This window comes from Lytechinus variegatus, chromosome 19, assembly GCF_018143015.1.
Source record: "Lytechinus variegatus isolate NC3 chromosome 19, Lvar_3.0, whole genome shotgun sequence".
In the NCBI taxonomy this organism is placed as follows: domain Eukaryota; kingdom Metazoa; phylum Echinodermata; class Echinoidea; order Temnopleuroida; family Toxopneustidae; genus Lytechinus; species Lytechinus variegatus.
The window spans coordinates 3,542,470-3,612,163 of record NC_054758.1 but is presented as its reverse complement, the minus strand read 5'-3'; the positions used below and the strand labels follow the sequence as shown (position 1 = coordinate 3,612,163).

At 35.4% G+C, this 69,694-nt stretch overlaps 2 protein-coding genes across 13 annotated transcripts in view; one reads left to right on the top strand and one right to left on the bottom strand.

Moving 5' to 3' along the window:
* Window positions 1-1,533, top strand: part of LOC121405888 — a 10,539-nt gene extending 9,006 nt beyond the window's left edge. The window contains exon 2 of the mRNA XM_041596878.1: window positions 1-1,533. This exon is cut by the window's left edge and continues 1,350 nt beyond it. Coding sequence (XP_041452812.1) covers window positions 1-491 — 491 coding nt within the window. The 3' untranslated portion in view covers window positions 492-1,533.
* Window positions 1,534-12,387: 10,854 nt separating this feature from the next.
* LOC121406326 (CUGBP Elav-like family member 1) lies at window positions 12,388-55,036 on the bottom strand. Of its 12 annotated transcripts, none has more exons than XM_041597346.1 (14): window positions 54,969-55,036; window positions 49,153-49,284; window positions 48,427-48,506; window positions 45,502-45,687; window positions 44,458-44,566; window positions 41,549-41,743; window positions 36,239-36,355; window positions 31,696-31,752; window positions 28,206-28,268; window positions 24,710-24,856; window positions 21,395-21,484; window positions 19,232-19,375; window positions 17,761-17,890; window positions 12,388-13,250 (listed from the first exon to the last, which is right to left on the bottom strand). In XM_041597346.1, the coding sequence occupies exons 1-13, from the start codon at window positions 55,006-55,008 to the stop codon at window positions 17,763-17,765; spliced, it is 1,488 nt and encodes a 495-aa protein (XP_041453280.1). In that variant the 5' UTR covers window positions 55,009-55,036; the 3' UTR covers window positions 12,388-13,250; window positions 17,761-17,762. The 12 variants fall into 12 exon arrangements, with proteins under 12 accessions (XP_041453280.1, XP_041453277.1, XP_041453275.1 ...); XM_041597343.1 differs by having other exon boundaries at window positions 49,153-49,302; window positions 54,969-55,035; XM_041597341.1 differs by having other exon boundaries at window positions 49,153-49,302; window positions 54,957-55,023.
* Window positions 55,037-69,694: the final 14,658 nt, after the last annotated feature.

Below are 69,694 nucleotides of genomic sequence, written 5' to 3'. Positions count from 1 at the left end.
CGCCGGTCACAGACTGGAAAACGGAAACAGACCGACGACCTTCTTTGACTGCGACGACTAAAATGCAATTGGATTCCCTGGCGTCGAAATCAATTGAAAACCTGAATGACGTCGATGACGACTGCGACGATGGGCGATCTGATAACGTCGAAAATAACTCGGATCACGAAAACCTGGACACCAATGATTGTGCGGTTGAAGATTTGTATAATGATGACGAACAGGGACAACATTCGGGTGATGAAAATACTCAGGCAGCAGATCAAGCGGGTGAAGTTCGTGATGATGTTGATGAGGATTGTGGTGTGAATGACGAAAATGCTCCTTCTGTTCATGAACCGGAAGTAAATCAAGAGGTGGATGAAAGTCAGGCAGATGAGAAAGATGGTACGGGGGTCGTTTCGGGATCTCTCGAATCGGAACATGCTGGAAATGACGTCACGCCTGAAGTGACCAATGAAGAGGGAGGAGGCAAAAGTGGAGATGAATAATCAATAATGAATTCGTTTTAGAAATATGGTACGCAGTATACAAGTTGAAATTTCAAATTAAGAACATTTATCCCAGTCCAGAACAAGTCAATGATTCATATTAACTGAAAAATATCATTCCCAGATACAAAGATCCACACGTTTTAGGAAACTGATGAAAGCAGTATGGACCTGGCCACGGAGGATTATCTAATGTTACTTGGGATGCTGTGAGCCTGTGACAATGGTCAGCACCCCCAGTAACAATACAATAATCCTCCGTGGACAGGGCCCTGGAAAACAGACCCTACACTGTAAAAATTGCGGTGTTAAAACTGACACCAATTGGTGTTAAATAGAGGACCACACCCTGGGGTGGTAAAATTACATATAGAGATAAAACATAACACCAAAGAGTGTAAATGTAACAACAAATGGTGTTGTAATAACACCTATAAGTGTAAAACTAACACCAACAATTTAACACCAGTGTAAAATAACTGGTGTGGTCCTCTATGTACACCAGTTAACACCATAGTTTTTGCTGTGTATATTTGATTCCCCTTCTTTTAATCTATCTCCTTATTTTTATCAGTCGATTGTTTTCTAAATTGGTTTCCACTTAAAACATCCTTGCTTATAGATACATTGATCGAAAAAGGGCAAATACTTTCATGAACGCTTTATCCTGACATCAGATTTCAATGATGTTTTTTGTTTATATTTATTTCTGATGTATATATTTGATATATTTTGATATTTGATATACTTGTAAATCATTAATGCATCAAAATCAATAGATTGTTTATTTATAAAAATGTCGGAGTTTAAAGGAAGAAATGCGTGCAATTCTGTGGAAATAGAACGATTATGTTTTAGAAGTTTCATATTTTTCATGGTTATGAAGAAGTAATTATTGGAGGCGAGTCCTCACAATGATGATGTAAATTGCAGTATGACAATCAAACTTGAAATGTGTATGTAATATGAATGTTTGACACTCTTTGTATTTTTGTAACGCACAGCACCGAAGTAGTACTGAAATAAATCCAACTTGTAACTGGCGAATATCAGCGATATTGGTATTTGGTGTCGTGAAGTTATAGATAACCTATTAGCACTGGTTTGGATTGCACCCGAGGAAGGAAGGACGAAAGAAAGAAAGGACGAAAGAAAGAAAGAAGAAAAAAAAGATGGAAGGAGGAATAGGAAGGAAGGAAAGAATGAATGAAAGAGATGAGCTGGGTAGACTAGAGAGGCAGAAGAAGAAGAAAAGAGAGATAAAGACGGGGTAAGAGAGATGATAAATAAATGATAAAGAATATGTCTTTGAAATAAAAGAGGGAAAGAGAAGAGAGAGGGGGAGTCACAGAGGGAGAGAGAGGGGGGGGGGGAGTAGTGGGGAGGAAGAAGGGAGGGAGGTGGAAGAGTGGGAACCGAGCCCTTCCAAAATTGACAAGCAAATAGGAGTGTCGTATTTTCTCCCCTTCCCGAACTTACAGGTTATCGCAAATTCGACGGTAGTGGTGTTCCGGGGGGGGGGTGTCTAATCTTCCATAGTCTCTACATCCGTGGATCATCCACGGCTCCCGTGGCCCCTTGAATCCACAAATGACCAGTTCTCCAAAGCATCCTCCTCCTCCGCCTTAACCTCATCATCATCACCACCATCATTATTATTATTACCATTATCACCACCACCTCCTCAACACCACTACTACCATCATCATCATCACTACTGCCATCACCATCATTTTCATTCCCATCTTCATCATCATCATCATTACCATCATCATCGTCACCACCACTGCCACTATCTCTCCCTCCTCATCACCACCACTACTACCATCATCATCATCAGCAGCAATATCAGCATCATCATTACCATCATCACCACCACAACCACCACCATCATCATCACCATCATGATCACCACCACCACTACTACCATCATCATCATCACCACTGCCATCACCATCATCATTTTCATTACCATCTTCATCACCATCATCACCATCACTACCACCATCACCATCATTATCATCACCATTACCATCATTACCATCATCACCATCACTACTACCATCACCATCAGCAGTATCAGCATTGTCATTACCATCATCGTCACCACCACAACCACCACCACCACCATCATCATCACCATCATTATTATCATCACCACCACCACTACTACCATCATCATCACCATCATCACCATCATCATCAGCATTATCATCATCATCATCACCATCATCACCATCATCATCACCATCATCACCATCATCATCATCACCACCATCACCATCCTCATCATCCCTCTGCTCCCCTCCACATAACAGAACATCACTGACCACAGTACACGTCATAAATAAGGTTTCAGTGCAAAATTTTGCAGGTCATTATTTAATTTTTATTCATTTTTTTTCTCTTCCTTTAATCATATCACAGCACGAATAGAAATTTCTCTGTGCCAATGTATAATCCACACACAGTTCATCTCGGAGCATCAACCCATTTTGCTGCTCCCCGCTGTCCATCTGGCAGTGTTACATACGTGACAGCATATCCCTTCTGCTGGAGCTCAGCGAAAAAACGGTCAATTACACCAACATCAAAAGTCTCTTTTTCCTCCTTGAAAACACACCAATTATCTATTTTTTTCTTTAAAATTCTCACAAAGAGTAACGCGGGTGGTTTAGACTCCAAAATATTCAATAAATTACAGATAAAAACAGTGAACTCCTCTATCTACAAAAGAAAACTGAAAAGGACTTCAGCTCCAGCACAAAACAGTTAAAAAAAAGTGAAACGCGACTATAATGCACTACGACGTTCACTTAGTACACTAAAGTATTATAAATAATAACCACGTAACATACGGCATCACACGGTATCCATAGCAACAAAGTTGGATCTAAGTACGTGGTACGGGCATTGTAAACTAACTATGGCACATTCGGGGGAGAGGGGGGCGTTTACACTGGACGGTGCAACATTAAGTTTGATTATACATAACATAGTTTTACCCGATACAAATTCACATACATGGGACTATGAAGAGTATCTATGCATCTCCTTGCATTGGGCTCTAAACATACGGCTCAACTTCTGAGCAAGGCTATGACTTTCATATCTATCTGTGAGAACAGGGCCACTTTTAAATACACAATTTGGGTTTAGACTACTAGGCAGGTTCACATGCACCATAAATAACATTTCTTCACTTTCAAATACAATAATTAACAGTCCAAAATGCAGATTCATATCTCTATTGAGGCATGTAAATTACACGTACATACACAACTTTTTTCTAAACAAGATATATTTTCTCTTTTTTTCAGTACTGACTCATCTATACCAAGATATGTAAACATCCGACAGACAATAATTTAACGACCACCCAACGTTTTTATTGCATTTCATTTTTTCGAATAAAAATCTTTACAAAATAACATAATCCCAAACTTTCACAGCAGGAAAATGGGTATATGGGACTGGGAACATACATCAGACGGGGGTTTAACTTTTAAATAAATAACAGTAAACTTCAAGAGAAAACTTGTGACCATATATAGACAATTATGGCACTTTTTTCAAACCAATAATACATACAGTTTCAAAGTTTCTATTTTTATACTCAGCCATATAAAAAGCTCAGAATACTTTAAACAGGTTTCTAAATTTACATACATACACTTTCTTATTGACGATTAACGATTGCATATCACTTCTTAAGCAAATATTTTGGCATTTTGGCGAAATTGAATACATGGCAAAAACGGTGTTTTTGGAAACAACTAACAGGGATGGTTCCTAACTGAATTTGAATTAGTACGAGAACAATATTTTCTTCGCTTTGCTAAGAATAAGAACTTTACATTAAAATACCCTAATGGCCCCTTACTGAATTAGTCTTCTTTCAAGTAGTCCAATAGCTGACGGCTCCAGATTGCACTGTACTCGGTGTGGAATCAAAATGCCACAAAATACACAAAACAGCTGGCCTAGAGACTAGGCCTACAGTCTGTAAAAGACTAACCATAACATTGCATACCCTTTGCAAAGATAACGTTTTAACTAGTCCCATGTGACACAAAACTTACCTATTGATTGTATACTACATTTTACAATCGATTGCACATTGTGGTAAATGCAATTAATTGTAAAAATTAGTTCTATGATCAATCGCTAAGCTTTGGTGTTACGGGACACAGGTCACATATAACTAGACAAGACCCACAGTCAACAGGGGATAAACAGGTTCCAGACGACAGTGATGGCAAATTGGCAACATTACATAAAACATGAATGGTTGAAGATCAAGGCCCTTACAAAGAGAAACAATAGATCCGATCATCCTAAATTATATGCTGGAAATCCATCATTGTCATGATTTTTTTTCTTTAAGAACTTTGCCTCTGAAAACAAAGAGGATATTGAAACGTCAAGAAAACAGTGATTGTATAAATATACATATCTAGAAAATATTTGGAACAAACGTGTATTATAGATGTTGACGTTGCTGGCTTTCCATAGTTGTGGTTGATTGGATCAATCGTAACTCTTTGTAAGACAGGGTCCAAGAGTACCAGGTATACATAACACCCACAGGAAAAATTAAACCAATAGCCCCTCAGAAATTTTGTGAGACATACCATTACCAAAAATAATAAAAGATCAGAGAGAATTGTATATTTGATTCATTTCAGAGTTCAAGAGCTGAAAATTGATATTGGGGGGGGGGGGATCATTGTTTGTATCTAGGCAGCACGAGGATGTATACCAGCTTTAAAGCTTGTTATCCAGATAAAATTATCAAATTTCTTTTCGATTCATTACTACAAATTTACATTAGATATATCTTTGATGTTAGTTAAGGAATTAAACACCAAGTTCATTCCAACAGTAACAAATGCATGAGGAGATAACATCTTAGAGCTTGATATGGTTAAGCATGTAATCTAATCCTTTTTGATTCGTGAAAACGGTTGAAACAAAAATACCTTTTATTTATATTAATTGTGTTTTCTCTTTATCAGCATCAAATAATCAACTCTTCATCTAAAATTCTAAATGTGCCATTCAAATTCATGACTTTTAATCGCAATGACCAACACTCACCGGACGTATTATCATGTCATCCATCTCAGCCTGCATGCAAGAGATGTTGCTCGGTTGGTCAAACTGTTAATGTTGCTTTGTATAGCAACGCGTGCTGTATTTTTTATTTTACTACGGGAATGCAATCATCTAATGTAGTGAATATGGCATTTCAAAAAATATACATCCATTTTCATGTATTTAAGAACATGTTTTTTTTTCATTATGATAGGAAAGTTTATTCCGACATTTCACTCTTCTTGTGTCATAACCTGGCCCTCAGGTTAGCATACTACATGTAAATTTGCCAAAAGGTTTCAGGGCTATTTAAATGTAGAAAAAATTTTTACAGCCTCCTGACAGAATGTAATTGTTTTATGAAGTTAAATAGATCCAATCACACGTGTTCCTTTTTACCCAACCAAGAGTTGATTAATTTCTACTTGACTTTCTTCATGTGCATCCACGTGTCGAGCTGCATGAATTTTGTTAACTCTCAATTTCATTTTAAGGTAACATTTCTGTATTAAATGGCAAATTATCTATAGAGGGTGACGCATAGGTGAAACCCATCTATTAAGAGAAGAGTGGTTGTCTTAAAACTCTTAAAACCCAAGTACGACCATTGCCCCCTCACTTGAGATATTTCAGGACTAATGATCATACGCTGTGAATATGAAGTTGATTGTCATCGAAGTACCTAAAATTATAATCATAAAACAAATGACTGGCCAATTATGTGAATGGAGGGACAGAAAATAATTGGAAAATCTATGAAAGAGATCCCAGGTACAATGTAAACACTGTGGTGTTAAAACTGACACCAATTGGTGTTAATAGAGGACCACACCCTGAGGTGTTAAAATAACACCCTAGAGATTGAACATAAAACCAAAGAGTGTAAATGTAACAACCATAGGTGTTGTAATAACTCCTATAGGTGTAAAACTAACACCACTAATTTAACACCAGTGTAAAAAAACTGGTGTGCTCCTCTATGTACACCGGTTAACACCACAGTTTTTTCCGTGTATAATTTTGAAATGTTGGTAAAAAGGATAACACTAAACATAGAAAAGGGAATTTGGTGATTACGATTGGAGATACAAAACATAAGGGATTTGCAACCTTTTAGCAATAAATAGAAAGGAAATATTGTGAAGGACAGACAGACAAAAAAGACATAGCAGCCAATCACACACTCTAAGAGACAGAGGGTCGACACAAGAAAGATACAAGGAGACAAGTTTCACATGACAGAACTAAGCTAGCCTTTTAATAATACCACAAAAAAGAGACACAAACGCAGGTAGAACAAGAGAACGATCCAAACATTTTCATTTTCTTGTACGGTAACAAAAAGCAGGGTAGAGAATGAACGATCAAAGCCGACAAACGTACAAACAGAGAAATAATAAGAGAAAAAGAATGAATTCTTTCTGACATTGATCATTGTCGGGGCACATCAGATAGGAACCTTACGATTAAAAAGAGGGAAATTTTACACCTAAAATAAACACCTATGAAGCGAACTATTTCTTGGTCAAAATCACACTTTAGACAAACGTCGGACTGTGTATGAAAAAGGAAAGATCTTATTGGAATATTGAATATGTTATTCGCATCAATAAACAAATTGATTTGATACATTCAGGATACCATATCAACGACAGTTAGAAATTACATTATACATGATATGCCAAAAGACTTTGCATGGACATAATGACCTTGTTTTCTTCGTTTCTGGAATGGTTTTGCTTTGTATAGCTTATAAAAATATTTTGTCGAGTTAGTGAACAATAATTTTACGATGACCATATGACTGCATATCACGTGAGAACATTTTATTATAACATACATGTAGCATTCAGAGTCAATGGTTTGATATGGACTTGGGAACAGGAGACCAGTGTTATAAATGAATTTCAATCTTGGAACTTTTTTACCAAGAATATGTGCGATTTATCGCTGATACATTGTTAATTTCTGACAAATGGATTTAAAAAATGCAACTCCTTGCTTAGTTTGAGATTTTAAAGATTTTTCTTCATATCTTGCAGATAAAGCAATAATTTGATTTCCCCAAGAACACAGGAATGAAAAGGAAATTTCTTTCTGTTAGCAGTAACAAATTACTAACTTATTAGAAAAATTACACGTTTAAAGGGGGCGAATAAGCAGGAACTTATGAGAAAAATAAGGGGGGGAGGGCATGCTTATAACTTGGATACTTCACCGTATGACATGCATCCAGTAAGAAAGTGAACATAGAACGTGACGATTATAAAAATCGGGTGAAGAACAGAAAAAAAAACAGGGAAAGAAATTGCTCTCTGTCACATCCAACATATACAATCAAACAAGTTTAAAAAAGAATATAACATAACATTGTTTTCTTGCGTTTGAATCTACAACATGTACAATAAAACTTCAACAAACATTCCCCCCCCTTCCGCACCTCGCATTAGACGATTCGAGAGAGGGAGGATAAACTTAAATACGAGCTGAAGGAACATAAAAACAACAATTTCATGACGAAAAATACCATTAACCCAACAATACTTTAAAAATATGAATGAATACAATGTAATGAATGAATGCAACGATTAATGCACTAAGAATACTACAACTTTTTATACAATATACAACACACAAGTAAAATCAACAACAGGTCAACATTAGGTCATTACTCAAAGGTCAAAGGTCAAATAACACCAACATAAACGATAAGGGTGGGTTACGGCTTAACATTACATTCCAATGTTAACTTCCACATTTATTCAACGACTTTCCTTTAAAAACAAGGAAAAAAGGACAACAAAAACAAACAGACTTGTCCGGTGTGAGCCAGCTTAAAGACGACGTGACACAACGCATAACATGCTCTTTAACGGTAAAAATTGCACTTCATAGGGCGTCTTGTTATAGTCTCTTTTGCTTTCTTTTCGGAGAATACATAATATGATATATTAGTCAAATTAAAATCATCAAACATGACATGTCTCAATTGCATAGGTTTATTTTCCCCCATCTTCATTGGCTAAACAACAGTAATATATATATTTTTTTTCAAACACAAAATTGCCAATGATCTGAACTCAACTACATCAATGAAATAAAACTTTTCGTTTCAATAAGCCCAACACCACATCAAAAAACATGTCAATATCCATGGAAACAAGATTTTTTGTCGATTTTAGAGAAAACATGGATTCTAATTCTCTAATTGAAAAAAATGTTTGTTTGTGCAGCTTTTCTCAGGATAATACAGGTATGAATTTTGGCCTTATATATTTTAACATAAATTTGCTTTAACAGGTTTGTCACCAAATATGGAGTCCCACTGCATTGTGGAAAATCTTGCCAAAAATTCTGTAATTTAACATTTCATCAAATCACAAATCAAATCAAGGGTGTTATGCCTTTTGAAAAAAAATCAATATCACCTTGCATTCATAGTACTTTATGGTTTCAGATCAAAATTTTAAGTGATCATAATTCAAATCGTTTTGGGCCTAATAAGACTATTGAAAAAGAGACTTGAATGAAAATATTTAAAATGCTGATAAATTCAATCAATTTCAAATATAGTCGGCAGTAATGCTTATGCTGTTATGTTGATTTAAAAAGCCAGAAATGAAGACTTGATACAAGCTAATGAATGGCTTTAACTCACACAGCCTGTAGTGAAGGCTAACTCTGAAAGAGATAATTTTTAAGCATTAAGTACATTTTTTTACAGTCTTGATTTTAAACTGCATGTGAACTCTGGCTTGAACCCGATGCTGAATATCGTACGCATAATGTACCATTAATAATCTATAACATGTAAACCACATTAACACTAAACCTAACAATGTCTTAACACAGTCACAGAAATATCATTGAATACAGTGAAATTACATAATACTTCTTTCAATTTAGAAAAAAATCTCCAAATGTAGGCTGTACACGTAAATAATCTTTTTTTTCTTAGTACACAACAAATGTTTGCATCCTTTTTTATCTCATAAAACTCTGTACACAAAACGAATTGACAGCAGGTAATCTACAATCACGCACAACAAATGATTCCAAACGTTTAGAAGAAACAAAGGTTTACACTGGCCTATTCGTACTGCCCTTTCTAACTAAACAGAAGGTGAATTCAAAGTTTCCTTTAATATTAATTTATAATGAAACTTTCAGGCACCTCTTGGGTATATGACTTGGGTGTCCTCAACCGACTTACCCCCATTCTAGGAGCAGTAGCTTGAATTCTAAACTAATAAAATTGTACCAATCACAAGTTTGGCTGAACATCCGGGTGTGTCTTTTATATTCTCTGAATTAAATTGTTTTATTTTAGAATTGGACTTCATTAACAATAGGGACTAGTCATTTCTGGAACTGTTATCATTCAGATTCAGCATCACAACCTTTCAGTGAATACATCCTGCCCGATGTCGTCCTAACGAAATCAATTCAACTAAATCCAACTAAATATGCTGCAGTGCAAAAGTCAAATGAATCGCATTGACTGGCTGGTCACAAATTCTTCCTAGAGCTACAAGAACTGTTTTTATGGAGAAACTTCTTAAAACCTTAAGTTGTCAAATATTTTCAGTGGTGCATCGTGCAAATTACATACAGTAGATCCAGAACTTCTACACTGGTTTTCCACTGAAACGCATTGTAACCCAAATCTATTCACTATTCCTGGTTAAAATTGGTGAGATTTAAAATTAAAAATCAATCGATAAAATTCAAATCCAGTGCAGACCAGAGCACCAAAGCAAAATCATCAAATCACACAAAATTAAAGAAAAAAATCTTTTGAGTAATCAAACGACCTGGATTTCTTGAATCTTGAATACATATATATAGTACTTGTATCACAAAAAAATTTGCAAATATAAATTCATCTTGGGTAAATAGCTGCGGATTATTAATTTTTAGGAAAAAATAATAAATTAAGAACATCTTGCCAGCATTTACATATATCTGCTTATAATTTTCTGTCTGGATTATTACTGTTAATAAAATTCAAATTATTTGAATGCAATGAATTGCTTTTCATTGTAGCTGAATCCAATTTCATCTGATAAATAGTTCCAGTAAAACAAAAGCAAATTTCTGCCAGGTTTGGATAAAAATTATATGAATTAACTGGGTAAGAATTTCTTGAGTTATCCTCGTTTAAAATCAATCTGAAACACATTACATATACGTATCTTTAGAACAAATGATTTACAAATTTAACAGTATATTTACTCAATATGCAATGAATAGACAGACAAGTGGAAACACGCATGCGGCCCATATCTGTATGAAATAAAACTTGAACTCGCTCATTTCAATCTATGGGATTTAACGATGTCATAAAATTTAGAATGCCGATAGTGGTATCCATGGCGATGACTGACAAAGCAGCTTGGCGTGTTACTTTTAAGTCAAATATCAATTATGTGCTCTTTGAAAAGATATGCTCCTTGAATAGGACATAAAGCTAAACACCTTTAAAAAGGTATTAGCTACTGATGATGATGCACAGTATTTGTATTGCGCCATATTTCTGTTAAAAACATTCATAGGCGCAGGCTCATCCAATCTCAAGCTAATTACTACACATCTGCTGAAATAAGCGATCACCCTAATGATCATCCATTTTGCAATGCACTTGAATAAAAAGACAGGTCTCAGGGTGGTGGGAGGGGTGGGGGCAGGGAAAAAAATACACGGGGGCTCGGGGCGATTTTGCCCCCGAAATGCCCCAAAGAGCCCTGGAAAACTATAATGGAGCCCCTGAAATTCATATAGGGTCCAATGTAAACTTTAACACAAATTAGGATATTTGGGCTAGTGAGCTCTAAAATAGCCCCGGAAAATAAATTATTAATTTTTTCCCTGGGTGGGGGACATTGTCAAGTGCCCTTTTTCCACCTTTTGTCTGGGGTTTTGGGTAGGGAGAGGAATAAAACAAAGAAAATATATGGTTTTGCTTTTACTAGTTCTTTTGGGGGGGGGCTTGAACCACATAGCTATAGACCCCCCGGGCATCCCACTTACTGAGTAAATAAGAATGTGATGCGAATTCAGGATTCTTCATGACATTTTATTACGTCAATGCAACAAAGTCCCGCGCATCACATACAGGACCAACTTGTCAAAGTGCAGACTAGCGGCTTAACGTCCTCTCCAAGAGACATTGCAGTAAGGAACAATGCCCCAACAAAGGGCACTTATGTCTTTATTTGACTTGGTTTCGAACCCACATTGCCATATTTCCTAAGCGCTGCTGGATAATGGACGTTGATGACATATCAATGGGCACTAGTGCATCACTGTCGCTTCAAATCCATTTTACTGGCTTTTAAGACCATCTGACCTTTCACATGTAATCTCAACGCAGGAGCACCATTGCATATTGAGTAAAATATGAACACTTAATGGGAATAACATTACAAAATATCCTTTGTTTATTCTGCAAATTCAACACGGCAACAAATTTAACTAGAAATTCAACACTGCAATTTATACCATACTACATGATGTTTGGATGATGGTTTAAAAAAAAGAATAACAATAAATAATAATCATTAAAAAATAAAATCACTGAAAAAAACTACACACTTTAATGGCAATAATTTCTTGAACACCAATAATAAAACACACACAAAAACTCACTTTATTCAAAACACACTGTGCCTCCCTCCATAGGGGATGCACGCTTATTTCTCTTTAAAACTTGAAACTTGGTATAATTGTAAATAAATAATGATTTAAAACGTACAAGAACTTTTATCACTTTTCCACACCCTGTTTTCAACAAACTTAAAAATATCAACATAAATGAGACTTCATAAGATTTATCACGCCGGGGAAATCCACATCAAACAAGTATGATAATCATGATAAAATTGCTATTTTCTTTAAAACATTCAACTCCAAATAAACACACGGGCCTGTTTTTTTCCTTTATGGAAAATGATGTCACAAATATATGAATGAACTACAAGAAAATATCCCGCGAACCCTCTTTAGGGAACACACGAGGAAAATGAATATAGAAATAAAAACATTCCATGCTTTTTTTTGCACATTACACAAACAATACAACTAATGTAGTCTTCATCGAAGGCCATATCAATTATCAATGAAGGTACTATAGTCTTAGATTCAGACCCAATAAAATCTAACACACACGCACAAGCAAAAGTTACGTATAATGGCCAACTACAATTGTGAAAACGATACAGGCGTCGGTTAATAACCCTTCTAAACTAAAGCCTCCCTGATTTTCATTTTAATTTCAAGCATGTCTGATTTTTATTTCTCGCTTATATTTCTCATTGCCATGGGTCTTTATGATGTAAACATGGATTAATAAAGAAATTGCTTGACATTATCATACATTTACAAAATGTTAAGAAAGCGTCTACTGGTCAAACGGTCCAATGTGCTGGGATATAGACTAAGGCATACACCACATATGAAGAATCCAAATGCATATAACATGTGATGTTTCTTAGGTTTTAAGTCTGCTTAAAGAACGAGACGATTTGATTTCTGACAAACAAACAGACGACAGTTCGTTGAACTAGTCACATGATAAAATAGCAAACCAGTATGGTTTCCAGGGGCAACGAGCAAACGTGTACAGGCAGACGTCACATGACTTGGACAGAAGTATCGAGCGTTCTGATTGGTGGAAAAATAAAAGAGAAAGAAAAAAAATAGATGGAAGAGAAAGCGGGGTTAGACAGTGGTACGTCAACATAAGCCAATAGTAAAACACAAAGCGAAGATTATTTGTATGTCTACGATGTCAAAGGTCATGAAAGATTAAGGGGTTATATACCCGAATGAGAACAAAAAATGACATTTAAAGCAGTGATTACTACTAAAACAGTATGAAAACATATATAATAAATATGTAATATAAGGGAGAAATAACATAAACTGTGTGTTATGATCTATTCCTGATATGCTATTAGCTTCACACATTTCTGAAAAAAAAAAGCTAGATGATAAATGACTAATCGTGTGCAGGGATATATAATAGTTTTTGAATCTGTCTTCATAAAAGAGATTTTGCATTTTGTGGAAAAACACACAGAAACTTCAGTATTTGTTTCTTCAGTATAAGCATGAAGTTACATTAATCCATACTTTTGGGGGACTAAACAATTTTTCAATAAAACACAAATCAAGTAACATACAGCTAATGACTTCGCCAACGATGACCGCATTAGCCACTTAAGGCAATGCAGTCAATAAAAAGGTTTTTTAATGCTTCCGTTCCCTTTAGACTTCCAACTTTTTCCCCACATTTCATTTTACAAAACAGAGATCGACCACAAATTATTTTTTAAATATAAAGGAAAAATGGTAAGTACCATTTCGATTCAAAGTTTTACTCTGAGGATATTGTGTTCTTTTTTTTTAAACAACGTTGATAAAACTGACAAACACACAAAACAAGCTTTAACCAACGCTAAAAGCCACAGCAGACCGACAATACATTAAAGCACATCATAGAAGCAACAAAAAACAATGATTGGTTTTTTTTTACAGACAGATACACTGTATATACATGATATGGGGCCACAGAAATGTACTTAAATATATCCAGAAAGATTATCAAGTGTCAGCATTTTGATCTTCAGAGAGAGGTGTACTTTGAAACAGAAATTACTGAAGGCATAAATGTAAATTATCATAAGAGTAAACACTTGAAAAGTTTTATATGAAGCAAATAATTAATGGTTTTCACTGACCAAGCTATTGAAATCCCTGCATCTGATTGGCCAAGAGCAAGTTAATCATTGAAAGTCACCAACGAAACTCTCTGTGAAATGCTTCCCGGCGCACGGTTTCACAAAACTTGTCAGCACTGACAAGTTGTACAGTTAGCATAGTAGCAACAAGTGCTTTGCAACCAATCAAAACCAAGGACTTCACTAAAATTGTCAGAGCACGAAACAAACTCCATTTTCCTCAGAATGTTTTGATTTGAGGTCAAGTTATCCAATTCCCTAATGTAAGCAGAAAACGGGTGAACCCACAAACACAGCACAGCAAACAGATATACCAATACTATCACAAATTAACATGAAGGGGCAGGAACACTCTACAAAGTCTACAATATATTCATTTATTTTTAATTTCATGCAGTGCTCACTCTCTTCAATATCTCTAAAACCTGTAAAGACTCAATTTCAATTTGTAGCTTCTATAAATAAAGTGATTGATTTTACAACTTCCCAGACTAAAAATTTAAAAAACATCTTAGTTACGCAAGGATTTATCTATCATTAAATATTTTGAGATTCTGTTCTCGAAACAAAGATGAAAGCCACACTACAAGAATGTCTCAACCAATGCTACATTAAGATAATATAACTTTGAATTCGAAAAATGGTAATTAACTTAATTCATCAATCTATCATTTATCATCATCTTAGTAATTTGTTTAAATTCTTTGGTTATGACCATTGAGGTTAACTGAACCGAGATGGCCTCTGAAATAATAAGGTAAGAGAAGGGGGTATGAAAGATATAGATGTCTATATACACATGGGGTCTACGTCATAACACTACTTTCAATATACAGCTGCACATGAAGTTGAGTGTACAATGCATATTCTTGACCTTTAATAGGGTTATACCTGCTTTGTGGCAAAAAAGGGAAGGGGAAGGCAGATAATGAAATATTGCAATATATTCTTCTTCGCTCTATAAATCAATTTTCAATTAACATTATGATGCCCACGTATCTGATAACTTTCTTGAACTTCCTTGCGGTGAAAAGCCCTTTGCTCCCATGTATTGGCCCCCATGTCATTTACTTGCAAAAAAAAATTAAAATTATAATTGAAAAAAGGAAATAGGGGTAGGCTTGTTTCAGATAGCTTTGAGGATGAAGGTTAGGCCAAAATCGTATGACCCTCTTACAGGTGTATGTCAGATGAAAAATTTAAATCTGAAGACGTCCCATGTTAACTTTAATAATAGAAATAATTTTCACGTAATCCCTGGCAAAATAAAGCTATAGTATATACATTAATAACCTGGAAGAACATATCAGCAGAGCATATGAAGTCGGCTGATCCGAGAATATATCGGTTCAGTGAATGTCGCCAGAGTAGATGTTGTGGGACGAGGATTAGCAGTCACTGCATCACATATATATACGGTTATCTTTCATGCTTTCAGTATACAATCTAGAGTAGCGCATATACGGGGCCCGTCTTACCAAGACTTTGCGATTGGTCCAATCAACCAGAAATGTATGGAAATCCATCGATGCCATAATTTTTTCTGCAAAAAAATTGCACAAAGTCTTTTGTAGAAGAGAAGCACTTTGACAATCAAGAAAGTGCGCTGCTGCCACCCTCAAACAATTGGTATCCCATACAAACCATCTACTACTGCTGCACAGATATCCAATATCTGCTACCACGTCAGTTTGTAATCCCACTGCTACCACTCCTAAACAATTGATATCCCATGGTGAATGTATGAATTTAGAGCATATCTAGAAAACATGAGCAAACATCCATTTTAAATGTTGATGTTGCTGGCTTTCCATAGTTGTGGTTGATCAGATTGATTGCAACTCCTTGTAAGACGGGGCCCCAGACGTGTCTCTAATATTCAAGCAGGGCTTACAGTGCACATAATTCATTACACTACTGTGATGCCGTAGTTACATGTACACACTCAAACATAATATTCATTTTGTTATTTTTCTAATCCAGTCCTACACAAGTATATAACATGAAGGTCAATGTTTTTCTGTTATCTTAATTTCATTTGCTAGAACAGGCAACGAGAAATGAATTTCCAACTTTATTACCCCCAAAATGAAGATACCTTAAATTTGTGTTGATTTGTCAGTTTATTTACAGATTCTTTGCATCGAGAGAAATTTTGCAATATTTACCTGTTCACCAAATGAATGATAACTCAAAATCATATACCTTAAAATCCTTGTGTAAGACTAGATTTTACACAACAAAAAGACTAAAACTATTACCAAATTATAAAGCAAAACACTGCACAATATATTCAACATAAAAAAAACAATAACCACCAACAGCATATTGTCATTTGTGCTATTTCCATGACTTTATACACTGGAGATGTGCATAGATAGCATATAAACACAAGTACACATTATCAATCTGGTTTGAAGGTATGGTGTTTTCAAGGACCAAATCATAATTCAACTGGATTCTCGAGTGCGTGCAGTCAAAACGTACTCCTCTGCGATCGCCGAACCGAGAATATGCTACGTGCCCAACTTATCAAATTTTCAAATTATTACCATGTGACACCCAAAGCTAGTCAGATCATCATCCCTTCAATACACACTGCAAAAACTCTGGTGTTGATTTAACACCAGCCCAGAATCTACATATGTCCACACCAGAGAAGTATTGAAACACCAGTTTTGAATCAAACCGATGCTATTTTAATACTAATTGGTGTTGTATAAACACCTATCTGGTGTTAGACCAAAACGAAACTGGTGTTGTTTAACATTTCTCTGGTGTGGACATAAATAGATTCCGGGCTGGTGTTAAATCAAAACCAGAGTTTTTGCAGTGCATGAACCAAATTTTAAGATGGTCCCTCAAATGGTTCTACAGTAATCACAAGAACAAGATATTTTAATGTAAATGACCTCTGTGACATTTGACTTTTGACCTCACTTCCTACCCCCTCCCCCACCAAAAACAAAAAAAAAATAGAAAAAACTTTCATCCTATAATCGTGACAATAAGGTATTTCAATGTATATTATGACCTATGTGACCTCTGACTTCTGATCTTATAACCCCCTCCCCCCAAAAAAAGAAATACAAATATTAACCTTCATCCTGTAAACCTATAATAAACATATTTTAATGGTGAAAATAAGGTATTTCAAAGTATATAATGACCTGTGTGACCTTTGACATTTCAACTTATTACCCCCCCCCCCCCCAAAAAAAAAATAGAAAAGATTTTCATTCTATGAACCTAATTTACAGATAATGTGACCTTACCTTTCATAAAGCCTGACTGCTTCTTCCACTTCTTGCATTGCCATCTTGGCAGAGAATAGCAAATCATAGCTAACAAAATATAATATCAGTTGTGAAACTTGCCCCCCTCCCCTCCACTCTCTCCCCATTCATACAAGCCACCCAGTTTACACTTACCTTTAGTACGGTTTGCTAGCTTCTTTAGAGCGCTTGAGCTGGACTTTTAACCTCTTTGTGCCTACTGAGAAACCGTTCATGGCCTGGATGGCCGTCTGCGCTGAAATCGGTGAATCGTAACTTACAAAACCTGACACACACACACAAAAAAAGATTTAAAGTGATTGGTTAACATTGGTTTGACTTTAAAAAAATCTGAGCTAGAAGGTCACACTTGTCACCTGTGTCTGTGATATGTTCCAAAAATGAAGCCCAGAAAAAATTGCGTTCGAAAATGATTTAGTGCTTCAAAAATTGAAATATAAAGTGACCGGAAACACCATCTTAATTTCATCCCATACACTTATGTGTACTGTTTAGGTGTCTATAAGACGCCCAATTACAAAATCGGGGTTTGCCTTGTAGTTTTAGCTTTTTATTCTCAATAATGGTTGTTTTCAGGGTTTATCAGTTCTAATACGTGCACTTGTACACATGTTTCATCTTGGTTTGAGAATTTTTTAAATTGGCTGCTCACAAAGTCAAACAATACCTTTAACAACAAACAAATGCCAAGATGATAATATTGATCTGACTTTACAAAACCAAACCTGTTAGGTCCTTTTTGTTACCCAATTTTGTGATAAGTTGAAGCCCTGAAAGAAATTTGCGCCTTAATATCATTACTTAGTGCTTCAAAAATGTGGAAAAAAAGAGAAAAACACTATCCCAATTTTAGTGCACATATTACATGTGGAGCAATCAGAATTACCAGTATCAAAAATAAACTTTTTCAGAGACAGATATCTTGAAAGTGTCTAGTCTAATTTGAATTTGTTTACTTCCAAGGTGTTTTTTGTTTGTTCTTTTAAAATTCACATTGACAATATTACATACAACACACATCAAATGTCAGGATTTTTTAAACATGACCTTAGGATATGATGATCATTGGTTAGGTTGTGAAGTCTTAACTTCACTATCAAAGAAAGAAAGCAGTTGCAGCAAACAATTATTTCATGAGAAAGTCTTTAAAATCAAGGTTAAAATGCCACCATATTATCATAGATCTAGATCTGGTACATTGAAATAAACTCATCTTTGTGAAATCATGAAATCTTAGCTGAAAGCCGATAATTCTGATGATCACTAACACAGAGAGGCATATGTGGGACAGTGCATAAATATTGTTTGAAAAAATATCTGACATACACTGTATAATGAAATATTCTGTGCTTATATTGCTTATTTCTCAGTAATTACACTTTTTTTTAGACATATGGCACATATTTTTTTATTCATAAATACCAACACTTCAGTGGTCATTTCATAGGATTCTGATCAAACTCATTTTGAGAGAGTTACCACAACTGGTATTTATCTTTAAGTGGAATAAGAATGAATCCTCCTCATATTTGGAAAGTGGTATCCTTGCTTTATAGGAGTACACGATCACCAGAGCGAGAGCATCAGAGAAGAGCGGAATACTCACCGAAACATTTGCTGAGGTTCGTATTTTTGTCGATGAAGACCTTTGCACTGAGGATACCGCCGTACGGAGAGAACATTGAAATTAGATCCGTGTCCGTGTAGTCTTGGGGTAGGTGGTATATAAATAGATTAGCGCCCTCTGGACCTATAAACAAGACAAGTTTATAAATATGAATTCATGAAATGGGAATAAATCAGGGTTCTGTCTATAGCTTGTTGCAGATGAAATATGAAAATTGGCAGCTTTTAGCTGTGGATTCATTTTGGGCTCTATCATATCTATATTTTTCTTTAAGGTATACAAATGAACGGATAATTGATAATTCTTGCCAATTTACGAAGCAAAAGCAGCTGACACAATGGCAGTTGGATAGGGGTTATAATAATAATAATAATAATAGGCATTTATATAGCGCCATCTATCTAGAAGTATTCTATTCCGAGGTGCGTTGTTATTATTATTATTACCCCGGCTTTAGCTTGAGCTGCCTCTCAGCGCTCATGCATTCAAGGAATTAATCCTGCCGGGTACCCATTCACCTCACCTGGGTCGAGTGCAGCACAGTGTGGATAAATTTCTTGCTGAAGGAAATTACGCCATGGCTGGGATTCGAACCCACGACCCTCTGTTTCAAAGTCAGAAGACTTATCCACTGGGCCACAACGCTCCACTTATTGTTATCCTACTTGGTCTAGGGCCCTGTTACATAAGAGTTTCTTGTTATGGTAACTGCCATCCAATGGTAACTACCATGGTAATACTGACCAATAGCCAATTATTCCATGCCAATCATTCCTTGCAACTTAAAGAGAAATGCCAGTAGTTGCAGTAAACACCGATTTCATGAGAAATTCTGTAAAACCAGGCTTAATTGTCAGAATATCATCGGGGGATCTAGACCTGGTACAGTTCCATAAACTGAACTTTGTGAAATCTTTAAATCTACGCTGAAAAACGATCACACTGAAGATCACTGACACAGATAGACACACGTGGGACAATGTATTATTATTGCTCAAATAAAGACCCGACGGAAGTGACCGAATCCGCGCTTATTTTGCTTATTTCTCAGCAATTACACAATTTCTCCCAGAATCCTTTGGCACATATTTTTTATTCATACAAACAGACACTTTGGTGGTCATTATATTAGATTCTGTAAAAAGTCATTTTGAGATTGTTACCAAAACTGGAATTTATCTTTAACATTGGATGGCAAAGTTACCATACCATAATGGTAACTTCCAGGCAACTGGGCCCTGTAGACCTATGCACCAAGTAAGGATGGACTAAACAGTCTTTAGTCAAAGACTTAGATGAGGAATAGGACTATATGAAATGGTCTTGGGACAAATGCTCATAGACCATATGGTATGATACCAAACAGTCTTTAGACCAAAAGCAATTAGACCAAGTGCAATCGGCCCAAGTTGAATTCAACCAAACGGTCTTTAGATCATGTGACAGTAGACCAAGTGGATTTCGTCTAAGAAGTATTCATATAAAGTTGGATTTGACCAGGCAGTCTTTATCAAATTGGATAACATCAATTGGAATTTGACAGAGTGGTCTTCAGTTGGATATAAATAGAAAACTAGTAAGCGGTCTTCAGACCAATTTGGATTAAAAACCTAGTGAGCAGTCTTTAAACCAAGTGGAATTTGACTGAGCGGGCTTTAGATGAAGTGGAATTAACCAAGTGGCCTTCGGTCCAGTTGGACTTAATCAAATGGTCTCTAACAGTTGATTTCAAATAAGTGGTTTTGGTTTTGACTAAGTGGTTTTTAGAACAGTGGAAATTGACAAACTCGTCCTTAGATGAACTGAAATTTGACTAAGCAGTCTATAGGCCAAAGTTGGTTTTGACAAAGAAGTCTTTAGGCCAAGTTGGTTTTGACTAAGAAGTCTTTAGACCAAGTTGGTTTTGACTAAGAACTCTTTAGACCAAGTTGGTTTTGACTAAGAAGTCTTAAGACCAAGTTGGTTTGGACTAGGAAGTCTTAAGACCAAGTTGGTTTTGACTAAGAAGTCTTCAGACCCAGTTGGTTTTGACCAAGAACTCTTTAGACCAAGTTGGATTGGACTATGCAGTTTTGGACCAAGTGAGAATAGACCAAGTGGCAGTGCACCCTTCTTGATATCCACAAGATCGATCCTCCTTACCTTCTTTTTGTTTTTGACCTGCTGCTCCGGCTTGCTGTTGTTGTTGTTGCTGGAAAGCATTGATGGGCCCAAAACCATTGGGAAATTGTGCTGTAGGGTAGAGAATCATTACATAACAAATTTGATATCAAAAGACTTGTTCTACTAAAAAAAAAAATCACAATTAATTTTTAGATTATTTTAGGTCACTATGCATCTTCCTTTATGAAAATATCTTGTTTCTATGAAATGCACTTCTCATCTTTATTCATAAAATTCAAAATAATACAATCAGATTTCTGAGAACTGATTATAACTGAACTAACCTTTAATTCACCCAATATAGTTAAAGTTTCATATCAAAGTATTGCATCTACCACTGAGCATATACTTTGACATGAGCGAAAATATTCGATTTCCTTCTTTCAAATGTTGGATTCGAAAAAGCAATTTCTTAGTCAAGAAAAATACTTGCATTTATAAAATCAAACCTGGTAAAGAGTTTTAATATCAGTGCTGAACTTCAAGTGAGGAGCCATATTAAATTTCTTGAGGCAGTCGAGTGATACATCTCAAGTAAATTCTTTCAATTTTTACTTAATTTATTCATTTATTCTAAAATCTGCCTCAAACTTGCAGAAAGTTAACACATCTAATTTCTTTTGCTAGCAGTGGAATTCAACTTCACCTAATGTTGTAGTCAAACTATTTCATATAATCCACAAGTATTGAATTAAGTATCAATTCTTAAAAATCAATTTATAATGAAAACATGGAATCATAAAAAAGGGATGGTATGGAATAATTTTTTCCCATTATAAATTAAATTGTAATTCTATTCGGGTCTTGCCAGCAATGAATTCCATATTACACAAATCTATGAGATGTAATGAAACGTATCTGATTCAAATCTGAATAAAATGGCAGGAATTTGTAATCATAGAAATTGATCAAGCAAAATAAACGGTGTCTACTAACAAATATAAATAATGTATGGTCCATTTACTCTTTTTTATAGGACAAAGAAAGAATACAGGGTAAAAAATTAATAACTTTGAAGAATTTTGAGGCATCTTTATGGCAAATGAGGGGCCCATTTATAATATTCATTAGAAATATTGTCCTCTTCCTTTATGTATTGTATTTATTAAAAAAAAAAAGGATCACAAATGTTTGTTTTCAACTCTTTTGAAAATGATGACTTCTTTTTTTTTTGAATTTGGGGAATATATATGGACTATTCCAAACACAAGAAAATAGGCACAAAAATAGTTGTGGCATAGATGTACAAAAGATCGAGACAAAAACGTTACAAAGACAAAGTTTTAACACGGAACTAGTTTCAATTTGTTGATGCCGTGGCTTGTGAGTACGTGACGAATCAAGTAATAATACAGTTATGTCTGCACAGGAAGGACTTATAGATAAACACTGGGAATTTAACATGTAACAGTTCATTAGGACCCACTGAACGGGGCACATGAAAGGTCAGGCAAGGCACTGAGAACATTTAGTACAAAAAGCTCTTGGAAACATCAAATATTGCAATTATGTGATTTTAATCGATTTTGATCAAGAGCAAAATTTCACTCAAAAACCATTTAACAGATTGATCGAACGAACAGACTAGCGAGTGTTAATTGTAACGATGCATGGTAGGTCAGAATCCTTCTCTTTGGGTTTAATGATAATAAATCACAGCAAACAATGCATGGTGGTTTTAAAGATAAAAATTGGAAGGAAAAAAACACGGAAGTGAAGAAAAAAACAAGCCACATCAAGCTAATCAAACCGAATGAACAATTAACAACCAACTATTGAATATGGGGATAAATTTGGTTAGAAACGGCATGATATCTGTTAAACAAAACACCACAACATGACATCAAAGGCTATGCATGGGACTGATGGCATATTTTACTCTGCCAAGATGGCAACAGAGAATATGACAAACACGGGTAGGTTTCTCCACTTAATATGATTAAAATGAGGTTTCCACCAATTTCAGAAAGGGGGCAAAAAAATATTCAGTATATATGAATTTGGCATTCCTGGGGTGTTTTCATGCAATTGAATAATTTTGGGGGACGTCAGTGGAAGGAGATATATAGGGGGGAGAGAGGAAAGTTTCCCAAATGTTCACAAATAATCATAAACATGGACAACATATGGAACCATATAAAGGAACATAAATGGGCTAAAGAATATGTATGGTTCTAAAGTAAATTTCGGGATACCTCACCACCAAAAAAAAAGGGGGGGGGGAGTTTTGGGTCCGTTATTACAATTACAAAAACAAGGAGAGAAAGAGAGAAGAGGGCTGAAAGATAGAGTATGCCACAATTATTTCTTTTAATTTCATCAATCTTAAATTCTCAGTTGTTTTAAATTTGTTTACAAATGGGTCCAGTCAACCTTTCATCCAGGGTTTTCCCTCTATCCAAAATCAATTTCAGTTTTATTTTGGTATCCCAAATCGTTTTTTAAAAAAATACAACAAAAAACATAGAAAAAAACTGAACAGAGTTAGTGTGACAATCAATACATGTTTGGTGCTAGTCAAACTGTGGTGAAAAGAATTGAATTGTGTGATATCACACGAATCTAAATGCGACCCTTTTAAACCAACAAACAATATTGAAAGAGAAAATAGGTAACCTGCGGACGGAAATCGACGAATAGAAGTTCGGATTTCGGATTTAGATCTTTAAACGATAATGTAATAATATCATAACTTTCTTTTAGTGTTAATCTATTGACCTGAAACATAAAAAACTTAAGATCTGTTGTTTTAATATCATGTTAATTGCCTAAATCTTGACTTTCAATTTCTTTTCCCCGCATTGAAACCTAGGATCACTCTTTATGTTACTGGGTTAATGGTTCGGGAATAAAAACCTATCCGCAGTCTTCTTTAAAATACTTATGAAATATATATATATATCTGAAACAATCATTTTGTACGAATGAAGGCTGTAAATTTATCTGTATCATGAAGTCAAATGGATTATTCATCTACAACAAGTTTCATCGATATTGGAGAGGCATTGAGTCCTTATTAAAACAAGTTTGTTCAGTATTGAACATTTACCAATTGATTTTAACAAATACCATAATTCTATGTCAGATAGAACAATTGTTTTGTCTCAAATTACTATTAATGAATATCAATGTAAAATAGTAATTAGGGTGCTAGAAAATAAAAGTTTATATCATTGTTTTGACACAAATACTCGGGTGTCAATGTTAAATCCCTAAAATCTTGGGCATCATGAAGAATTATAAAAAAAAGATAATATAAGAGGATATTTTTGTGTGATTATGTTTGTGACAAACCTGTGTACTGCTGTATCCCTGAATATGCTTGCGTCAAGGCGGTAAGGTCAATATTAGCTGTGGGGGCGGTTGTGGCCCCTGTGCCCGCCAAACCGGCCGCCGTGCCCAAACTACCGACCCCGGCTACACTGCTCGACAGCCCCGTGCCTGGTCGGGTCAAAGTTCAGGTCACGCCAAGGGTGAAAGTTGAAAGGTCACACATCATGGTGGTTGGGAAAAAGACAGCAAATTTTTGGATGGTGTTTAGAAAAACTGCATGCATTTTTTTTTCAAGTTTCCATTCAAAATTCTCTCTCTTTTTTTTAATTCACACATTTTCTTCTTCCAATTCATAAATGACAAGAATGAGATGGAGTTTTCAGCATATCAAACATTTGAAAGATACCATTACAAAGAAAAGTTACCCGAATGATGCGATGCATGAGATAGGCAAGTATAATGCATAGAAAATGGCGGTCATTTGTGTGTGATAATATCCCGTCAAAACCATCCATGAACACGGCAAGTCCCTTTCGATTGCTTGTGATCGTTTTTGTCTGTTTGATTGTTCAGATTTTCGATCCATTGGCTGTCAATTTTTAAAGGATAAGGTCTTTTTAGAGGATGTTATTTCAGAATCAAACGCACATGGTCGAATTGTGAATCACAAGAAAATTGAACAAACAACAAAATTCTCTATTTCTCTAAAAACATTGCTATTAAAGAGCGAAGCAGTGGAATGCTGGTGAGTTTCAGGTGCTGTCAAAATTAACTTCTACCACACAAACTCAAAACATGATCGAAATTACAACAAAATAATCAACAACCAACATTTATTATCGAAAAGGAAAGCTTTCCGAGACATGGAAAAAGAAAAAAAAAGGGGTAGAAAATTTGTGCGGGTGTAATTAATGAGACTGCCTACACGAAAATCGTCGCGACAAACAGAATTTGTAACAAACGCAATCAACTGTCAAAACAACTTTTGGACATAACTTTTGTGCCAGAATTTTGTTAATGAACGAGAAGTTACGAACAATTAAACAAAAGAGTATATATTATTGTTGACTGATTTTTCAGCTTGCTGGATGACCGGATGCCCTCTTCAGAGTTTGGTTTTAAAGGGATATTTCACACAAAGGCTCAATAATTTGAAGGATAAACTAACAAGAAAGTAACACGCAACATCATAACAGGAAGGATAGATGATGTAAAAAAATAAAAACAAATGATGCACTCGTGTAGAGACATGGTAATTCAGTCCTAGGTTTTAAGAGGTTTATAACATACAAGCAAATTCTACTGAGGATTGGAAAATTGAGAGGGGGGGGGGGGGGGGGGTGGGAGTACGTACAAAACAATTCTTGGTTAGGTTTACATTAAAACATTCTGGTTTGTACGATGGAAGAGGGTCAATGGGGGGGGGGGACATGAACGTACACATATCAAACAAATGCAGAATACAGGATTAGATGGGGGACAAAATAGGTCCATATGTGAACAGATCAAATATTTTCTTTTCCTCAACAATATTGGACGAATTCAAAGTCAACATGGATGAATTAATTAACATTGTATATCCAACATGTTACAAGAACAGAAGCCATGATATATTGCCAAAATATAATGATGGAGGGAGAGAGTATATAGTATATATAGCATGGGATATATATGAATATTTATAAGAAATTAACAGGCCTCAAAATGCATAAAATGCTTAGCAAAAGGAAAATAACTAATGTTGATATTATTCCTATCTCTATTGCTACAAGCTATATCAGAACATCTAGAAATGGGAAGGGTTATCATTATTGATATATCAACCTGACAATGTACTATCTACCAATTTTGTTTTCTTAAGTTTGAATTTCTGGTCAATGGTATTTATTATGACTGCTCTCCCTTTGGCTCAAAGCCTCTTGAATGATAAATGTGGATAAAAATGTGATAAAATAAACAGCAGTTCCTGTGAACTTTTCATATTAGGTTATAAAAAGAGTGAAGCACAATTTTTAAATGTTTTATGTTCAATTAAAAAGCCCATATTTAAAAGAAAGTTCAGGCATTTTTTTAAAGCAAAGTTTAATTAAAAGTGAAAAGGAAAACCACAATGTTTCTTCTGACAGCAAATTTGATCATACATTTTATAAAAATAAAAACACCCTTTTAGATGCACTTATTAAATAAAGCTTCAAATGTGCTTCTCGAAAAACATAACATACACAGCAAATCGTTTGCAATTTAAATTTCCTCAAATCTAGTCATGACAATCAAAGTTACCCAAGCAACAAAAATTGACACAAGCTAATCAAAAGAATCTCATCCAGAGAAGCGTTAGTTCATTGTCATGAACAAAATGCAATTAAACTAAAGATTCTCCCAAATCAAAATGACTTGTTTTTATTTTGCTTCAAGTGGGGGAATACAGGAATAGATCTGGGTAGACTTTTTACATGACAACCGACAACAAGGCATGCTGCAGAGCGCAATGAAAATCAATGGAGCATAAAGACTGTATAGAATGATAAAAAGATTAACAGGAAGCCTTCGGAATAGGCAGGTGTTTATCTTTCCAGGATAAATTGACTGTTTAATTGCTTATAATTCAAATGATTCAGGATCAGAATTTGAAGAAAGAAAGACGATTTTAAAAACAAGATTGCCCATCAACTGGTATGACAGCTGTAATCAAAAGTCAATATCAAAATTAGAATAATTTTTTTTAAAAAAATACAGGTTGAAATCATTTCTTAGGAGGCAACTTTCGAATTTATCATGTAAATCAATACATATTGATCATCAGCAAATTTCCATTGCATTTTCTCATTTTATTTTTACATTTCATCAGTCAATAGTTATTGTTTGTTACACAGGATTTGATTTTCAATAATATGATATCCTCGATGCAAATATGTTTTTGAGAGATAAACAAGGTGAGTGTTTCACAAAGCAAATAGTGATTTTCACAGCCTTATTCTTTCTGAGCCAGTCAGACACAAGGATTTCAGTAGCTTATAACGGTAGGGGAGACCGGGTAAGTTGGAACGTGGGGTAAGTTGAAACATTGTAATTTTCTTGAACGCCTGTAAAATAAATTTATGCAATACTGCCCTCAATTTATTGCTATTAATAATACAACAGTGTTGAATTATTATTGCAGTAAATTGAGGGCAGTATTGCATAAATTTATTTTACAGGCGTTCAAGAAAATTGCAATGTTTCAACTTACCCCATGTTCCAACTAACCCCGGTCTCCCCTACTCGGTGAAAAATCACTGATTATGTGTTTCATGAAATTCCCTCCAGGTTTTCGCTCAGCTACGAACCCAACGCAACCCAAGACAGTGGAATGCGACACAATAATAATAAAACCAACAAATAAGAAATAACGTTAAAAAAAAGGAGGGGGAAAATGCAGGCAGCAAACAAAACGAATGAACAAGATGAAATCATTCTAGGTTTGGTAGGTTTTTGGTGTTAGTAAAATGCAGGATGGTTGACTTTAAACACCACCTACCTGCTAAGCCCTGTAAACCCGCTGTTAGTCCCGTCATACTTGATGTCGTGTTAGTTCCGGCTCCTACAAAATGACAGAAAAAAATGATTGCTATCAATTACTAGGTCAAGTAACTCTCCCACTGTAGAAGTATAATTCATTCTTGAATTACTAAATTAAAATAAATATGGTCGTAGCAAGGTCTGTAAGAAAATTTGTTTTAAAAAAAGCAAACATGCAAAAAATACCTCCCTCCCCTTCCCAAGACAAACATTCAAGAACAAATATACATCAAGGTAACAATTTAATTTCTGTAATGTGTTTATATCCTGAAATATACGACACAAAAAATATAACATAAGATACAAGTACGATAAATTTGGAACATCTTTTTTTTTACAGATTAAATCAATCCCTATAGACTTTAAACAAAAGCGAGCCAGGCCCCGTTTCATAAAGTTTATTATGGACCAGTGCTAACATTTCATTATAAAAAGGGTATTTTTTCACATTTGCTGAGATTCTACCAACTAATTTGCTCTGTAATTAGCCAGTCAATGAGGGGAACTCCATGAACAGGTTAAATGAAATAGGTCCTGGGTTTGGTTTCATAAAAACGATATATCAATGACAAATGCTTGAATTGAAGAATGCATTTGTTCTCAACAAATGCATGGGACCCATTTCAGTAGCTTATGATTAGAAGATATTAATTTGTCAATAAACAGGACCTGGGGGGTGTTTCACAAAGATTGAAGTATGACTTAGAGTCGCACTTAAATGTCTAGTTGCGCGCAGTATAAAAGGCATGACAGCATTGGTCAGATCATGCCAAGAGGACGCGCACTACTGCGTATTGATTGCGCGTTACATATCATGTACGCGTCGGCATTTAAGTGCGACCTAAGTCAAACTTAAATCTTTGTGAAACACCCCCCTGGTGGGTGTTTCATAAAGCTGTTCGTAAGTTAAGAGCGACTTTAAGAACGACTGGTGATCCCTTGTGATGGTAAATGAAATATTCATTGGCGATGGTTTAGCGCGAAAGATCGGTTCACCAGTCGCTCTGAAAGTCGCTCTTATCTCACGAACAGCTTTATGAAACGGCCCCCTGGTTTGGAAGCCAACGTATTAATAACCTTATTTGCCTATATAATCAAATAGCACCCCCCCCAAAAAAAAAGTGAACACAAGAAATGGTGGAAGCACAACACACAAAGAGAGTGCAACAAAATGAAGAAATAAATACTGAAGATAATGTGAAGAAATAAAAAAAATGAATGACAATACAAAATTATATCAAACATAACAAAACCATACAATCATATTTAAATCATGAATAGAAAAGAGTAGAAAAAACACACTGGAATATTGGATAAAGATTTGGGAACAAGGCCCTGTTACATGAGTGATACAATGGATTGTATGATCAAATTTAATTGCAAGTCAATGACAAACTGTGTACAAAGAGTATTATTAATTTAGAATCGATCGCATTGCTTTATGCAAACAGGGCCCTCAAATAAGAAGGTTGAGGGATTGCAAAGAAATTTTAAAAGGGAGAATGATAAATGGGGTAACATAAGAAAATTCTATGAAAATTTGATAAGGAAAAACGCCGACATCCATCATAATCTGTTTTGACTAAAAGCAGCATGCTATTTTATTAACAAACATATACATAATCCTATACACAACTAGATGAAGAACTATGACACCGGTGGCTTTTCATACTTGTAATTGATCAATCGCAACCCATTATGGGACATGGCCTAAATGTATATGCAGAAAACTCTCAATTCACTTTCTTGGTGATTAAGTTTGAACTGAAACCATTTGACAGCTAGATATTAACGTTTAACTTTGCATAATCAAAATTTGATTAAAGCTGTGATGATTTAAGGGGCTTTCACAAATGCTCTTTCCATCGTTTGCGATCATTTGGTCACAAAATATGTTGTCGCAATGGTTGTAAGCAGTCGCATCAATAGTTGTGAAAGGGGGTTAACGTACCTATAACCAGAAAATGTTTGGCAAATTCTTATTCATACTCCAAGTGAATGTCAACTTCTCATATCTACTTTGAAATTGTCATTGTATATATTTTTCCAATTACAATTATCATTGAAAATCAAAATCTTCACATACTGTACACCAGTATTCAATTCAGCACCCATATTGAATTAAAAAAAATTATTTGGTATTAGGCTTGGATAGGAAATCTACTCAAATTGTATTCAATTCCATTATGGGCAAATTACTTTTGAAGGCCAATTTCAAACCAAATTTATTACCATAAGCACAGTGGTACACTCTGCATGTAATTGAAGTAACATACTTAAAGCATCGTATCAAAATTTGGGAAAAAAATTCTGCGCAGCTCAGGTGATTAACTATGCCTTTATCTGTCAAACGAATCTTTGCGAGAGAAGTGTCCAATGTAAAAAAAAGTAATTCATAAAATGAATATAAAAAATGTAATTGAAATAAAATTAAATTAGCTGACTTGAGTATTGAATACCGGCCCTGATGTCATGATAGTGTATCCAAGGGGTGAAGGGTGAAAGGTGATACCACAAAAAGGATGCAAAATGCAGTAGTCAAATTAAATTTGAAAGGTGCGCAAGATGCTTGAGAAACTTTAACAGAATGGTTTGATGACAGCTATAGTGAAAATTAGATGAATAATAGGGAACAACCGAAATGGAGAAAGAATAACACTGATATGATAACATTAAATACAGTGGTAGTGTGGATGATGATGAGGTGGTGGTGGTGGTGATGATGGTGATGATGATCATGATGATGATGGTGGTGATGATGATGATGATGGTGGTGGTGGTCATGATGATGATGATGATGATGATATGGTGGTGGTGATGATGATGATGGTGATGATGATGATGGCAATGATGATGATAGTTGTGGTGGTGGATGCTGCTGATGGTGATGCTGCTTATGAAGATGAGTAAGAAAACTGGGACAAGACCTTGTCTTGGGGTACATGTACTAGCTATATAATAACAAGGTGCAATATGATAATCAATCACGCAATAAGAAGATGAAGAGGAATCAATAGCTGCATTATATTAAAGCAAAATAAAAGAGCCTAAGGAACTGACACAAAGTTTTGAATGGACAAAATAACAATAATTGATATAAAATACAAGACAAAAAATACAAACATAGAACAGAATTGAATGAAAATGGATAAATACTGCCAGGTAACTCACTAAAACTTGTACTCTACTTTCTAAAAAGTGCGTTTTTGTTCTTTACCCGTCCTAACCCTAAAGAGTCCATGAATGAATAATCGAAGAAACTTTAGAGGTTTATGAGCATTTTGGTACTTTCAACAAAAATATAAATAAAGTTAATCACAAGCACGTGCACGTATGTGGGTGCTGAAACTTTTAATGGGGAAAATTAAACACATTAAAAGCAGACAAAATGCAACATAACAATAAAAGCACACACACTCAACAAACGAAAAAATGATTTTGATTAAAACCTTTTGGAACGCCTCTGAAGCCAGCTAACGATGGATTCGAGCCCATTCCAGATGGACCTGCTCCGAGCGATTGCCGTTAGAATTTGTTTTTCGATTTTTTTTTTTTAGGTTTGCCAGCGAAAGGAATTTAAAAGGGGAACAAGAGGGAGAAAAAGAACGGGGAAAAGAAAAACACAAACAAGACATCATGAATGAATAGTTGATTTTTTCAGCAAGTACTAATGACATTTACACATTTGAGATGTTGGTTTATTGCGTAATCAATGTTGCAATGTATTAGTACCAATGTTACTAAGACGATTGATTTATTCTAGCAGTTAGTTCCATCTCAAGATGCATTGTTGTTACAATTACCAAGTCATCATATTTTGTTGTCTACTGATTATAGAATGATGCTATCAAGCTAAGAATGGGTTAGACGATTTACGTGAGGCTCCCGCATTCAATAAGAAACATATTCATGCAATTAAGTACTAAAACCCTTGTCTCCCATATGTCTTATACACAATTCAGCCTTATGTCATATCAACTGGGTTCATTGAAAATAAAAGCCATTTCGAAGGATGATTGTTTTCAACATTGACAAATCAAATCTAAATCATGCATTCATGTAATTTTCTTACTTTTTGGTATCTAATCTATATGGATTCATGTTCCCAATTAGCCACCACTTAAACAATGGCCCCAAAATATTCATCAATAGTTCATTTGTGCACTTGCATATATTCATGTTTTTTACAATTACATTCAATATAATACTTATACGTTTCTAAGATATCAACTCTTCTTTCAGTCCCTTCATACAACACAGGAGGCATATGAAGGATCCCCATTTTAAAAAAAATCTTTGACATGTACCAATGATTCTTAGAGTTCGAACCACTACACCACGACCCTTCCCCAAAATATAATACAAAGGCAAGGCTGAATATAAAGATTATCATGGCAAAAATAAGTTCAATTTATGGCCTGGTCACACCGCCCGAGCATCGTTGGAGCGGTAGGGAAAAAGGGTCGAATTTCACTTTCAAAATTGGGGGAAAAATCTAAATCAAAAATCGAAAAAAAAAAAAAAAACAAATCGAAATCGAAAATGGTGAACGGTAGCGAGCGGTGATGATTTTTTTTCTCTCGCCGCTCCACGACCGCTCCAACAACACTCGGGCGGTGTGACCATGCCTTAATAGATGAGCAAGTAAATTGTTTCCATGGAAACGTGATCATACTCTCTCATGCTTACAACCTGCTAATAAATGAAATGAATTAGTACATTATGATGTCACATGCCATCGCAACGTTAAGATGAGGGAAATTTGTAATATATATTACAGAACACGAAATGCAACAAGGTAGTATATTGCATGATGATACAATTAAGAATGGCACGCATTACATGCATTTTAGCAAGGAAGATTATCTAGGATGTGGAACTAGCAACGAAGCAAGTAGCAGAGGACGAAATCATACAAGAAAAAAATATGATGTACCATATAATACAAAACAATGAGGTTTATATTGAACAAATATGATCTTGATGTCCGTCTATAATATTAATAAAAAGCTGAAATGGACAGTGTGAAAGAAATTTCTGTTCCTGGTAACTCCCACAGGATCTCGGCAGGACAGCATTTTGCTGGTAAACGCCAAGCTGGTTTATAACCAATTACCTATGAAACATTTTACGTCTAGGTTTATCAGCCAGACACTTTGTAGTGTTGCTTCTTTTCTTAGATTAGATAGAAACTAAAATTGACTTCAATTTTTTTGGAGGGGGGGGGGGGTGGGGATGGATTCTACTTAATATGCATAATTTTTCAAAAGATCCTTCATTTTTGAAACATTGATTTTTCTTTCATTAATTTGAATATCATAATACATGGCTCAAATAAAATACTAACAAGTTGCCATAAAAACTGATAACAAATTGTTTCTTTTATAATTGGAAACTGAAGAAATCATCATTGATCTAAGAAATAATCTTCCCAGATTAACAAAAGCCAGGGTAATTATGCTGCATATACTGTAGAGCGCTTAGAGACTTCTGACAAAGTAAGTATTAAGGGTTATATAAGCAAGTATAATTATTATTAACTATGAAAATCATGAAAGCATATCACTTAAACTATAATCTTATTTTTGAATTTTGGTATCCCTAGCACAGAATGAGAATGTCAATGGTGGTGATGACAATAACACTGAAATATTGAAATAGCATAACATATCAAAATTCAACTATTACTGCATTGGAAGAAGGGTCATTACTTGACGATTATTATAAGCACTACACAGTGAACATAATATTACAAAGGGACATGCAAATTAGCTATGAAGGCATTCCAACATGCACCATAGTGTAGAACAAGATTCAATATTGTGTGAACATCAAAAAAATGTTACTGCAAAGGATAAATAAAACATGCATTAGCATTATGAATACATCACTTTTTTAAAAGAACAATAACATTACGTACTACAAATAAAATATCTTATTTGTCCTTGTAGCGATAAAAATATTTCATTAAAACTTCTAAATTTATAGATTTTGAATTAGTTTTCAGATAAAAAGCTGCAGCATATATATTTTCCTTTTATTTTTCCTTTTTTTAAAATATAATCTTAGAGCATTTTTAGAGCAGAGGCAATTGTTTGAATAAGCAATATATAAACAAAAACAATATAGACTACTTAATACAATGAATTATCAAAACAAAATAAGGGGAAATAAATGACAAAATTATATCCATAAAACAAAAGTACATACATATATAGGCCAGAAGTACAAAGAGACAAGTTGATAACAGACACACAAACACACATATGGATGGCAAAGAAACAAGTACAAACAAGTACAAACAGACACAAACGTAAAAGCCCAAGAAAGATATTCTAGGGTATCATGTAAAAAATATGTTGAAAACTGAAGCAAGATAACAAAAGTACATAAACATACATGAACATCAAGAGTAAAAATGTGACCGTATTGCAACAGAAACACAGAGAGAGAGGAGCAAGAACATCTATGCATACACACACAAACATGTACAAACTAAGAGCACTTGACAGAAAAAAGTACGGAAGAAAATTGAAGAACGTATACCCTGCTCAGAAGCCAGATATATTTAAATATATATTCAACAAATACTTGACAAGTTGACATATACAACTTGTAAGAACATTGTACAAAAGACAAACATAAACCCCCCTCCCCCTCCAAAAAACAAAAAAAAAAAAGTGTTTGTTTGCGGATTCGTTTGTAGCCAACAATTTAGGCCATTTATGAATACACAAAAAAAAAACATACAACCCATATGAAATAATGACACAAAGAGACAAACAAGAGAGGATACAAAGAGAAAACCAAAGAGAAGATACCCATGTTAATTTGCCTGCCACTCCCCCCCCCCCCCCCCTCCCCACTGATTATGAGTTTTATTATTCCTTTTTTGCCTTTTCTTAGCATTATGTCTATTTTTCTTTGTAAATTGTGTAAGTCCTTTCCCTTTGCTACATGTATGGTAATCAGGGAAATAGAACCTGATAGGGCAAGGGCTTTCTGTCTTTCCCCCATATCTGCCATACAGCGGAGATCATTGCTTTTTACCATATCTTCATGACTACTTATACTATATTCTTGTCAATATCTGTTCTGTTGTATAAGAATTTTATTTATGTATTTTTGTGTATTTTCAAAGAGAAGTCAAAAGAATGAATTTGAATATTTTGTAGTATGACAGTATACAAATACCCTTTTTACACAGGATTTTCTTAACCCCGGACTATCGCTAACCCCGTACTGTCCTTAACCCCGTACTATTTTTTTTCCTTTTTCACACATGCCAAATTGTTATTGCTAACCCTGGATAAGGAATGCTTGCTTTTTACACACGAAACTCGCTAACCCCGGACTAGTGGTTTTTGTCGATCATTCGTAGTACAAGTACTTCACTCGTACACTTTTTACACACGCTAAAATTTCCTTAACCCCGTACTATAGGTGGGGCTAAATTGCTATTTAGCCCCACCTATAGTACGGGGTTAAGCTTAGCCAACTTTCGTTTTACACTAGCGATCTTAACCCCGTACTATCGCTCTTAGCACCGCAATTGCTGGGATAACCCTGCTTTTTTGCAGGGCCAAATAATCCCGTACTAAAGGTGGGGTTAGCCCACTTTGCAAAAATGCTGTGTAAAAAGAAAGTGGGCTAAGCTTAACCCCGTACTATAGGTGGGGCTAAATGGCAATTTAGCCCCACCTATAGTACGGGGTTAAGGAAATTTTAGCCTGTGTAAAAAGGGAAGAAACATACACACACTGCAGAAAAGAAACACACAAAAAATGCAACAAACAGTAAAACGATGAGACAAAGAGACAAAAATGTTAAAGAGAAAAGACAAACAGATGTCAAATAAATGAATCTGAATTAGTAGATTCTGTAGTATGACAACATACAAACATACACACTACTGCATAACAAAAAACAAACACGACAAACAAAAGAACGAGACGAAGAGACAAGAAAGGTTAAAGAGAAAAGACAAGACACCTGTGTTGGTCTGCAGATTCTGTTGTAGGCCGCTGTGAAGGCCAGTTAACCCTGCCACGAGAGAATTGGTATTGGCGGTCGGGGTGATGGTCGACGACGCGGTCGAGGCCGTTCCGCCTGTTAAAAAGACGAGAGAGATAACTAGACAACACACACAAACGACAACGGTAACAATCAACAAAGCGATTGTGACATCGTAAGACAAGGTACAAGGGTTGGACGTGGTGATTAAACGTGCTATCAGGGAAGATATCTCCAATGTTCACTTCTTATTCTAAGAGTGATGTGTATCTGATGACCTGGGGCCTGTAACACAAAGCTTAGCAATGATCGTAGAACATTTTTCTACGATTGATTGCATTGACTACAATGTACAATCAATCGTAAAAATCAAGTGTACGAGTAATCGCTATGCTTTGTGTTACAGAGCCCTGATTATTATTTTTATTCTTTATAATCTTCAACCATAAATTCAACCTTCTTGTGGTTCCTTTCAGAATGGCAATTATAATAATAACATTTGAAAACATAGGATGAGATCTGTATATTTTGCCCATATTCGATGTGTATGCCCAGTTCAGAAATTGTTATGAGATATTGGATTTGCACCAGATTTTCATTTTTTAATATTAAATCAAAGGAAAAGTAAATAGTGCAAAGGATAGGAAGGGATACAATTACACTCTAGGTTTGGTAGAACAAATTCATTCTTGACAAAAACAAAATAACATGTACACATGAAAAATACGGACATATTGTTTCAATATCTTTGCACATGGGATAGCTAACGATTCTACATCACATACAAACATGCAAGCTATACACATGTCAGTACAGAAATAAAAAGGACATCTTTACATTGGGATCTCGGAGAGACAACCATTAATACTTGAGTATGACAAAATCTGCACATGTTATGCATGAAATAGGGAATGCGCGTATTTGTGGGTGTGGGTGAATCTTGAACACATATTTCCTTGCAAATAGTGGGGGGTCTGGAGCTGAGACTATGGCGATGCAATATTGAATGCACAGAGAAAATGGCAAATACTCGAATTTGGTTAATATACATTTAGGCACATGTACACGACGCCTTTATAAGTGTGCAATCAACGTTTTTGGTCATAACATGGTAGAGCACGATATTGCTTACACTATACATATATATATTCACAAGGAAAGTTAAATATTGCATATGAACACTTCCACATTTAGCCCCCCCCTTCAACAAGTCACTAGTCTGCAGGCATAGACCCTTTTGATTTTGCAGTTCACATAATGAATAATGCAGGGTCTGAAGTAGCGAGACTAGATTCACTATATACTGTGGCTGGCTGACATAGACAGTTTGGAATCTAGCCTTCCCTCTGATCAAGGTATGATTGGTTAAAGTGTTAAATTTGAGTCTGGGCTGGCTGACTACCCCCCTCCCTCTGGTTACACTTCATAATTCCGAAGGTTCGTAATACCGAAGGTTCTTTATTCCGAAGGTTCGTAATTCCGAAACACGTAAATTGCCTATACCTCGATGTTCGTTAATCCGAAAACATAAAAGGGTTTGTTAATCCAAAACGAAAGGTTCGATGTTCCGAAGGTTCGTTAATCCAAAAACGAAATAAGGTTCGTTGCTCCGAAGGTTCGTTAGTCCGAAAACGAAATAAGGTTCGTTAATCATTTCATTTTCGGACTAATGAACCTTCAAAATAACGAACCTTCGAAATTACGAACCTTATTTCGTTTTTGGATTAACAAACCTTCGGAATTACGAACCTTCGGAAATACAAACCTTCAAAATAACCTAACCTTTGAAATAACGAAGCATCGGAATTACGAATGTATGCGCCTCCCTCCTCCTCTTCGCTTATCTTACTTATCATTTGATAATGTAACACAATACGGAGCACATGAATGCCATTGTATATAGTCATTTCATTAAATGATTGCATTCATCAGTGAAAACTAGTAACAGTAGCATGTATAACATTGTACAAGAACATAATGGTCATTACAATATATGTACCGACACACATCAATACACAGAGGGGAAAATGGGCTTGAAAAAAATAATGACCCTTAAGAAAAATCATCAAAAAATATCCCAAGGGTGTTAAGTCAATTGTTACCATGGCGATTAGTAATGATACAATGATGAGAGGCCATGATGTAGTGACAAATGAGCTCGTTATGATGAAACAATGGAGTGTAATGAAAAAGTGGACAAACATCAAAGACAATGTGTGTATGCGCATATTATCTCCTACAGCAACATAGTTTCTTTTATGAATAGAATGGATGGGGAAAGGACGGTGTTAGGAGAGAGTAAGAATCTATTAATGCCCTTTCACACATTAACGTTAATCTGCCTCAAACTACCATAATAGCCAGCACGGTAACAACTATCCGTAAGAATTACTACTGGGGACCGTTTCATCAACATTTTTGTCCGACAAGTTGTCAGATCTGACATCTTTCCTTGATTCTGATTGGCTGAGAGGCACTGTTACTATAGCAACTGTCGGATAAAATGGGACTTGTCGGATAAAACGTCCGACAAGTCCTTTCATGAAACGCTCGCCAGAACTGTATTTATCTATATCTTATCCATGGAAGGTTAAATATCTAATGATTACTGATGTTTCCAAGTTATTTTAAAAAGTGGGGCCAATTCATAAATGTACAAGCATCTGTGCTTCCTTTGATCCCTTCCCGTGTAACATATCTTATATTATGTCATGTCAATGATTTGTACATTCTGGGAATAGAACATTTTTAAGTGGTAGATAGCACAAAATAAATGCCTATCATTACTTGGATGAGGCTGTCATGTTCAATAATTGGTGCATTATTTCATGCGTGAATGATTAAATTCTAGGTGTGAATGGGGTACGATGTCATGCGCTGAAATGTCAAGAGGGATGGAAGTGGCATGTCCTTCATAGCGAAGAATGCATAGGGAAACCATCGCCTACTGGAACCGGATAGTTCCTTTACAAAGCCTATGGGTGTCTTAAAAATCAGTAGTCAACCGGTTAACCCATTCCTTACTGGAACCATGTAGCTCCTGTACAGAGCCTATGAGAATTCTAGCACTTGGTAGTCAGTGGGTTAAGAATAACTGCAGGCGAGACGGTGCAATGCTTGCTTTGGTATGAAAAGACAGCAGAATTTGAAAATATGTTTTGATAAACAGGATGATAATAATAATGTAATATTTTACCCAGAGAAGCCACTTCAGTTCTGAAAACTGTTCTACCAGCGGGCCCTGCTCTTAACATGATGTTATTATTACCCCAGATTTAGCACTAACTTAAGATTACTAACGATAATGAAGTGCACTCACAACACATTTGGTCTAATCCAACTTGGTCTGATTTTTTAAAAATATTATATGGCAACTTGGTTTGATTTGACTTTGTATTAACTGACTTGTCCCAATACATTTCGGTCTACGATCCATCTCGGTCGAATCCAACCTGGTCTCATCCAACTTTGTAAAATCCCACTCGGCTAATCCATTTTGATCTAATCTAACATGGGTAATCAAGATGTGTCTTATCCTCACCTGGGGCCCGTTGCAGAAAGAGTTGCAATCAATCGCAACTCTAAAAAAAAATCATGCGCAACTTGATTTTCAACCAATCAACAAACAGCGCGCATTTGGGACTTGCGATTGATTTGTTGGATTGCTTTTAAAAGCAACACTTTCTGCAACAGGCCCTTGGTCTTGTTAATCTTAGCATATCCCACTTGGTCTAACCAGTCCTGTTCTTATCCAATGTTGTTGAATCCAACTTGGGGTCATCGTAATTTGTCTTCTCCCTCTTGGCTTCAAAACAATTCTTTTATAAACAGAGTTCTTTTAACCCTTTGTGCACTGATGTTGCTCACATTCATACAATTAAATTCAACAATCATAATAAGTTTTCTCCCCACCTTCAAATTTGGTAAGCTTATTAAAGGCAATAGTTCTTGGATAACATCTATATAACAATAATAAATATTGATGGTGCAATAGGGAAATCTTGAAGAAAAGAACATGGAAACAATTGTGTCATGATAATTCCTCCCAAATTAATTCAGCATGCAAAGATTTAATAGACAAATTGAATGTAGTGGTACTATTACCTGACTGACATTAAACTAAATAAGGCAAAGTAGTGGGATTAAATGGACTATTTGATAATAAAGAAATGGGGGGGTACAATGATTGAAAAGCCATGAATGGCAAAAGAAATAAGAGAGAGGTAAAGCAAGAGACAGAAATATCTGCACATACAAGTAAGGGACAAGGCAAGCTATTGAAACAGTTAATTTGCAGCTGACGACAGACATAATATTATTTTTAATGAGCATGAGCAAATGTACCGTGGGTGTTATATGAACACATGGGTTTTCCATTGCAGGAATTGATATGGACCAAAGTGAGAGAGTGTCACGTATAGAGAAATGCTTGAGGTGTGTTGATATATTTAAGACTGAAAAGAACGGTGAGATACATTATTGGGACTAGAGGATAGGTCGAATGGGAGGGCTTGCTATTGAGATATGATGGTATCTCGAATTAGAGAATGAACACATTGTGTTATGAAATGTGTAATATGATAGAACAAGAAATGGTTTGTTGCAGAATGAAGATGTACTGTAGGAACTGGTGAATGGATGGGTGGATGGATGGATGGGTGAATGAATGGTTGGTTGGTTGGATGGATGGGTGGGTGGGTAGATGAATGCAAAAATGATTGGATGGATGTACGAATGGATAACATATTGATACATTACATGTATACATGCAGGAATAAATATATGGAGTATGAATGGTTGTAAAACATGCAAGAATAACATGTTTATATATACACATGCAAGAATTCTGAGAATTGATGAAAGATAAAGTAACAGAAACAGTCAACAAAGATGAAAAAACAAACCAAATCAATGCTTAGATGATGAACCTACATAATATGTCACCACTGTTAACTACTTTTTGGAACTCCCTTCCAAACAAAAAAAAAATAAAGTGATGGAAAATCACCCAAAACTAGATACTACCTGCCTCAAAGGTACACTGTCTTGATTTCTCTTGTCAAATACAGTGACATATATCTCCAAGACTATATCCCAAGGGATGGTTGCATACAAATTGTCTACCACAAAGGACACCATTGAGTTGTGCAACCTCACTGGACAGGCTTCCTGCCCAAGGCCGCCATTTTTCCTTTGGGTGCCTATTAGGAAGACATGGGTTTGAAGAAGGTACATATATACCACCTGCTAATGTGACTACCAATAATCCTTGACCCCGTTTATACCAACCTGTTGATCCGGGTGTGACCCCCATAATGCTGTTCCCTTGTGCCGCTGCTAGTAACGCTTGGCTCTGTGCTAACGCATTCTGGCTCTGGCCACCCGTACTGTTCTGCTGCTGGTTGACCGCCGACGCTAACGCCGCTAGTTGGGGCATCGTCAATGCCGCCGTTTGACCTACAGGGGAAGATGAATATTCATGACCTGGCATGAATATTAAAAACAGAAGAGATGGTGGTTGGTCACGAGAGAGGTGCAAAGGGTGGAAGGATAGGGATACCAATGATGAGAGGTCAAAGGTCAAAGGGATTCAAAAGTGCAAAGTGTTAAGGGTTACAAATGTCAAAGGTCAATGACAAAGGTTATCAAAGGTTTAAAATTTCAATGGTAAATTGTTTATGATATCAAAGGGCAATAGATATTGGACAAGCAAGCATCTTTCCAAATGTCAATAGTTAACGATCATTGGGGAGGTCGGAGTTAAAGGTCAATGTTGTCAAAGATCATGGCTAAAACATGTCAAAGGTCAAAAGGTGTCAAGAGGCAAAGATTGAACCTAGATTGGTAGAAATGTAGTATTTTTCAGTGATTTAACTTAAAGAGTTAGTAGTGGTAACAGGGTAAGTGGAAAGTGCAAATGATTAAGGATTTCAAGGGTCAAATGCATCAAAGGTCAATGAGGTGCAAATGATAAGGTCATCAAAGGTCACAGAGTGTCAGGGTGTTTATCAATGATTTTCAACCAACATCTGATGATTTGGTGACCATAGTGCAATGACCAGAAAGCTAAGAAAATGCTCAAGAAACAGAATACTTTGTGAAAGTAATCATCCATGTACTAAATCAGATAAAAGTGAAGGGCCCTGCTTTAAAACTAATTGCTTTACACACAATATTTGTTCTTGGCCAATTAAATGAACTTGTAGCAACTTAATTTAAAACTTCACGAAAGATCTCAGGGCCCAGGGCCCTGTCTTACAAAGAGTTGCATTTGATCCAATCGACCACAGCTATGGAAAGCCAACAACGCCACCATCTAAACTCCATGTTTGTTCAAAACGTTTTCTTGATATGATGTACATTCATACATTAATCATTTTTCTTGAAAATTCGATGTGCTTCTCTTTGTTTACAACAGACATTGTGCAAATTTCCTGTAGAACAAAAATATGACATTGATGGATTTCAATATAGCCAAGGTTGATCGAATCAATCATAAATCTTCGTAAGACGGGGCCCTGATATGCCGAGATTGTGATGGGTTTGATAATGATTTATGACTATGGAAAGTCAGCAACACTAGTATCTACAATATTTATATCTGTTCAAAGATTATAAATATTTCTTTTTACACCAATCACATGCTACTTTTTCCTCTCTTTTTTTGTTCCCACAATTTACCTTTCGTAACTTATCCCGAGAATTGTTGAACCATTCATACTTCTTCTGCGATCAGTACGATTTGCCACAACATCCTCCACTACCCCTTTGGCATGTAAGAACTGTCCCAAAGGTACACTGTGCATATAATTCCTACTACTGCCCTCAATGAAGGGTATTATTTTATACTATCTTACCAGGTATTATTATTATTATTTATATACTGCGCTTTTCCCAGAATGGCCCAAAGCGCTTACAAGAAGAAAAAGAGATTGTTACAACTACATAAATACAAATGAAAACGTACAATCCTAAAAATCTGGATTGGAAAAGAGAAAGGTTTTAAGTCCCTTTTTAAATGAAGCAACAGATGGTGATTGTCTAAGAGTAAAAGGTAAGCGATTCCAATATTTTGAAGCGGTTATGGTAAAAGTCCTATCTCCAGCCAGTTTCTTAGTGATTTTATATGTGAGACGGAATGGGTCACTGGAGGCTCGTACATTCCTGCGAGGGGTGTATAGGGTCAAACAATCACGCAGATATAAAGGTGCCTGCTTATTGAGAGACTTAAAAACTAACAAAAGTAACTTAAAAACTATACGATGTCGTATGGGAAGCCAGTGTAACGATTCAAGGAGTGGTTTAGAGAAGTGAAATCTTGTTACTTGATAAATTATTCGAGCTGCCCAATTTTGAAGCCTTTGAATGCGATCTACTTGAGTAACGGGAATGTTAGAGAGAAGACCATTGCAGTAATCTAAACGGGACAGAACTAGAGAACGAATAGGATTGTTACAGGCCAATTGAGTAATATATCTTCTAATTCGAGAAATATTCCTTAAATGAAAAGTTACAGTAGTGCATATTTGAGAAACACGGTCCACCATTGACATTTCTCTATCAAAAATTACACCAAGATTTTTAACAGTAACTGAAGGGCTTATGGATATATCGCCGACTGTTAACTTCAGATCTGGCAGATTGCGTAGACTGTGTGGAGAAGCCGCTATGAAGAGTTGTAGATTAGCAAGGTATTATTTTATACTATCTTACCAGGTAGTTGTAGATTGGCAAGGTATTATTTTATACTATCTTACCAGGTAGTTGTAGATTGGCAAGGTATTATTTTATACTATCTTACCAGCTAGTTGTAGATTGGCAAGGTATTATTTTATACTATCTTACCAGGTAGTTGTAGATTGGCAAGGTATTATTTTATACTATCTTACCAGGTAGTTGTAGATTGGCAAGGTATTATTTTATACTATCTTACCTGGTAGTTGTAAATTGGCAAGGTATTATTTTATACTACCTTACCAGGTAGTTGTAGATTGGCAAGGTATTATTTTCATACTATCTTACCTGGTAGTTGTAAATTGGCAAGGTATTATTTTATACTACCTTACCTGGTAGTTGTAGATTGGCAAGGTATTATTTTATACTACCTTACCTGGTAGTTGTAGATTGGTTAGGTATTATTTTATACTATCTTACCAGGTAGTTGTAGATTGGCAAGGTATTATATCATACTATCTTACCTGGTAGTTGTAGATTGGCAAGGTTTGACACGTTTCCCATGTTACCCCCTGTTCCGCCTCCACCACCAGCTGCTGCTGCTTGTTGCGCTAACTGCAAGAATGCATTCTGCTTTGATCACATGGGGGGGAGGGACACAACAAAAGACAAAAAGGGGGATAGGAATAAAACCAAAATACTCTGGTGAACATGTGACATTTTGATTCTGTATTTTGCCTTGCATGCACACACAGGAATCATTCATGCACAGTCCTACAGTTACAGTAAAATCATTTGTATTGGCCGATGAGGATGATATGCTTGAAAGCTTGATCCTCATTGGTCAACGCTTGGGAATTCCCCTTGATATTAGATTTGGGGGTTTCCCTCAATGGAGAAAATTTTTAAGGGGCTTCCCCTCAAAAGAAGCAGTCAGGATGCATGATCGGGCAATGCTAATTTTGAATGAGCTAAGTACATACATTTTAAAATCGTGATTTTTATTATCAATATTACTCAAAGATCTTACACAATTTGATTTCTTTTTTAATCTAGTTAATCTTAGAATTTTAGCTGTTACTTTTGCAAATGTGTCATTTTTACCCTTAAAAAGACAATTTTTACTCACAAATCGAGGCCTCATAAGCTTAACATGGACTATTTATAAATATCACTAGTTAGATTTGACAAACTGTTACTATTCAACAATCCTTTTCACCCCTAAATGACCCGTCATTATTAAAAAACACAATATATATTATCCAAGTCTCCCTGGCAATCTGAGATATAAAGTTAAATAAAAAAATATATAAAAAAACAAAGGAGAAATGGGAAAAATACAGAGCCGAACTCTACTCTTTCTGTAAATTTTCCTTTTCACCCCTTAATGACCTGTCATTATTAAAAACACAATATATATTACCCAAGTCTCCCTGGCAATCTGAGATATAAAGTAAAATTTATATAAATATAAAAAACAAAGGAGAAATGGGAAAAATACAGAGCCGAACTCTACTCTTTCTGTAAATTTTCTCCATTTCTCATTTTTTTCGAGGGTCAACACTTACAAATAAGTATGGATTGTTGAGCCCTGAACCTTGTTGCTGCTGTTGTTGATTATTCATACCACCACCTAAACACGCCATTTGTAATAGATTGTTGTAGCACATTTGTTGTGCCATTTGTTGTAGCTTCTTCTGTTCCTTCTCTTTCTGTGTGTCTGCGAACTTAACTACCAACTTTGACGTACAACCCTGTTAAAAGAAAGATAGATTCAAGAATATTGTTACATATTTTTTAGAAAAAAAAAGCATAATGATTACATAAAATTTTCATCAATAAGAATAACGTTGAGCTCATGTTCTTTCCTGATTAATATTCACTCGAAATAAATTTTGCTCCGGTGACAATTTCTCCACTACAATGTCCACACACGAATCAAATAACTAACTTCAACATCTTAGACGAAATGAAGCCCGGATCAATTGTCACTGGAGCAAATTTTGTGTCAACCCCAAAGGAGATAACATTTTTACATCTTAAACAAAAACATTTTAATTAGTTTCTTTCTTCTGTACAATGAAACATTTTTCATTCCCAGGTAAAAAGTGGACGAGTATATTACTAATTTAGAGCAACCAAGATTTGCATTGGACATACAAGTCGTAATTTGGCTCAAAATTAAGAAAATGGCAGCATTTTCAGAGAGAGCAGCAAAATTATATTAAGAAATAAAGGAGTATCACATACAAAAAAGGGCTGGGATTGCTTAAAGATCAATGAAAGTAGTTGCAGTAACACTGATTTCAGCGCCTTGAGCACATAATCAATGTGGATTTGGCGCTTTAAAAATACTCTATAAATAAAAAAAAAATTAATTTCCCGAGAAAGTCTAAAACCAGGCTGAATTGTCACTATATCATCGAGGATCTAGATCTGGTACAGTTACATAAATTGAACTTTGTGAAATCTACATGTATGCTGAAAAATGTTCACACTGAAGATCACCAACACAGATAAGCACACGTGGGACAGTGTATTATTATTGCTTTGAATGTCAGCCCGATGCTCGACCCGAATCATTTGGCACATATTAATCATACAGATAGACACTTTGGTGGTCATTTTATTGGATTATGTTCAAACTTATATTGAAATTGTTACCACAATTGGCATTTATCTTTATATTACATATTTTTCTGTCCGAATAAAAAAAATAGTTGAGAGTTTATTAACTGGCAAAACTCTCTCCCTTCTTGTACAAATGCATTCTTTATTCTTCTCATATCTGGAAACATTTTCAAATTAAGTTATCCTCTTAGATGTTCCAGATATCCTTCAGAATTTTATCTTATTTTTTTTTCTTTATTTGTACAATAATCTAAAGGTCAGTCCAACAGACACGAGACTTAATTTTAAAAAAGATCATAAAATTGGTGAAGGTTGAGATGACATTTAACGAGGCACTCAAATTAGCTGCAAATGAAAATGCGTTCATTATTATATCTTTTCTCCTGATTCGTCTTGGTTTTCATCCACAGTACTCAAAGACTCTTGAAAGTTAAATGCCAAAAGTCGGTAGGACAAAAAAGATGCAACTCATGGTCGGTCGATGTGTTATAATCAATGACGATGTCTGAAGCATCTATTGAGTTTAAGTTAGATAAAAGATAAAAGAAGTAACATTTTCAGCTAACGTGAGATTGATCACAATGCATTATTGGAAGTTTATTATTGGATTCCAGCTGCCAAGACGTTTCAAGGTTATTCGAAGACCTTCAGACAATTCAATGGATAATCTTTAAAGTGAGGATTGCATTATGTTTGTGAAAGATTGATAATTTTCATCTATTTATTTATGCTATTTATTTAAATTTCAGCCTAGCATATTCCTTTTCGAGGAAGAAATGGAAGAAGGCAGACCTTTAGGGAAAATATGAAAGGTTAAAGGGAAATGGAATGAATAGGGGAAGTGGGGAAGGGAAAAGGAAAATGGGAAGCGGGTGAGGGAATATGAAAGGGGACACGGGAAGCGGGAAGGGGGAGGAAAATTGGAAAAGGGGGAGGAGGGAAAAGGGGGAGATGGACAGGAGGAAAAGTGGATGGAGAAAGGTGAAAATAGTATACATACTTAAAGGTCAAGTCCACCTCAGAAAAATGTTGATTTGAATCAATAGAGAAAAATCAGACAAGCACAATGCTGAAAATTTCATCAAAATCGAATGTAAAATAAGAAAGTTATGGCATTTTAAAGTTTCGCATATTTTCAACAAAATAGTTATATGAACGAGCCAGTTACATCCAAATGAGACAGTTGATGATGTCACTCACTCACTATTTCTTTTGTTTTTATTGTTTGAATTATACAATATTTCAATTTTTACGAATTTGACGATTAGGACCTCCTCGCCTGAAGCACAAAATGTTAAAATAATGGAATTCCACATGTTCAGGGAGGAATGAAACTTCATTTCACATGACAATGACGAGAAAATAACAATATTTCATATTTCATATAATAAAATACAAAAGAAATAGTAAGTGAGTGATGTCATCAACTCTCTCATTTGGATGTAACTGGCTCGTTCATATAACTATTTTGTTGAAAATAAGCGAAACTTTAAAATGCCATAACTTTCTTATTTTACATCCGATTTTGATGAAATTTTCAGCATTGTGCTTGTCTGATTTTTCTCTTTTTATTCAAATCAAGTTTTTGTTGGGGTGGACTTGTCCTTTAAAATCTACAATGTGCTGCCCAAATTGTCTGTTTTTTTCAAATATGTATTATTAATTTTTGCAACTGATACAAATATTTGTTTATATTTGGTATACAATTTGTTTTTGTTTGATGGAAGTGAAATAGATCAATTTGAATTTTAATGGGAAATAAATAGGAAAAGGGAAATAGAAGGAAGGGAGTGAAGGCTTTAGGAAAGGAGGAAAGCGATAGAGGTAGGGGGGGGGGGCAAAGAGATGAGAGGTATACTTACATCCATTATTCTAGATTGGTGCATAGATCTTATTGCATTAAGGGCCATCTGTCTTGTGGCAAATGTTACAAAGGCACATCCTACAAAAATACAAAGGATCAAGAAGAGAAAAATCAGTCAAAAAATGAGCTCACTAAAATTCAATCCATAAAAAAATCAAACTTTCTTGAATGTTTTTTAAACCTGAAATGCTTGAAAGATGTATCCTCACAGAACAGCATTAATTTCCCATTCAGAATACTTTAAAAACAATGCAAATAAGAGTCTTCACTCAAAAAGAAACAAATAAATCAAACCAAGCAGTGAGTTGGGTTGATTGAAGAGAAAATTGGATTTGTTAAAAATGACTGAATAGCCAACAATGACATCTTTAGTGATTGAGCTTCCAATTATGATCAATATTTATGATTCTAGCTTAAAAAGTCACATGGACGCACACCGAGTCAAAAAGATCGCTAATACCCCGGTCACATTTGCTCTACGGCGGCCGTATGTCCAGCCGAAAACAACCGTTTTAACCTTTTTTGTACTAGCTAAATATAGGTGGTTTGAATGAAAATGAATGAAACGGTTGCTTTCAACTTGCCGTACGGCCGCCATAGTGCAAATGTGACCGAGGTATAAACACATTGACTAGAATCCTGTCCACCACACATTTGTGTCCTCCTATATGCGACATTCATTGATTGAACAAAAAAATGTTGATAAGAATCCTGTCCTACAAACCTTTGTGTCCTCCCATCTGATCTCTTAATATGTGACACTCTTCGATTGAACCGAACGCCGAGAACATTATCCTGACGTCGCTCTCGTCGCATTTCTTGGACAGCATACCGACAAACAGTTTCCTTTCTTCAACTGCAAGAGAATTCAAACCTGGAAATGTGAACGATCCCCTCCCTCATTCAGGGGTTCTAAAACAATCACAAGCTTTCAGAGGCACAGCTTAAAGACTCTACAACCAGACGGTATCTACCCCCTTCCCCCTTTTCCCAGCACAGTCCTGTGCCCCGCAATACAAAGCTTAGCAATCGTCGTTACATATCTTTTCAATCAATTGCATTGACTACAATGTACAATCAATCTGTAGAATATTTTATAATCGATTGCATTGATTACAATGTAGGCCTACAATCAATCTTGCGATTGAAGCATATGATCAATCGCTATACTTTGTGCTACGGGGCCCAGGGGGGGGGGCACTTCATAAAGCTGTTCTTAAAGGGGAAGTTCACCCTGAAGAAAACTTTGTTGTGAAAATAGCAGAAAAAATAGTAAAAAAAATTGGTGAAGGTTTGAGGAAAATCCGTTAAAGAGTAAGAAAGTTATTAGAGTTCAAAATTTTGGATTTGTGACGTCATAAACGAGCAGCTGCCCCATGTGTTATGTAATATAAAATGTATGAATTTCAAATTTTGTATGGTTCCTGATGACTTAATTTTGTTTTCTTTTCATGATCGGGTATGAAACGATTTGTCTATTGATATACAAAAGTTAAAGTGAAAACCATTTTCAATTTTCTGAGAAAATGACATTTCATTGATATTTTACCATTCGCTATGTAGGAATGCTGCTCGCATATGACGTCACAAATCAACTAATTGAAATTCTAATAACTTTTTAATTATTTGATGATTTTTTCTCAAACCTTCGGCAATATTTTTTATTATTTTTTCTGCTATTTTTACAATAAACTTTTTGTCAGGGTGAACTTCCCCTTTAAGTTATCCAACACTTTGTCCCATATTCTGAAGTCGGGTTAAACATAAACCATGGTCTAAATCTGTGCTAAAGTTCTGGGAAGCCAAATGTTTCAAAATTTTGTTTACATTGAATGCTTCACATGTTTACTGTGCTCTTTGCTAATTCTTTAATGGTAAAGACAACCGTCATACTTCTTAATTCCAGGCAGTTTATACTGTCTTGAGAGTCAAGTGAGCTAATACATTGAACCTCTTCTGTTATAGATTTATGTAACAACTGGCTTTCCATAGTTAAACCACAACTTAAAACCAGAGTTGAAATTAAACCCGACTTCAGAATACGGGCCTTTAAGTTTACCCACGACTGGTGACCCTTCCTTAAACTACATGATATACGCTATGTCACTGTCTTGGCACCTAAGAACATGTTCCAGTCATACAGGTGCAACTTTACATACAGCTTTGAATGGTCTCCCCATCTCAGGATGTCAAAGGCATATATGTATAGATTTATTAACAAATGGAATCTATTAGATTCTGCGTAATTTAGAGAAAGACACCTGTTTTGCTTTGTAGAAATGCTTTGTTATTTTTCTTTTCTCTTTTGTTGTTGTTTAAATAGTTTTTTTTAAAAAGTAACTTATTCATCATTCTATAATGATGCTATGCTTGATTATGAAATAATGTGTTACTGACAGCTCTGTATATGTATGACATGGTTATACCAAATAAAAATGTTTAAAAAATGCTCAATCTAAATCAGAATACATGCAGGGCGCGACAAACCCGCTTGCCCGATTGCCCGGGGCAAGTGAAAATGACGTGCGGGCAAGCACCTCTCAAAGTCAATTGCCCGATCGGGCAAGTGGTTGTTGCGTCTTTTTATTCTGTACCGTACCTCGTTTTTCCACAAATCATCCAAAATCCACACTCAAAATCATGAATAAGCCTTAAAAAATAGGAGTAGCGCCGTTTCAAATTCCGAAATTGCGTTATTTTTTCTGTACCACGTATTTCCATACATGGTACGGTGTGGTACCAGGTATGAAAAAAATCAACGCAATGGCCGGGAAACAGTTGAATGTAGTATAGGGGTCCATTATGACTACCACCATGTGCAATTTCTAATGCACATTTTCCACCTTCCGATATCACAATTCTGTGATAAAATAATTAGAACTACACAGGAAATAAATCACAGAGTCTAGTAACTTCGCATTGGTGAGTTGTCATGTCATTCGGCTTTGCTTTTCAAAACGGCCTATTAACATCCAAAATAACTTGCCGTATTTGTTAATTATAACTTAAAATTAATTTGTTTCCCTTTTTGAGGGGATGAGGTAAATATCAGACAATAAATCATCAAACAAAGCTCCATCTATTTTACAAGGCCGGCGGGAGGCTCACACACGTGCGCATACTAGCTAGCCAGTCTGAGCTCTGTCTCTCTGCCAGAGCTCTGGGGTACAATTCGCTCAGTAAAGGCCACAATGATGGTGATTTTCTGTTTCAGACAGAGTTTACATTTCGGGTATATTATTCAAAACTTCCAATAAAGTTTGATGATTTCTTCATTGTCATGTATATTTAAGTTATTAATGAATACATTCTCACCAAATTTAGACTCCCCCATAGAGAAATGCAATTTTCGTAGAAGTCTGCGTTTTCAAAGAACTTAAGGAAAAGTTAGGGTATGTGGGCCTTTATTACACGGCCGAGTACAGGTTATTGTACTGGAATAGGCGAAGTAGAAATTAGATATTGAATTCATTTATATCAAAGTTCAACTCACAGTCACACCCACACAAACACACGCGCACACACACACCACACACACCCAAGATTCTAAGCATAGTGAAAAAAAAATACTTAAAAATCATACAATATTAAACAATGTTACTAATAATTCATTAATAAGTGAACAGGTATTATTTAAAAAATTGGGCAAGCAGTTTTTTCTATCGGGCAAGCAAATTTTTTCATCACTTGCCCAACAGGGCAAGTGACGAAAAAAAAATTTGTAGAGGCCTGATACATGTACAATCTAAATTTGAAGGATAAAAAAATCCAGTGCGAGTCTTAATAGCAACCAGTCGATTATCAGCTTTAGATATGAACCTAGTGGATTTGGACTTCTGAGCTAAAAGATTTTAATCTAAATAATTTGAGATTTTAAAAAGAAATCCTTTGATTGAAATGAATTCCATGATAATCGCAATCATATTGTTGTAATTCCTGGATTTTTTTTAATTAGAAGGCAGTCCAAAATCTCTAGGAGTTTTAGGTTGCATAAGATTTACAAGATGCCCAAAATGGATACTGTGAATAATTTAATATTTGCTCATTAATAGTTTCTTCAAATGCAATCCTGCGGTGTTTGGCATTTCCCATTTGTGTAGATAGAACAATGGTCAGATAATTTAAACTTGCATTTGTTCACATCTACATGTAGAAGAGAATTACCAATGCAAATACATTCTTCATTAATTATCCACATTAAAATGTTAGCATATAAAGACCACTTACTCTTACAAAGTTACAATTTTTAACAAATTGTTTTTAGAAACCAATTTACCACAATAACACATTAACATATACTATTTTATATGATTGTTAACATAGTTGATGAAAAAATATCCAAGTATGGGTATATTATATGCTACACAATTCAAAAGAATTTTTTCCAAATGAATGGAATAAGTCCATCGGAAAACATTTTTAAAAAGAATTAATGAGACTTCTCAATTCTCCACATATTTTGATTTGAAGGAAGACTGCCAATGGAATAGAAGATAATTTTGACAAGAGTTTACAAATTTTCATAACATCCAATCAATTTCAAAATGAAGAAAATAACTATTATGGGCTTGGTGATAACTTCTTTCAATGTTTTTTCCATGAATAAGTTGAACACAAATGGAATTTATGCAACTTCGCTATGGGATATCTTACTTGATATTGATCAGTAAGAATGGTCTGTACAAAATTCTTGACAACCAAATAAAGAATGAAAGATAGAAATAAAGATATGAGAAATCCTATGAATGTATCGCAATAGACACTTTGAACATGAACAGCTTCAGGTGTTCTTACTAGAAAAAAAAATTGACTGATAAATTTGAAGAGTTGTTTGCAGTTAGAATGCCTATCAGCAAACACTCTAGTCTAGACGTAGAATTAATCTCCTTTCATTCTATAATCATCTTCATGATCTCATCACCACCAGAAGGCATAGATGTCTTTCAAGACTTTTTTCCGATTTTTTTTTCCTCTTTCACTTTAACCAACCAAATTTGAACTGCGGAGAGTACAAAAGGGTGGTGATTTTTAATACAATGATTAAACGATAGTAATAATATGGAGATGAAAAGTTGTATCCTGTCGAGTGTATATACAGTGCTCATCAAAAGAATAATAACATAAAAGTTGACTCATTGAATAATTCTATAAGTGTAAATACTTGCTTCCTTAAAGAATTATCATATTGAAAAAATACATTCCATATACTCATGTTAATCATGTAACACAACATAGATATTTAAATAATTAGTAACCATATACAACTAGATTGAACAAAATACAGCAGTGTTAAAAATATATTTTTGAAAAGTGGGGCTGGGGTTGATGTTAGAATTCACTTCAATTACTTTAAGCTTATTAAATTTATACTATATTTATATAACATTACTCATTGTTCATGAGAAGTGACTTATTATTCTAATATTACTGATTTCATGAGAAGTGACTTATTATTCTAATATCACCGATTTCATTAGAAGTGACTTATTATTCTAAAATTACCCATTGTTCACGAGAAATAGAATTCACTTCAATTACTTTAAGCTTATTGAATTTATACTACATTTATATAACATAACTCATTGTTCATGAGAATTGATTTATTCTTCTAATATTACTGATTGTTCACTAGAAGTAACTTATTATTCTGATATTACCAATTGTTAATGAGAGGAGACTTATTATTCTAATATTACCTATTGTTCGCGAGAAATTACTTATTATTCTACCTAGTATGATCTAATCCTGAACTTAGATGTTCTGGTTATCAAATCTTCTTCTTACAATCTTGTTGTTCTCGAAACTCCTTCAATATCTTTTAAAGCCATTATTTGAAGAAACCTTAGATATATTACCGCTTAACCAGGATAAAATAGTCTTGATTAAATAATTCGAGGAGAGATTTATTTCATCTCCATTTCTTCTATCTAACACTTTATCTGCCCTCACAAAACTGCTTTCAAAATGGTGATGATGCGGATTAGGGGAGGGGGGGGGGGTTACAATTTTCAGCACATAGCATATTCATTAAATGTACATTTTAGATGCAATTCATTATCAGCCTTGGTACCAAATTTACATTTTGGGATGAGAACTGAGTAAATGGTAGAAACTTATGTTTGGTATCTAACATATCATCCATCAATTAGCCTTACTTATTCCAACTGTGATTAGATTTGGCACTGATAAGTAAATAAGTTAATTTATTTATGTATAAGTAAAGCAAATTAAATAGATTTTTTGGCCCAACCCAAGATGGTTGGGTGGTGTTATATGTTTATGAAGTTTTCAGAAACGTATATAGCTTATATAGCAATATGCATAAATTTTATCCACAAGTGAGCTATACAAATTTGAACTGGCATTAGAATTGACATTTGTTTAGTAAAGGTAAGTAGAAATGGACTTTTGGCCCAAGATAGGAAGGATGGTGGGGGTGGTGTACTAGGTTTGGGAACGTTTGAGAAACGTCGGATTCAGCATCGTGTGAACACTGCTCCTATCCAATCTAGCCCCACCACCACTTACCATTGTGCCTACCTTCACAATCTGCTGGCTTCATTTGAATTGGATGCCTCATCTGTGATCGGACGAATATGAGAAGGAATGGCAGGGGGATGGACAGAAGGACGAAAGAGAGAAGGAAAAACAGACATAACGAGACAGGGAATAGAAAAATAAGGAAATAGCAAAAAGGAATGGAAGAATATGAGATGGGACATGGGGGATGGATAGAAGGAAAGAAAGAAGAGAACAAGAAGGAAGGTGTAATGAGGGGGGGGGGGGGTGGAGAAAAAAAAACAGAATAAAAGATTAAAAATACAAGTCCACATTCCCTAGTACCCATAACAATAGCACATAGGGTATGGTGATAGAGGTCCAATATTACGTAGCTTAGCTATCGGCTACCGATTCTCACGCTCAAAACATTCATTCCTTCCTGCAAGCGCCTATTTACCTAACCTGGTATCTTGCTATAGGAAATTAACATTAATTACCATATTGACAACAAAAGTAGAATCAAATTTTCCAAAGGCAAAATTCAGTAAAATTTTAACATAACATTGAAAAAAAAATATATTGATTCAATTCATAAAGTCAAGATGAATTATTTAATCTATCATTCACATCCTCTCATTGGCTTATATACATTTTTAATCTCCAACTTCAATATACTGAAATCTCTGAATAATTAAAGACAATCTATCTCTTGGATCAAACAACTCTTTCATTTATATCTCTCATAATCTCACAAAATAGCTCAGCATTTCGTAAAAACCTTCTATGACATCAAAGATAAAATCCATCTTGATCACTCTAGAGTAATAAAAATATCATCATCACAATCTTTAGACATGTCCGCATTAGCCTGGGTTTTCACATTTATTCTGCTATTTCTGATCAGGAACGTTTCAGCACAGTTCTTGGAACAGAAGTGACATCCTCATCACTGTAATCATCATCATCACCGTTGTCGTCATCATCATCATCATCGTCATCATCATCATCATCGTCATCATCATCATCGTCATCATCATCACCATCCTCACCAAGTCAATGTTCGAGGAGACTCACATGAATATCATTTTTGTTCTTGATAATTAATTCATGGTACCATAAAATAGCAAATTATTCAAATATTGATTCCAAAATGTGGATACTCACATTACATTTAAAAGTACGAATTCCCGAACTTTAATTGATGGAAATATGTCTCCTAAAATCTCTAGATTGATTCAGAAGAGTCTACTACAACCGAACGTTCAGATTGAACATACTACAGCTAGTGGAGACTTGCCTTTAACCATATCTCATGTTACCTCGAGTTTTTTACACCTGTACATTGTAATGCCATACGAAGAAGACAGGTATTATCATTCATAAACATCTATGACACATTAGCATATGTTGGTACGAGTATCATCATCATCTTCTCATCTTCATGCCCCCACGCTCGTTCTCACTCGTTAATAAAACATGCCAAGTTATTGCGCACATGGCTCCCCAGGTAATGGGGTCCAGGTAGTATCACGCTTCCACCGGCGTGATCGCAAGCGTGTGGCGTTGACAGTGGCAACGTGTCTCGTGCTGGAGTGTGTGTGTGGGGAGCGCTCGGAGCCGGCACGCATTCCCATCATCCTCCCGTAGCTGGGATGAAGGCAGTGTGATCATGGGAGATGTACATTATACCAGATGGCAAGATGTGGGGAAGACGGAGAAGAAGATGGTGATGGAGAAATAGGTAGTGAGGGTGGGGTGGGAGAACACGGAGTGGGTCAAAGAAGAGTTGGGAAGGGAAATATGATAGAGATGGTTGAAGTTGGTACAAGAAACAAAGGAAGATGAAAATTAAGATAAAATTTTAGAAGAAAAAGGAGAATTAGGAGGGAAGGGGAAGAAAATGGAGTAGGTAAAAGAGGAGGAAGAGATGTCAAGATGAAGATATTGGAAGATTGCAATGAAAATGAAGATGAAAATGAAGAAAATTAGAAGAGAAAAGAAGGATGGGGAGAGGAATGAGATGGGAACAGGGGGAGGGGGATATGGATATGAAAAAAGGGGGGGAATGGAAGAAGGAAGAAACTATTGTGATTGTCTACATATTAAAAAACCCTGTATGAAATATACCCTTCCAGTAATTTAAAAGTTTGAACAACCATGAAATATTTATTGAAAACTAAATATAAAATATTGCATAAGATTTAAACAACTACTAGCTGTTAGGTTCATACAGCAAACGGTATTGTCTAAAATTTTCAAACAATATTTTTTTATCGGTATGTAAGATGGAAACAATTGAGAAAACGAAAGACTGATCAGTGGAAAAGATGAAGGGGTTGATGAACATACAACGAAATACAAACGGGGCAGAGAAGAGAAAGTATCTTTGATGACGAAACGCAATGAAAGGCAAACCCAAAGGGGATCATTTCGAGAAAGAGGATATGCTGACTTTGGACAATAAGTAAAAAGACAGATTGAAAGGACTGAAAGGATCGACAGAAGAACTAAAGTAAAAAGACAGATTGAAAGGACTGAAAGGATCGACAGAAGAACTAAAGTAAAAAGACAGATTGAAAGGACTGAAAGGATCGACAGAAGAACTAAAGTAAAAAGACAGATTGAAAGGACTGAAAGGATTGACAGAAGAACTAAAGTAAAAAGACAGATTGAAAGGACTGAAAGGATTGACAGAAGAACTAAAGTAAAAAGACAGATTGAAAGGACTGAAAGGATTGACAGAAGAACTAAAGTAAAAAGACAGATTGAAAGGATTGACAGAAGAACTAAAGTAAAAAGACAGATTGAAAGGACTGAAAGGATTGACAGAAGAACTGGGTTAGGGTAAAGGCCTACCTGCAGAGACAGCTCTAACTTAGGTGAACCTTTATAAGGGGTTTCTTTCCTGGTGGCAGCGGAAAGCGTACCATATCATCACGACCCAAGGGGGATTCTACATGTCTGCCATTATTTGCCCTTCCACTGATTGGAATTGTGATCGGGAGGATCTGCCCGACCAAATAACGAAGTTCAGACGCGCTGCCATGCATTTTTGATCAGATTGTTGACGGAATGTGGAGTATACGGTAATCTTATTTGGACGTTATTTGCGAGGAAAGTCCATATTTTCAAGAGCTGCGGAATATCAGGAGATACATCTGAAGGCATGCAGTCCCGTGCACTCGCAGGTGGAAATGCACAGGAAAACCAGATAATAAGACAGGAAGGGGGAAATAAACATGGAATTAGATAGTCTAGTAATCCAAGATATTGTAATTGCATGAACCTTTGACATCGCATCTACTTGTTGTTGGATTGTTATTTGTCAAGTATACACTTTTTGAAACTGGAAAACTAAAATGAATGCCAATTGGACTCAAAATAAACATACGAAAAGTGTTTTTAAACACTAACTCTTCTGATTCAAATGTCCATGTTCTCTTTTTGAGTTCGAGATATTTATTTGAAAAAAATAAGTCGACACAATTCATTTACATTGCCACTACAATATAAAAGCAAATAAACATTTTTTATGAGCTACTGTACATTCATAGTCATTTTATTGTCCTTTCAATCACTAATTCTTATGATTTTCATAGCATTTTATGAACTTAGATCCTCTCAACAGCAATAATCATTACTTTCTCCCACATAATACTTCAACTCGGATAAGAGAGCTGTTTTTTACGAGGGAGAAGGGTCTATTTTTAGAATATCATATTTCATCCAAGAGAAAAGCATCTCAAAAGAGTTGCTAACGTTGGAGATAAAATATACTTCCATTTGAGCGAGTAGCAACCGGTCTATATTTAGATGAGAGTAATAGTGTAGCGACTATGGCACGTTGTTTGGGACCTGTGTCGAGTGCATGCGTGGGTATAGCATGTGGATGCATGCGTGCAGGAAGGCGATAGAGAAATAGAGATGTTGCAGCTGCGAGGTCATACGTTTCAGCTCTAAATGTGTGCTGAGCCGTGGTTTGATTCCTTAGACAAGGCATTTCATCTAAAATGTACAGTAGGTCATCTATCAAATTGTTTTTTACACATCAGTTTGTGTCTTGCAAAGGAAAATGAGTCTAAGTATGGGGTGGGGGAAGGGGAAGCACTGGTAGGCAACTGCGACTTTGTTGGTACAAGCTCAAGAGACAGTTAAGTGTGTATACTGGGTGGGGTGTCTTTATCTAAGAAAAATGAATCAACGTTCAACGGTGAGAGGAAAGATGATAGGAAGACGGCACCTGAAGAGAAAATTAGGACAGATCATACGGGGGGGGGGGCATTTAGAAGAAAAATATACAAGAGGGGTAAAGAGGAAAAGCTAAGAGAAATACAGAAAAAAATGAAGCCATAGGAAATGGGAGAGGAAAAGATACCGAGAAAAGAAGGGTCTGTTAATCAAGACTAATCAGCAGTAGATATGAACATAGTATTTTACACTGCTTGAAAACTGTATGGTTCTGTACATTACTCCCCCTCCCGCACCATAGGAAATATATGAGGGCAATGGGCAAAATCACCTTCATTACTACCCAAATTACCCCTAAAATTCCTCTAAAATGCGTGCTTTGTACAGATGAACAGTTAATCATTTTAACCAGAAAAACACCAAAATAAAACAAATTGAATAAAACATATTTGAGACTTATTTACCCCTATAACAAAAGAAAATAAGCTGGACCTTTTAACCAATATCAGAAAAGTTAATCAACAATGTTCTGTTTTAAATTTCTTTAACATCTGGCATGAGTCTAGCTAAAGACTAATCCAAATGCACGGACTAGTTCACCAAATATCGTAAAGGGGTTAAAAGAGCAGTAAACAAGCAGGAAAAAACAAATCGCTTCATCTCCGCATCGTAGGCTGGGAAACAGATACAGCATAAGATAACGGTTGGCTGCTAGAAGATTGGTCATTCCGAACTAACCCACTGATCACTGAAATCTGTGATTCTCATAGGCTTTATACAGGGATGAGCTGGTTTGCAAATGGAATGGGTTAAAGGATGCCATGAAACAGCCTTCTGAGAATGGGTGGATGGTACGCTGTTGATGGTTTCTACCTGATAACACTAAACCATGGCCATCTACAATTCAGACTAGACCTCGTTCTTACTACAATTCAAACTAACACCTCATTCACACAATGAAGTAAATTCACAAGACTGCTGTACTGAACATAATGAAAGTGAAAATCCTTGATTTATTGTTCGAAATAGACATGAAATGAAATACTCCAAAAATCTGCTTTGCCCAATTGATTGTGGGCCCGGCAGCCGCTGTGCAGCGCCAGATCGACGAGGTTCTATCCCTTTAATCGTTTAACTGCCAAACTGGGTAGCAGCAACCCCCGACCTCCCGGTTGTGAGATGGACGCTCTTCCAACTGAGCCAACACACCGGTAATAAGTACTCAATTAAAGAAAAAGACCTTCAAAGTCAGTACTCAAGACCTATCTTTTTCTGGCTACAGTAAGACTTATTGAAAAAAATCAGCACCTTCGAATGTTTTCACAGAAAATGGCAGTATGGCACGATCAAAGTGCCCGTTAACATTAAAGGACAAGTCCACCCCAACAAAAAACTTGATTTGAATAAAAAGAGAAAAATTCAACAAGCATAACACGGAAAATTTCATCAAAATCGGATGTAAAATAAGAAAGTTATGACATTTTAAAGTTTCGCTTCATTTCACAAAACAGTTATATGCACATCTCGGTCGGTATGCAAATGAGGGAAGTGATGACATCACTCACTCACAATTTCTTTTGTATTTTATTATATGAAATATGAAATATTTTGATTTTCTCATCATTGTCATGTGAAATGAAGTTTCATTCCTCCCTGAACACCTGGAATTCCATTATTTTAACATTTTGTGCTTCAGGCAAGGAGGTCCTAATCATCAAATTCGTAAAAATTGAAATATTGTATAATTCAAACAATAAAAAACAAAAGAAATAGTGAGTGAGTGACATCATCGACTCTCTCATTTGAATGTAACTGGCTCGTTCATATAACCATTTTGTTAAAAATAAGCAAAATTTGAAATGTCACAACTTTCTTATTTTACATCCGATTTTGATGAAATTTTCAGCATTGTGCTTGTCTGATTTTTCTCTATTGATTCAAATCAACATTTTTCTGAGGTGGACTTGACCTTTAATATCATCAAAATGTCATCCATATTATCATGGGCTGTAGTCAAGTCAAAATCTGTCATTTAACACTATGCTGAAAGAACTACATCCAGGAATTTTGAAGAATTTTCAACAACTGCACAATCGAAATGCCAATTTTTTTTAAAAACAGGGCACTTTTAATTTGTAAATGAAACAAGTTCTATTTCATCCATGAGCAAGTGTGAACAGAGCCCGGACCTTGGCTATCTGAAATTCAGACCGAGAATCAGATTTGTAAATCAATGTAGATTGTGATCACTTGAGTAAGGGTATTCTGAAGATGCCGGCTATAAACCCACGATGAATTATTAATGTCAGTGATATAGATACCCCTACAACATGCACTGGATTTAGTCTTTGTCTCCAGACCTTGGCCTGAGGCTATTGGGGAAGATCACTTGCAATGATTAACATCCTTCGCAATCACCAATACCACTCCCTTGCCTTGTGTGAAATGAATCAATAAGTACTTTTCTTTTAAAGAACCCCTGAATTAAGTAAGGATTACATATTATTGTGTGTTTATTTTGTTTTCTATTCTAATGGTACTCAAGTTAAAGATAAATTCCAGTATTGGTAACGATCTCAAAATGACTTTTTACAGAATCTAATATAATGACCACCCAAGTGTCTGTTTGTATGAATAAAAAATATGTGCCAAAGGATTCTGGAAGAAATTGTGTAATTGCTGAGAAATAAGCAAAATAATAGCGGATTTTGTCACTTCCGTCGTCGGGTCTTTATTCCAGCAATAATAATAATACAATGTCCCATGTGTGCCTATCTGCGTTGGTGATCTTCAGTGTGAACATTTTTCAGCGTAGATTTCAAGATTTCAGGAAGCCTGGTTTTACAGAATTTCTCATGAAATCAGTGTTTACTGCAACTACTGGAATTTATCTTTAACACATATCAACCTTTGTAGCTACATGTACATAGCATTTAAAATGCCATTTTATGTGGTTGTAAAGAATGTTGAATAAATCTTGTTTAGAGAAAAGTTAGAAAACACACATTCTCTTCATCAGTAGTGAAAACTGTTAGTGTATCAAAATTAGAATTAACCAATTAAAATTAAGAGCCTCTTATGATCTCTTAATCAATTCATGGCAGATAAATGATTTTCACTCTCACACTAGTATTTCAATAACAACATAATTCTACTGGTAACACCATAATATTTATAAGTACAGCATTTTTATTTTTTAGAAAGTTGCGGAATACTCATTGCTATCAATTGCAATTAACTCTACAAGTCAACTATATGATTGGAATCAATCGCAAAAATTTGCCTTACACTAGTTACAGAAATAGATGTGAATTTTATCACAAGTTGAAAGTGATTTGGTTTATATCCAATCTCTCACAGTCCGCAGAAATCTGCCAAAGTCAAAGAGCTCACCAACTACTAATTGCACCAATTTAAAAAGAAAAGATAAAACCTTCTCCAATCCTTGTGTTTTTTTTAAATTATTTTTAACAATACATGCTCACATTATTTTAAAAAGAAGATAAACAACAAGACTGAAATGAAAGGCAATGAATTTAGCCAACAAGATGAAAAATTTTTTTTAATACTTTGGCTTTTTTCAACACAAATTTTGAATGAACAAAACAGGATAAATAGCCCTGACCACAAGAAAATCATTCTATCCCACCATTCTTTCTTACAAGCCCCTGAAATGTGACCCCCCCAAAAAAAAAAAAAAACAATAATCATGAATAAATAAAAATAAATGAATAAATAAATAAAAATAAACAAAAAAAATAAAACTTATGGTTGATACAAATGGGAATCTGGAATATAAACAAAAATAGGAAAGATAGCCATATTCAAAAGGTTTTAATATTCCCAAATCCTGATTCCAGCATCTTACAAGTGTATGTCTTCATCCAGAGACTACCAGAGCATGTATTACATATCAACCCAAGCTCTAGCAGTCTACTACCACAGTGACCCTATCAGCATCTCGGTGTCTAATAATTCAATTACTTGTAAAAACATACATTTAGCCAGGACACTCTAGGTAGTTTGCCTACTGGGTGTCGCCCATCCTTATCAAGAACCAATCGGGGTCCAGTAACACAAAAGGTTAGCGACTGATCGTACGCTTGATTTTTACGATTGAATGTACATTGTAGTCAATGGAATCGATCATAGAAAAATGTTCTACAATCAATCGCTAACCTATTTGTTACGGGCCCCGGTGAGAGCGAGAAAGGGGTATTACGATCAATCCCCAATCAAGCATTAGTAAAAAAAATGGCATAAGTTCTTTGATTGAACACAATTTTCAGGTCTATTTGCATCCCATGCAAGAAACAATCAATCTCAAATCAAGCATACACAGCAAAAACTGTGGTGTTAACCGGTGTACATAGAGGACCACACTGGTTATTTTACACCGTTGTTAAATTGGTGGTGTTAGTTTTACACCTATAGGTGTTATTACAACACCTTTTGTTGTTACATTTACATCTGTTGGTGTTATGTTTAATCTCTAGGGTGTAATTTTAACACCTGAGGGTGTGGTCCTCTATCAACACCAATTGGTGTCAGTTTTAACACCGCAGTTTTTACAGTGTAAGTCACATTAATCAATATGAGTTACTTTCTTAAAATATAAGGAGAGCATTAGCATTTAAGCATGGCTTTAAGTCAAACTTTAGACCTTTGTGAAAGACCCCCTGATCAATCTAGACAGTAAAGACCTTCTTCCTCCGAAGCGATGAAATTTGGAGTCCCTCAAGGCAATTTGCACTCTTAGAGGGAGAGTTGGGTTGGTTTAGCATGCCTGTCAATATACATAGAGCGTCCATGTTGAATTGGTATATTGATCAGATGTAATATGATTTGAAGTAGAGAGATGGGCAAGTCTGTGCTGTTCCACAAAATCACAGCGTAGCCATAACATCCATGATTTTGGTGCTCGACTGATTATACGATTAAATATTGGCGAAGAGAGGATTCGCATTATCAGTGGAGCATTTCACAATTTATATATATATATAAACACGATGAGAGAATACGAAAGATTAATAGTCAAATGATTATTATTCATGGCTCAATAGCTTCAGAAAGAATTGGTCCACATTGGGCTGCACCCAACCCAGGTGAGGTAAATGGGTACATGTAATGAATTTATTCCTTTAATAAAATGCTTGCCACACTAAGGTAAATAATACCGAAGTCCCTTTGGAAGCGCACAGAGTCGTTATTTTCTACAAGACTGCATTTATTATTACCAAATAAAAAGAAAATCAACTGACAAGACATTTCCTGAAACTCCCTATAAAAAATTCCAATAAGATTAAGAAACTGATTAAAACAGGTGATCTTCATGTGAACACAACAAAAGTTGAAGTAAATTTAAAAAATGGAATCCAATGAAAAAGAAGTTTTATGAAACCCTCCCGGTTCCTAAAAAGGAATGATCCAAATGAGGTGAAATTCATGTGAACAGGGCAGGACTTGAAGACAATTAGTCAAATAAAATCTCTGACATTTCTACTTTTTAAATAAAACCCCTTCTGGTTTCCAAACATGACAAAGTTGAAGTAAATTTGTAATAAAAAGTTTGTGACATGCTCCTGGGATTCAAAAGGATTAAACGGGGCAACCTTTGTGTGAACATAGCATGAGTTGAAAAGCAGAGGGCAGGTGCAACCAGGTAGATGAATAATAGAGCAGTGTATCAATACGGGGAATAGACTCCGCTAATAATTCAGACAGCCTGCGTCATATGCCTATACATGGGACTAAAGGACAAATAGTGGGGCACATGTGAGGTATACGGATAGCTTATCGATCTCTTCTACAAAATATGTCAAAAGAATCATCGTCTTTCGGATGCTGGAGATGAGCAAACTGCCGAACGAGATCATTCTGAATGGAAAAAATGGGAAGAATTGATAGAAAGTACATGTAGCTACCAGTATCAAGGTTACCAACTACAAACCAGAATATATGTGTTACTGTATGTTTCCTGTTACAAATGTCCAGTGGAATTTCTTGCACAGAACATCTGCATAATGGTAAATAGGTCTATGTAGTAAAAGGAATACAACTAAAACAAAAGGCTTTAGCCTTAAGGCAGTGCATGCAAAGTTTGTGTAGTCAAGCTGCATCATACGCATGGCAGAGTAACGGCCAGTGAGCGCTTCCACTCTTCCCGGAAGTCAGGAAATTCCGGGAAGTTTCGCTATTTTCCGGGATAATATCAGGAAGTGAGAAATTTGGGGAAGTTTTCCAGGAAGTCATAATTTCTGGGAATTATATTATTGTCTGAATATTACGTCAAATCTTTCGCAAAATCAGATCTTTGTAATACAAATGTCAAAATGATTTGCTTGCTCCCTTCGCTCGCTCTCAACTCTTCATAAATTTTGCCCGATACGTCATATTTCACCCCCTCAAACTTTTGGCTCATTACGGCAATGGGCCTTTTTTGTGCATAGAAGAAAAATCCTATGGAAGACTGGAGAATATTTGTAAAATTCTGGGATATTTTGTAAAATTCCAGGAATGTTCAGACTTCAGAGTAAATTTCAGGAAGTTTCGTTTTGAAAAGTGGAAGCACGGATAATAGCAAAGATATACATGTAGCTGCAGCCCCCGTTTAAACTATAAGCTGGGGTTCTTCATGAAGTTGCTATAAAATGCTTTAAAAAAGAGGAATTTAGTACTCACTTTGTGGTTGCATCGCTTTCATTTCCTATAAAAGTAATCAACTGGGATTCCCATCAGCAATCTAATTCATGTAATTACTGCCAGACCAATTTTAAATACCCATAACCATTAATTCTCTCTGCCCATAATCTCTACATTCTTGTTTTCAAATATGGCTTCACTCAAACAAATCTGAATAATAACATATCATTTCTAAATGGGTATCAGCTCATATAAAACTGAAAAGAATTCAATAGAAGGGAGGAGAGGAAGAAAAGGGAAAGGGGAAAAGGAAGAAGGCATTAACTGACATCGCCGACTAATCTGTTTCTGTTTGTTTCTGTTTGTGGTAACTCGCGTAGGAACTCGGCAGGACAGCATTTTGCTGGTAAACGCCAAGCTGGTATGTAACCAATTACCAATGAAACATTTACGTCGAGGTAAAGTGGAGACAACGGCAGTGTTGGGATTCGAACTCACAACCTTGCGATTATGAGTCCAATGCTCTAACCACTGGACAACACAATCCTTTTATTGTCTCTATACATCCTACATGTGAGACAACATAACTTCTCTATGTATGGGACTACACTATGCACATTGCATACACACAAGGCTAAACTCTCTATAAATCTACTGAAGATATTAACACATTATTGAGCAGTAATATTCAAATTTGACACTTTTGCTTGCAAATGAGACTTAAAAACTCAATTCCTGGACTGAGTTCATTCTGAATTCTAGGTTGACAAGCAAAAGGCCATCAAAAACTTGAAAGCAATGATGTAGAAAAAGTGGTGCTTAATTAATTTCATACTTCGCAAATTTCAACTGTTTGAAGACAATTTAATTTAATACATGATTAAATGAGAGACTGGCATTTTAGTAGCTAGATTACTGTTTTTTTATTTGAGACTTTGTTTTTCAAATCTATAGAATATAACCGAACAAACAGTGTTCTAATGAGCTGCTTTTCTAAAAACTGTGTTCACACTTTGACAAGAATGTTGTCCCATTCTTTTCATTCTCCTTAAACATAATCAAGTGACCCCATAATCTGACACCAATCTTTCGATGTCATCCTGCATATATGAACATGTATGTGTTGAATTCTCATTTTAATACATTGGCATACTTGCACATGCCCACTCGAAATATATATTTTCTTTGTGTGGTCCCACATACTAAGATTAATGTCATGTGTCATCTATCTTATGCAGCTTTACAACAAAGACATGTTTGACAAAGGATTAGAAATGAGGAAGTGGATGATGACAGATGCAAGTGAATTATTTATCTAACTTATTTGCCTCATTGACAGGTTTTTGGCAATCCACCTTCTACGGAGAAAGGAGGTACAGATAACACCGAGGTCTGCATTTTTATTTGAAAGGAAAAGCATACTACCACTAACCAAATATACAATCAATGTTTCAGAAATACTAAATTTAGCTGACTAGACTAAATTCAATTAATGTGTCATGCCTTTTTGATTTTTCTTCTTTTTTAAAAGTATATTCTGTGTATCATTGAGATCACTATCAGGTAGATTAGCAAGCAAGCTTTGAATGTTAATGCTCGTATAATAATTCATTAAATATTACCTTGGCATATGTCACTAAAAATGTGGATTTTCATTCTCTGAAATTCACATGTCCATCTTTTTACACACTATAAATAAAGATCAGAAAACTTTAAGAGTTATTTTTCAGTTCATGAACTTTGTGAATGAGTCTCCCTGTCCTTTACTAGAGAGGAAATGTGTTTTATTCAACGTGAAATGAATAGCGAATCTTCGCCGTCCCATCACGCATGAATCGTTAAGAGGACAATCGGCCGATTCTTCCAGAAAATGAGAGCCTCCCAGAAATACTCTCGATGTAAATGCCAAATTAATGATTGCCTGCAAGGAAATGTTTCATTTGGCCCAGTCGGGGAAATAGCATATTCTATTGCATCTATTGGCCCAGTGAGGGAAACAACATGTATTGGCCCAGTCAGGGAAATAGCATTTTCTATTGCATTCGCTCTTGGTTATTAGTCTTGAGAGCTCATCTATTCCCAATTCTTTTCAGTCCACTCTTCCTTTCTCTGCATCTCAACCCAGGTCATACAGTTAATCTAGTCCCTAATCACATTCCTCTTGGAGTGAAACTAGTGACCAATCCATTTGGGAGTGAACTATAAATCTTTCTAGAGTACATTTCGACTATTTTTTAGTGTATTGCATTTATAGAGTATTAAGCATGCTTAAACATGCTTCACTAGTACAAAGATATAAAATAGTGATTTAAAGGACCTCAATCGCTCTTTTACTCTCTCTTTAATTAGTGAAAATTATCATCCATATTAAAGGGAAGAATGGATAACAATCTAAAAAAGGATTGGTCAAAATAACCGTTACGTTTGTGAATATGTGTCCAATCAACAAACATGCTAAAAATCAACCGTTGTATTGGTAAGAAACTATCGATTACATTTATCATCATATGCACTCACTTTTATAAACCAGATGCACAATCAATTCTGATAAATGGGACCTGTAACGAGAGAGGCATTCTGTCTTCTCCTGTATCTTACAAGGATGTTAACTCTATTTTATGGCAAGGCTTGACATTAGCGGTGGCCCGGTGGCCCGGGGCACCAAAAATTCATCTCGGGCAACCATTATTGAAAAAATGTTAAGTTCTGGTGGCCCGAATCGGGCAACCAATAATTTTCAAAGTAGCGCAATTTTTCTCCCGATTTTGCATGCATTTATCAACCTTCTACAGTTAAAATTGCAAGCTAATTCGTCATGCGCCTTTTTTGTTAATCTACACACAAATACACACACACAAAGATTGCAGTCATGACAGTATGTAGGCCTACCGCTAGCATACAGTAAACTACTATTCAGCCGGCCGCGCCGGCTGTCTGGCTGAGCTTTGCATGCATGAAACCAATGCAGCTAGCTGTGCACGAGCAGACTATTCAGACCCAGGGAGCTGCGATACGAAATGTTACTGCTAAGAAATCTTCCCCAGAACTTTGGAAATCTACGTCAAAGTCACATTTAACACCAATGAAATGCCCTACTACAGTCCATATTACTGAAACCTGATTAATTGCAAGCATTAAAAGGAGGAATTATGACCTCTCTTTTGACTCAAAAAGACCGATTTCCAAATGCATTAATACACATAAAACACATAGGTGAGTACATCACAGTCCCATATGTGCATTTGTATGTATGTTGATATTTGGTTTATTTCGAAGCTGTTTATCTTTGAGCCAAAAATACATAGGCCGCTCTTTCTTTCTTGTTTACAAATGACTTCTTAAACCACTCTTAAGGAAGTAAATACTTTGGGAAGGCATTTCATTGATATGACATGTGATTTTTTTCCATCATTTTGTCAAATATAGGGAAGGAATTTTCTCACTGTTTTTTCCAGATAACTTTTGCCATTTTATTTTTTTCTTTCATTTTTTTTTCAGTGATTAAACCATTTATACCCCTTCCCATTGAAAATACCTGATTAAAGAACATGTTTCTACTGAATAATAATAATTTTCCCCATTTTTTGATAATTTTGTTTTATTATTTTTCTTAAATTTTCTTTTGTATTTTCTCAAATTTTTTTTATGACCTGTTCTTTGTTTTTTCTTTCTTCATTTTTTCTTTTGTTTTATTTCACTTACCGTATTCATTTTTACAATTTTTGTTTTCTTTTTTCAATATACTATTCTAAAAATTATTTTTGTTTATTTCCCCCTTTTACACATTGTTCTAATTCTGCAGCATGTGATTTTCTCCTGCTATAATATGCTGGAAAAGAGAAAATAAACTGGATTTGGGGCCTGCATAATCTAGGTTTTACAATCAAAAAGGAAGAAAGGAAAAATCATTGTTTTGTAAATCTATCTGAGTTTGA

Coding starts and splice junctions, on each gene's coding strand:
- LOC121406326 (XM_041597341.1), bottom strand. CDS start 55,008: ATGAGGCATCCAATTCAAATGAAGCCAGCAGATTGTGAAGGTAGGCAC. Junction 36,356..41,548: donor GGTCACACCCGGATCAACAG/GTTGGTATAAAC, acceptor TCTTTTTAACAG/GCGGAACGGCCTCGACCGCG. Junction 19,376..21,394: donor AGGTCAAAAACAAAAAGAAG/GTAAGGAGGATC, acceptor TCTTGTTTATAG/GTCCAGAGGGCGCTAATCTA.